This window comes from Lactuca serriola, chromosome 5 (genome assembly GCF_051521515.1).
Source record: "Lactuca serriola cultivar US96UC23 chromosome 5, Lser_US96UC23_V15, whole genome shotgun sequence".
Taxonomy (NCBI): Eukaryota; Viridiplantae; Streptophyta; class Magnoliopsida; order Asterales; family Asteraceae; genus Lactuca; species Lactuca serriola.
In genome coordinates, this window is record NC_136412.1 from 321,444,701 (window position 1) to 321,516,789 (window position 72,089).

The 72,089-nt window shown below is 33.1% G+C and overlaps 3 protein-coding genes and 1 long non-coding RNA gene across 11 annotated transcripts; 3 read left to right on the top strand and 1 right to left on the bottom strand.

Annotated features, from left to right (window-relative positions):
* Window positions 1–22,925: 22,925 nt before the first annotated feature.
* Window positions 22,926–35,672, top strand: LOC145055075 (uncharacterized). Of its 6 annotated transcripts, none has more exons than XM_079003362.1 (22): window positions 22,926–23,598; window positions 23,758–23,818; window positions 23,935–24,112; window positions 24,203–24,340; window positions 24,510–24,612; window positions 24,756–25,052; window positions 25,202–25,274; window positions 25,795–25,870; window positions 28,242–28,349; window positions 28,530–28,641; window positions 28,789–29,136; window positions 29,286–29,358; window positions 29,861–30,296; window positions 31,780–31,839; window positions 32,168–32,247; window positions 32,413–32,494; window positions 32,922–32,997; window positions 33,714–33,996; window positions 34,081–34,185; window positions 34,363–34,472; window positions 34,572–34,621; window positions 35,421–35,672. In XM_079003362.1, exons 13-18 carry the CDS (start codon window positions 30,225–30,227, stop codon window positions 33,737–33,739), a joined length of 396 nt encoding a protein of 131 aa, XP_078859488.1. In that variant the 5' UTR covers window positions 22,926–23,598; window positions 23,758–23,818; window positions 23,935–24,112; window positions 24,203–24,340; window positions 24,510–24,612; window positions 24,756–25,052; window positions 25,202–25,274; window positions 25,795–25,870; window positions 28,242–28,349; window positions 28,530–28,641; window positions 28,789–29,136; window positions 29,286–29,358; window positions 29,861–30,224; the 3' UTR covers window positions 33,740–33,996; window positions 34,081–34,185; window positions 34,363–34,472; window positions 34,572–34,621; window positions 35,421–35,672. The 6 variants fall into 6 exon arrangements, with proteins under 6 accessions (XP_078859488.1, XP_078859484.1, XP_078859485.1 ...); XM_079003358.1 differs by lacking the exon at window positions 33,714–33,996 and adding an exon at window positions 33,086–33,171 and having other exon boundaries at window positions 22,926–23,544; window positions 23,972–24,112; XM_079003359.1 differs by lacking the exons at window positions 22,926–23,598; window positions 23,758–23,818; window positions 33,714–33,996 and adding an exon at window positions 33,086–33,171 and having other exon boundaries at window positions 23,829–24,112.
* Window positions 35,673–39,330: 3,658 nt separating this feature from the next.
* LOC145051918 (uncharacterized) lies at window positions 39,331–40,990 on the top strand. 2 transcript variants are annotated; one of them, XR_013683866.1, is made up of 5 exons: window positions 39,331–39,703; window positions 39,814–40,171; window positions 40,258–40,362; window positions 40,559–40,641; window positions 40,794–40,990. It is a non-coding gene; the product is annotated as an uncharacterized LOC145051918 (long non-coding RNA). The 2 variants fall into 2 exon arrangements; XR_013683867.1 differs by having other exon boundaries at window positions 40,559–40,615.
* A 19,774-nt stretch (window positions 40,991–60,764) lies between these two features.
* LOC145055078 (xylan glycosyltransferase MUCI21-like) lies at window positions 60,765–62,787 on the top strand. Its single transcript, XM_079003366.1, has 3 exons — window positions 60,765–61,065; window positions 61,208–61,276; window positions 61,446–62,787. Exons 1-3 carry the CDS (start codon window positions 60,861–60,863, stop codon window positions 62,642–62,644), a joined length of 1,473 nt encoding a protein of 490 aa, XP_078859492.1. The 5' UTR covers window positions 60,765–60,860; the 3' UTR covers window positions 62,645–62,787.
* A 490-nt stretch (window positions 62,788–63,277) lies between these two features.
* Window positions 63,278–66,820, bottom strand: LOC145055076 (thioredoxin reductase NTRC-like). 2 transcript variants are annotated; one of them, XM_079003364.1, is made up of 10 exons: window positions 66,395–66,820; window positions 65,330–65,540; window positions 65,114–65,219; window positions 64,780–65,045; window positions 64,334–64,613; window positions 64,156–64,263; window positions 63,987–64,073; window positions 63,774–63,878; window positions 63,566–63,696; window positions 63,278–63,480 (listed from the first exon to the last, which is right to left on the bottom strand). In XM_079003364.1, the coding sequence occupies exons 1-10, from the start codon at window positions 66,669–66,671 to the stop codon at window positions 63,420–63,422; spliced, it is 1,632 nt and encodes a 543-aa protein (XP_078859490.1). In that variant the 5' UTR covers window positions 66,672–66,820; the 3' UTR covers window positions 63,278–63,419. The 2 variants fall into 2 exon arrangements, with proteins under 2 accessions (XP_078859490.1, XP_078859491.1); XM_079003365.1 differs by having other exon boundaries at window positions 65,330–65,537; window positions 66,395–66,819.
* Window positions 66,821–72,089: the final 5,269 nt, after the last annotated feature.

The window sequence follows — 72,089 nt, forward strand, 5'->3', positions numbered from 1 at the left end:
TACATGCAAATATGAACATCCAAGGTATTATCCTAATCTAGCATACAAAACATTGAATATAACAAGATAAAATACATACCTCTTTGATGTAGAATGTCTTCATGAAGCTTGAGTGCCTAGTGCCCCAAGTGTGACACCTCAAATGGTTCAGACGACACCAAATACGCATGGAATGACTTGAGAGAAATCTACACTTCATGAAATCGGCTAGCCCTTTCTTACTCTCTCTAGTGTGATACTAGTGGCCGATTTTGTCAAGAATAAGATCTTTATATAGTGTTACAATTAGGGTAAACCCTAATTGTGATGACTTTCCATTTCCTTGGATCCATGGGTTCAAATACACCATGGAGCATCCATGGACCATCCTATTGGTTTTAGCCCAACTTGATTATCCATGGAGCATTAGCCCACTATACAAGTATGGATGATTTACACAATCAACCCATATATTTAATTAGTCTTCTTTTGATCACTTAATTAATCCTAGATTAATTCTTGATCAATACTAATTAAATAATCTTATTATTCTTATTATTAATATACTAGAACTTATAATATATTAATAACCATAAGTGTCTTGTTTCTCTCGTTATAGTCTATCCAAGTGCATGATGCCATGCAACCCAAATGGACCATGCCGGGTCGGGTCAAGTCTTACCAATTATAGTTATGGACTTAGAAATTAATCCAACAGTCTCCCACTTGGATAAGTCTAAAACTATTATTGCGTATGACTTCAGGAACCAACCGGCAATCGTAGCTCTCAAAAGCTTCTGTCGAACTCTGACCTTGTAGATGAACTCTGACCTTTGTCAGTGACTTGTCCATTAGATAAGGGATCATATATTCCTCCATTCTAGATATCATATGGACTGAGACATGGATTATAATCATTCTCTCTGTCCATTTGTTGTTTCCCGATTTCCGATTTATGACGACTGACTAATTAAACAAATCAAATCAATCCTGGCCCGGCCGAGCACTTCCATTTGTCATCATCAAATCATCGAGGGGCCCACAGATATCGCTTTTATCCCGAAAGTAAAAGGAATGGATAAACTTCGACTCATATGGCTTGTTCTACTACTTGTTGAATCATACACAAAGGCACGTTTTATAGCACCGAGTTACCAAATGCGTTTTCGTGCAATCAATGTACAACCAACTCATAGTAACAACTCATATCTCTAGGTTTGAAGAATATAAGATATTATCGTCTCATGATCACTCGTGATAAAATCCATGAAGTGATTCCAATGAGCGCGGGTTGAATCCAATAATCAGAACTTATGAGCACTCATGAGTGTTGTAGCCCTTTGTCCAACACCTTAGACCTCTACAAGCCAACCCATGACAGTCTTAATTCATATCTACTTCCAACATATGACCGACTGTGGATGGTATGAATAACTTAGTCATCCCGGAAGAATAACCTAGTTTATTCTGGAAGTCAAAACATGCAAAATGAAACACAATAATAATTGAATCCAATATGGTATCAAAACCTATGAACATAAATAAAACACCTTTTATTTATCACCATATGATTACACATTATTCATTGTATATTGTTTCAGCTATCAACTTTATTCTTGAATTTAAAACAATAATTGTCTCATGCTCCAAGCATGTACACTATGTTTTCTAAACACTAGTCATGCCATACACCAAGTATGCATACTATGTTTGTCTATGATCTTTACTTTGTGAACTAGATCCATTGAACATAACTTCAATGATTCTCTTTTCACACTCCCAAATCCTTACTGCAAATACAAGAATTCCAAATTCATGTCATTTACTGAAATCTATTAGATTCTAAACTTATATGAACTGAACCACTTGTAATGATTATGCACAAAGTCACAAGGACTTGACAACAAACATTACAAAGTATTCCAAAGGAGATCAGCTCCTTAGAAACAACCTTCTTGCATTAAGTTTCCTAATCTCAAACAGATTGAAAATTCTAACTTTGAAACATTTCCAGATTCCATTTTGACTTATCCCTTCTGAACAAGAGTTGCCTCCTTCCAGATTATGTCAATATGGTCCTTCCATAATTATCACTATACTTCCAACTATCCTTGAGCAACCAATCTTTGGTAAACCTTAGATTGTCCTCGACAATTGTTTAATCCTTTTAGTCATATCCACTTCAAAACCTTTTCCCTTCTTAATGCCCCAGGCATCTGGAAAATTTTAGAATGGATGAATATAGCACATGTAATCGATCCTATATCCGAAGCATATGGGACACGATTCATGATGTCTCACATAAAGACTAAACTAGTCTTTTGCTATAACATTTCCATTTCAATTTGCCAAGTTCTCATAATTCAGATTATGAAAAGGGATGCCGTAATCATAATCGAATTTTAGAACGCAAATAATGGACTCATATACAAAATTTCCTTATGTTGAGCCATTCCAACATGAAATTCATATATATCCTTGACTAAATGATTAAAACCTCACGATTTAAGCTTATAGATTTGAGATGAAGTATAATTTCCTCTCCCTTAATTATAGCAAAACAACTTTTCCCAATTGAAACCTTTTGTTTTCTATAATTAACATTGCTAACTTGCAATACTTATCATAATTATCATGCTCCCACTAACATGATGATTATTAGCATAACACTTATGCTCCCACTAGCTTTGACATGTACTCAGAAATCAGCTGGACTTCTAGAAATCAATACTTCATTGACTTTCTTACCAAAGTTCAGATTTATGATACTAGATTGTTTTGATAAGACTTTATCAAAATCATACACCTTCCCTTAGATAGCACACTTGTGTATCTAAACAATTATGAAGAGCGATGTCGTAATCATAATGGTTAGACCTTTTTGCCACTTCTCACAAGTCCAGGTTAGTGTGCCGGTTAACCACACACGCTCCACTAACGACTTTGAGAATACAAATATCACAATTGCTATCTAGCTAAAATCTACTTAGTGAAAGTGTTTCCTCACCATCATTTTCATGAATCGGAGAGAAACCTTATGACACTTAGATTTACTGGTATATGTGTTCTTATCCATGTGAATTGTCAAAACCATAGTCACAAGACAAGGATAATGACAAATCCAAACTCATATGGACTGAACTCAATCTTAATTTCTTGCCACCTGGCAGCTCAAGGGCCGGCCATTACTTCCAAGTTGTTGTGAAACTAATTGAGAACTCTAAAGAACTCATATGCAAATCCAACTTTAACTGGAATGGGCACAAAATATGTCAACACGATAGGTTATAAACCTCAAGTCGTGTGCTAGTGAAGAATTTCAGGTTTTATTCTGGATTAGTTCTTGAGACTTTCAAGACCTTTAAGACTCCCACTGTCCTCTTGACCTATAAGACTTTCTTGTCAAATATTCAAGGGATAGTGCGGATTCTTTATCAAGACAAACACTTCACACAATTGGCCTAAGTTGGTCTTTGTTTTATCCAAAACATCACAACTTACCAATTTCAAATGTACAAGAGTGGAAAACTTTTACTCTTACATTTGACAAGTGTTTTAAACCTTCTTTGAGACATGTCACTCAAGTTACTATCTTGGAGTATGACTCTAAGATTTGTATTGGAACGAAGTATGACTCATCTTCTTGATTTAACCATTTCAACAATTCAAGTTCCTCTTCTTAGCTAGGCTCTTAGAGGATGAATTGTGATAAGGTCTCTAAATCATTAAGATGATCACAAAACTGATACTAAAGTACTCTCCCATCTTTTCAGATTTGAGAAACTTTTATCCTTCTGCCTAATTTGATTCTTCTTATTCGCTCTGCCTTACATTGGAACCTTTTCCAATGTCTCAGAATTACACTTAACCTTGTAAGTTTAACCATATTTACTGAACTTTAGTAAATTATGACGAATAATCTTATCGATCTTTTTGTGGTGGACTTGACCAGTGCACAAGAATGTGTACTCGATCCCTTAGTCCTTTACTTGACTCACACATCCATGTGAACAAGTAATTAGTCTTAATTTTCCAATACTTGAAAGTTCTCATTCATCATGCTATACAACTTGCATGATTTCAAGTCCCGGTCCAATTGAAACTTGGGTGATGAGAATCTTTCCTTATTTGGTAAATTTAGACATTACCACAAATGAAAGAATCAATTTCATATTTCCACTCTTGCTATTAATGGAATCATATAAGAAACAATTTTTCCTCAAATGCCATTGTAAGGATATTTTAAAATAAATAAAATCAAAAATTTCCTTTTATTTTAAAACTTTGCGGAAAAACTTATCCTTACAATCCATATGAAAACTTGTTGTTATCTATTCCTAAGCAATATCTCATAACTCCTAAGAAGTAGCTCAAGAATCCGATCTTCAAACTATGCGATAGAAATCCATCTACGCGATCAGATTCAGCATATTCTTTCTTTAAGTTCCTTTACTTTTCTTTGATTCTTAAAACATCAACATGTGACCCAGTCACATCATGTAATAAGAATCTCATAATAGAAACTTAGCAGAGTTAGATAGTGGACTTTACCTAAAGTAGAGTCAAACTTATTGACTTTAACACCCTTAGGTAAATTTGGCAGCTTCGCAACCAATGCCCCTTTCTTTGGCAATATAAACATATAGACCCTTTGATAATGGTACACGGGACTATCACAGACTTAGATTTTCTCTTTACCATTTGGTCAACCGAGTTGACTATGGCCGATCCATTTCCATTGGGAAGAGAATGCTTTCCTGGATTTCCTGTGTCACTATTGTCAATGTCCATCAAGTTTTAAGGAAGTTGATCTTAACAAATAGATAAGATCATTAAGGGTCTTGTCATAGTCTGTTTCATAGGTGTCCCAAAGGAACTCACTATGTGACTTAGAAAGTGACTGAACCACCAACTTTCTCAAGACTTTGACACCCAACTCTCCCGACTTGTCAATATGTGACTACATCTCCAAGACGTGACCACACCTAGACCTTGCCTTGCCAATTGGGCTTGAGTGACCTTGAACTTGTGGGTTAGGGAGAATAATTGGAGGAGGTGAATGAAGTATGATTTCCATGGGACATCATCTTCATTTAGGAAAGCTTGTTTCAAGAGATTTGGGAAGATCATAGGTGTCTAAACCAAACATCTTTTGGGAGATATTCAAGATAGTTGATCTTAAGTCCATAATATGACACCCAATATGAAATATTAAGGCTAGGACCCAACAAACTATTTTATAACTTAGAAGAGGTATGCCGTAATCCAAGCTATAAAATATTTGAAGGTAGGTGAATGACGATTCACCAGTTTCCACCAAGATAAACGAAACATATTATTAGGTTTTAATTGGTTTTGAAACTCCTAGATCTTTTGAGATTCATTGAACTGTTCAATGGCATGTTTCAATCTCGAGTGTGCCCTTCAGGTTTTGTGACTGGGATGCCGAGGATCACAAAACAAGGTGTGAAGTAACCATGCAAATTACTTGGTACCCTTAAGTGTTTACCCCTCAATCGATGTGCCGGTTAACCACACACGCTCCATCGATACTATGATAAACATTAAGTTACCCTTTTCCTACCTTGTTAAATACGAGTTAGTGTGCCGGTTAACCACACACGCTCCACTAACCGACTTAAACAAAGTGCAAAGTGTAATTTCATGGATTAGCACCTTATTCACATTTTCCTAAGTAACTAAGATTGGGTATTATTAAGAGTTTAGTTACTTAGTATTTATCATTAATACTTTTAATGAAGGGAGAATTATAGTCCTGTCAAACCCGTTCGGCTAACGACCCTCCACCAGTCAAGCAAGCGGTGGGTGAGAGTGGACACCCATTAAGTTGCCATTTTATAGGCAACAACCTTATACCCACCTTATAGACCGGTTTCGTGAATGAGGCGTACTAGCGGTAAGACTGACTTTACTCTTATACATATATATTATTAACTTATAATATTATAAAGTATAAGGGTTGAATTTTAACTTTTAGAATTCTAAGGGCTAACTTGGAATTAAAGTATTCATAAGTGAAAACTTTTCAATTTCCAAAACTTGAGGGCAAGTTTTGAAACTATTCAAAACTAATTAATTCTATAACTTATGTGTTTAAAGTAGTTTTAATCCAAAAACTCTTCAAGTTCCATAACTTGAGGACAAGTTATGGAAGACTTTAAACTAATAAAAGAATTACTTTTCTTTATTTTATAACTTATGGAATTAATTAAGGTTACACTTTATTTATTTATTTATTAATGAAGTGACTCTTGAACCTCCATAACTTAAGGACAAGACTCTTCATATTTTTGTAACCATTGCCAACTTTTATGAGTTTTATGAGACTTAAATGTGACTTTTCATATAACTTGAGGACAAGTTACAAAAACACATTTTAGAATCACCTCTTAGATTAATTTGGATTCAAAACAACTATTTCACTCAACTTTCTATTAATCTAAGCAACTCATAAGAACAAGATAATTCAAATCAAACTTTTTCATGTAATTAGTCTAAACCTTAAACTAATACAAAACATGAATCTATTGACAATTATCTTTGAAATTGGATTAGCATGAACATTACCACATCAAAAACAAGTTTATAAGTTCAAAAACATCTTAGGGTAATGTTCCTAGTCCAATTCCAGCCAAAAAAAGTCGAGTTTATGCTGTCTAGGGGTCCAACTCGTCGAGTGCATGAACCAACTCGGCGAGTTGGATCGATTTGATCACTTTTTAGGCATGGACTCGCCGAGTCTCCTGATGGACTCGCCGAGTCTGATGATCAGACAGCAACAACTTCGATTTTTTAAGCAGTTTTGCAAGTATAACAAGAAAACAAGCCTAGGCTCTGATACCACTGTTAGGTTTTGAGCATTCTAACACTCCTAAGTGTACATGCAACCCTAAATACCTTGGATCTATGTTTTCTCTATTATACATGCAAATATGAACATCCAATGTATTATCCTAATCTAGCATACAAAACATTGAATATAACAAGATAGAATACATACCTCTTTGATGTAGAATGTCTTCATGAAGCTTGAGTGCCTAGTGCCCCAAGTGTGACACCTCAAATGGTTCACACAACACCAAATACACATGGAATGAATTGAGAGAAATCTACACTTCATGAAATCGGCTAGCCCTTTCTTACTCTCTCTAGTGTGATACTAGTGGCCGATTTTGTCAAGAATAAGATCTTTATATAGTGTTACAAGTAGGGTAAACCCTAATTGTGATGACTTTCCATTTCCTTGGATCCATGGGTTCAAATACACCATGGAGCATCCATGGACCATCCTATGGGTTTTAGCCCAACTTGATTATCCATGGAGCATTAGCCCACTATACAAGTATGGATGATTTACACAATCAACCCATATATTTAATTAGTCTTCTTTTGATCACTTAATTAATCCTAGATTAATTCTTGATCAATACTAATTAAATAATCTTATTATTCTTATTATTAATATACTAGAACTTATAATATATTAATAACCAAAAGTGTCTTATTTCTCTCATTATAGTCTATCCAAGTGCATGATGCCATGCAACCCAAATGGACCATGTCGGGTCGGGTCAAGTCTTACCAATTATAGTTATGGACTTAGACATTAATCCAACAGATAGGACATTGGAAGAGAAGCTGCCCAGAGTACCTGCAAGCCATCAAGGAAGGAAAGATCAAGCCATCTTTCGCAGGTATATACACAATTAAATCTAACGATTCGTCTCATGCTATTTCTTGGGTTCTTGATACCGGTTGTGGTTACCACATTTGTTCTAATGTGCAGGGACTAAGAAGAAATAGGGATGTGGGGGCTGGAAGAATAAATCTAATCATGGGGAACAGAAGATCGTCGCCTGTGACCAAGATTGGAGTGTATTCTTTAGTGCTTAGGAATGGTTTAAGTTTAGATTTGAACAATTGTTGCTATTCGCCAGAAATGGCTAGAAACATCATTTCATTTCATGGTTTGTTTAGACAGGGTTTTAGATTTTCTTTTAATAATGAGAACGGTTCTATTTTAGCTTATCTAAATGGTGTTTTTTTATTTTGAAGCTATACCATGTAATGGAATATATGAAACTGTTATGATTGTTGATAACTTAGGAAACGATGTTTTGAACATAGATTCTTCCAATAGTATGGATAAAGCATCCTTGTGGCATTGTCGTCTTGGACATGTCAAAAAGAAACGCATAGCCCAACTCCAAAAGGATGGAGTGTTGGAGTCATGCGACCTTAGGGAAGATGACACATGCGAATCTTGTTTGCTTGGAAAGATGACTAAGTCACCCTTCGCTGGCTCTTGCAAAATGGGTAAGGTTCTATTGGCCCTAATACATACCGATGTATGCAGACCGTTTAGATCAACCACGAAGGATGGGAACCGCTTCTACATGACTTTTACCGATGACTATAGTAGATATGGGTATATCTATTTAATCAAGCAAAAGTCACAAACTTTTGAAAAGTTCAAAGAGTTCAAGAATGAAGTGGAGAATCAATTAGGCAGGAAAATCAAGATGCTTCGATCCGATCGAGGAGGAGAATACCTAAGTCTTGAATTCCACGATTATCTCAAGGAGTGTGGAATAGTTTCACAATTGACGCCACCTAGGACACCACAATTGAATGGTGTGGCAGAAAGGCGTAATCGAACCATATTGGATATGGCTCGCTCTATGATGAGTCGTGCTTCACTACCTATCTCTTTTTGGGGGTATGCCTTAGAGACTGCCGCCCATATCCTTAACCGAGTCCCTACTAAGAAGGTTGCCAAAACACCTCATGAGATGTGGACGGGGAAAGCTCCTTCGTTAGCACATATCAAGGTTTGGGGTTGCGAGGCTTTCGTAAGACGAGATACTCACGACAAGCTCGAACCTCGTAGTGAGCGATGTATTTTCATCGGCTACCCATAGAAATCCTTTGGATATCTCTTCTATAGACCGAAGGAAAATGTTGTCTTTGTTGTGAGGAGAGGAGTTTTCCGAGAGCGAGAACTCATAAGCCAAGGAGACAGTGGGAGGCAAATCGAGCTTGAAGAGATTCAAGAATCGATATATGAAGGAACCTCTACCGCTGGCACTCAACCCGAGGAGGAAACTCCGGTTGAACCGATTGACGAGTCCTTACCTCTTAGACGTTCCGAAAGAGTTAGAGTTCAACCCCAGTTTTATGGTTTTCATATTACTACCGAAGGGGACACGTATATTAGTGATGGTACACTAATAAACCTTGATGAACCTAATAGCTATAAGGAAGCCATGGCAGGCCCGGAGTCTGCGAAATGGAAAGAGGCAATGGATAGCGAGATCCAATCCATGTATGATAACCAGGTTTGGAATTTAGTTGATCATGTGCCCGGACGTAAGACCGTTGGGTGCAAATGGATCTTCAAGAAGAAGACCGACGTGGATGGAAACTTACACACATATAAAGCGCGATTGGTCGCGAAGGGCTTTACTCAAACTCCCAGAGTTGACTATGACGAGACCTTCTCACCAGTTGCGAAGATAAAATCTATTAGAGTGATGCTAGAGATTGCCGCATTTCATGATTATGAGATTTGGCAAATGGATGTCAAGACCGCCTTCCTTAACGGAAAGTTGGCTGAGGATGTTTACATGGCTCAGCCAGAGGGGTTTGTGGATCCGAAGCATCCGAATAGAGTGTGTAAGCTTGAAAAGTCCATTTATGGACTTAAGCAAGCGTCTCGCAGATGGAATCTTTGCTTCGATGATGAATCATGTGAAAAGTCAAAGAGTTTGGATTTGTACGAAGCGAAGATGAATCATGTGTATATGTCAAAGCCAATGGGAGTATAGTAAGCTTCCTCGTTTTGTATGTCGATGACATATTACTCATAGGAAACGACATCCCGACTCTACAGGAGGTTAAGTCCTGGCTCGGGAAGTGCTTCGCTATGAAGGACCTCGGAGAGGCTTCTTACATTTTAGGAATAAGGATAGTGAGAGAAAGAAGTAAGAGACTAATAGGACTTAGTCAGAACACTTAGTTAGAGAAGGTACTGAAACGTTTTAGTATGGAAAACTCGAAGAAGGGAGAATTACCGATACAAAGTAATGCCAAGTTGAGTAAGACTCAATGTCCGAGTACCGAAGCTGAAATAGCATAAATGAGCCGAGTACCATACGCTTCCGCAGTTGGCTCAATCATGTACGCTATGACTTGTACTCGCCCTGATGTAGGCTTTGCTTTGAGCATGGTTAGCAGATATCAAGGGAATCCTAGCAGAGCCCATTGGATTGCGGTGAAGAATATCCTTAAGTACCTTCGGAGGACGAAGGAATGGTTCTTAGTCCTCGGAGGGAGTGATGACTTGAAGGTGCGAGGGTATAGTGACGCCAGCTTTCAGACCGATAGGGACAACTACCGTTCGCAGTCGGGTTGGGTCTTTACCCTGAATGGAGGAGCAGTGACTTGGAAAAGTTCCAAGCAGGAAACCGTAGCTGATTCAACGTGCGAATCAGAGTACATTGCAGCGAGTGAAGCGTCGAAGGAGGCAATATGATTGAAGAACTTCATCGGTGATCTTGGAGTTGTACCTGCCATAAAGGAGCCCATGGAGATTTTCTGTGATAATGAAGGAGCGGTTGCCTTGACCAAGGAACCGAGGGATCATGGTAGATCTAGACATATCGAGAGAAAATATCACTTTATTAGACATCGTGTAGAAGAAGGACAACTCGTAGTGAAGAGGATATCATAGGAAGATAACCCAGCAGATTCGCTTACGAAGGGACTGAGTAGGGTTAAGCACTTGCAGCATGCTAGGAGTATTGGGCTGAAGGATGATATTAGCATAGATTAGATAGTATTACAAACGTGTAATAGATAAATGTAATTAACATTTGATGATTAAATAAAGGAGTTTTATTTATGAGTAATGTTACTATCTTATGTTAATTGTTTAACTGTTGTTTCATTTTGCATGTTTTGACTTCCAGAATAATTGAGTTTATTAAGAATAACCAAATTATTCAAATTGTCCACAATCGTTCATATGTTGGAAGTAGATATGAATGAAGATTGTCGTGAATTGGTGCGTAGATTGTCTAAATGGTATTAGACATAGCAAAAGATTGTTGCGAAGTTCATGAGTGCTTATGAACTGGTTTTGAGCATTGGAACAAACCCGTGCTTGCTGGAATCACCTTATGGAATAAGATATAAAAGGGTGATCGCAAGATAATATCATATAGTCTTAAAACCTAGATATAGGGTTTGTTATTTGTTAATTGATTGTACATTGATAATGCGAAAACGCATTGGTAACTCGATGTTATAAAACGCATTGTTGTGTATAGTTGATTAATGAATAAGTAAATGCATATAAGTCGAAGTTTATCTGTAACTTTTATCCTAAGAAGGTAAAAGTGATATCTCGGCCGCTCGATGATTTGATTTGACTTATGTGCCGGGCCCGGTCAGAACTGAATTGATGTGTTCGATTAAGTTCTATGTCAAATAAATCAGAGATCGAGAAACCTAAATGCTTGACTAATCATTCCATAGAATTGTCAGCATGATATCTAACAGAGGACTGTACGATCCCTTATCTAAAGGACAAGATTGATTAGATCAAAGTTTGACAGCGTCTTTGAGAGCTATAATTGCAAATCGAATTGTACTTGTGCATATAGTTACTAGACTTATCCAAGTGGGAGACTGTTGGAATAGTGTCTAAGGCTGCAACTATATTAGGCAAGTATTTGACCCGATTATGCATGGTCCTTTTGGGTTGCCTTCACCATAGCAACTTGATGGGATGATTTATTATGAGAGAATAAATATTATTGATATATTATGAGAATAATATAATGAATAATAATATTGTTATTTGATTAATATAAGTCATAAATTAATTAGTATTAATCTGGTGACTTAAAGAGATTAATTAAATAAGAGGGTATAAACTGTCAATTGTTTGATAGTTACACTTTAGACTGTAAATCCTTAAGGGATAAGGGATGGACGGATTCTAGGGCTTAGGATAGCTCAAAATCGTCCAAGGCTTATATAAGGTAAGGATTTGGATTGCTTTAAGGAAAGATTATCCAGCTAGGGTTTAAAGGTGAAACCCTAGGAGTCTACAAGTATAAATAGACCCCTTGAGCAAGGGAAATCGACATCTCTTCAAAGGAAAAGAACCCCTGGCCGATTTCTTCCTAACCTCTCTCTCAAATCATCCTCTTTGCTAGTTGGTGTTTGTAAGCCATTAGAGGAGTGACAATTGTGACTCTAGAGCTCCAAGACAACAAGATCAAACAAGAGATTCAAAGGTAAACTTCTAGATCTGATTGTTCTTATACCCAATTAGTTATTAGAAGTATTGGATTCAAAGCATGTTTAATTAGAAAGCCTAGATCCAAGCATTAGGGTTTTGCATGCGCACATAGGAAAGTTCTTATGGCTAAAACCCATCATAGGGCACTTAGAGAGAGAAAGATTGTAGAGAGAGAAGTGAAAATGGGTGAAGAATGAGGCTGCCCTTGTCCCCCTTTTATAGTTGCGAGGCCTCGGACGTACGCTGGGCGTAGTCCTTGGCTACGCGGGGCGTAGTCATTGGATAAGGTTGCCACCTCGGACCAGTTGTCTCGCACTCCAGAAGAAGATAAGGGCGAGGGTATGCGGGGCGTACTGACTTCGGATGCGGGGTGTATGCGAGGGCGACGTGGTGATCATCGGATGCGATGCTAGATCAGCGATGGACGGACTAGATCGCGCCACGTCAGCGAATTTGCAACAGGCTTCACAATTTCATGCTTTATCTTTAAAAATTCATAACTTTCGTGTACGAGCTCCGTTTTCGACGTTATTTATATCCACACGAAGGTGAGAACATACTCTACAACTTTCATTTAGACTCCGTCGGCTAATTTTGAATCTATTTTAAAAGTTATATTATTAACAGACCGAGACATATTGGTTCGTTAAATTCTCATAACTTCTTCATCCGATGTCCGTTTTCGCCCATCTTTTTCTCGTTACGCTACTCTTAATGAGATCTTCAATTCTTGTTTAGGTCGTGTCGGCTAAAAACCACTCGATATAATATTCGAATTTTGGGTTGTACAATGCTAATCCAAAACTTCGAAAAATCATAACTTCTTCATATGAAGTCAGATTTGGGCGTTCTTTTTATGGAAACTCTCGGTTTAATGAATTCTACAAATTTCATTTAGATCGCTAAGGCTAAATCTCGCTCTATCGTAAAATCACTATTTACGCTTCCCGGTATCGTGTCGGTTTTGTCGCGAAACTTCGACGGGTCATAACTTCTTCGTTATAACTCGGATTTCGGCGTTCTTTATATCCCTGGAATCCTTGTTTTGACCACTACAACTTTATATAAAGATATTGGGCTTATCTCACACTTTAATTTTGATGCTTATTTTTATTCTTTATTAATTATACATTTATAATTAAATAATAAGCACATAAATACACATAATTCACATAATACTCAAATATTTCATCTTTATTACTTCAAAAAGAGTTACAATAGTTGACCTAGACTATTACATTGTCAAAAATGCTTAGCCCTGAAACCCGGGTGTTACAACTCACTTTGCCAATGATCAATTAGCTAAGGTGTTGCAAAAATATGGTGTTCACCATAAATTTTCAACATCCTATCATCTTCAAACGAGTGGGCAAACGGAAGTTACAAATAGAGCATTAAAGAGAATACTAGAAAGATCGGTTGGAAGTAATAGGAAAGAGTGGTCGGATAAGCTTGATGATGCACTATGGACATTTAGAACAGCTTTTAAGACACCTATTGGCACTACACCATATAGGCTACTCTATGGAAAACATTGTCACTTGTCGGTTGAAATAGAGCACAAGGCTTATTGGGCATTAAAGGGGTGCGATTTTGATCTAGTTGAACTTAGAACTAACCAGTTGATGCAAATGAATGCCTTGGAAGAACTTAGGAATGAGGCATACACTAGTTCCTTAATTTACAAAGAGAAGACCAAGAAGTGGCATGATAAAAGACTCAAGGGTAATAAGGACTTTTCCGAAGGACAAAAAGTGTTACTTTTTAATTCAAGGATCAAATTATTTCCGGGCAAGCTTAAGACACGGTGGGATGGTCCGTTTATAGTAAAGAATTTTTTTTCCACATGGAGCTATTGAGCTATTATCAAGAGATGGAACTCCTTTCAAGGTCAATGACCATAGGGTGAAAAAATATGAAGAAAGAATTCCGAGAAATGAAGAACTTGAAGAAGGGCTGTTGCTGGAAGGGATTACAAAGACGTAAGCAGGAAGGAGTCCAACTAATGACTCCTTAAAAAGAAACGCTTCCGGGAGGCAACCCGCGTTTAGATTTTGCTTTATTTTCTTTTTCTTTTCCTTTTCATTTTGCTTAGGATTTGTTTCTATCAATCTTTTTCTGTGTTGAAAATGATTGCTTGAGGACAAGCAATGCTCAAGTGTGGGGTGACATATATTTTATTTTGCAAACTCAAAATTTTCACAGAATAAAAAACTCGACGAGTCCATTTTAAAATTTTCTAAAAATCGATGAATCAGGCATCTACTCGTCGAGCATCTACTCGCCGAGTAGGTCCGCCTGCTCGACGAGTACACATATTTACCTGAAAAAAATTATTTTTATTACATTCTGTAAAAAGGGGGTTTTACCCTAATTTGCAAATACCCAGCCACTCAAACGAGCAGCCTCCCCATACTCGACGTGCAATGCTCTCAAGCATCCATCTTGATTATTCTCCTCTTCTGCGAATTTCAACCAACAAGGTAACAATTTTAGCCCTTAATCCTTTACAAGTTCCGATCTTTTTTGAAACAACACCTTTAATTTCTGAAAATTCTCGTTTTTGGGAAGACTTAGATTCTAGGGTTTTGATTTTTGACAAATTAGGACGTTTTAGACGAAATTTTTTACATTCATAGACTACTGGAACATACCAAACCAAACCCCTACAATAATTCATGGATTTGGCCGGTTAATTTCGACAAGACAAAAATTGACTTCCGTTGTTCGTCCTACTCGCCGAGTAGTTCGTGGACTCGGCGAGTCCATACTGCAGATACCCAGTATTTTGCCATTCTTAACAGTTTAGGTTTTTTGTTTGTGGTTTTCTTGTTTCTTTACTATGCAGGAACCACGTCTAGGAGAGGTAAAAGCTCACGAGGAGGCAGTTATGGGGACATCCCATGGTTGGCTTTTCCAAGCATCACCAACAAGTCTTCGCTCACACAAACAAAAAACAAGCTGGAAGCTTTAAGGAGGAAGGAAATATATGTTCCCAATCAGTTGGACTGGTCATGGATGGGGCAAGCTGGGATGGAAGAAGCACTAAGCCATTATTTGGTCAAGTCTTGTGAAATTAATGGGGTGCAAATCGTCTGTGACGGGTGGAGTCGGTTGTTTAAGCTGCAAGAGCCGGTGTATTAGGAGCTTTGCTGGGAATTCTTTGCCACCATCTCTTTCTGGGGTGGTGATGACTACTATAGTCCAAACATCATTTCATTCTGCCTTGGAGGAGAATTCCGCCAGTGTAGCATTGCTGAGTTAGCATGGAGGCTGTGGATTTATGATCAAAATGAGATCATGTCTGAGACTTTTGAGTCATTTCTGGAGCAGTGCCACAAAGATTTTCCCGAGGGTGTGGTAGCCTCTACTTTGTGGAACACCATTGCCAACCAAGTCTATATTCCTTCATCCGCTCAAGAGGGGATGATCCGCTCCCCGATCCATCGCCTAATACATCGTCTGATCGCGAGCTCTATAAACATGCGAAAGGATGACGATAAAGTCCCCACCCTTGACATCTTCTACATGTGGAGTATTATTACTCCTGATGTATTTTGCAATTTGCCATATTGCATGGCAAAATACTTGGCGGAGGGGGCAGTCAAAGAACGAATAACTTCAAAAATCAATGGTGGCATGTTTGTGACAAGGCTTGTGAGAAGCTATGTCATCTTGGACCGACCAGAGGCATGAGTATTGACTATGATTCTTAGTCCTCCCTTCACCAAAGCTTTATTTAGAAGGGCTAGGATCATTGAAGATTATGGAGGAGGCCATGTTAGCATTCCCAATGATGATGAACCGTTGGTACTGGAAGAACCGAGAAGAAGGGTAAGGAGAAGGAGAGAGGGGGTGCCACAAGACCCACCGGTTATTCCGGTAGAGGAGGAGCTACTTATGGATTGGTATAATGTGGAGCTGCGGAGATACCAAGACGACATAGGACGGGGAGTGAACTTTGTTAATGAATCTTTTGCTTGTTTATTTGAGAAAATACATTTTACCCCAAGGCTCAGATTCCCGTATATCTCCAGTTGGGATGAGAGGGTGCAAGCAAGAGGAAACCAAGCGGGCAGAAGTGGAGCCGGAGGAGATGAAGACGAAGAGGAAGATTGATGTTTTATTATGATTTTGGATGTTTAATACTATTTATTTTTCTTTATGTTGGATGATGAACTTGTAGGATGATTAAGTAGGAACTTGTTTTATTTTATTATTTCTGGTTGTTTTCTTTTCAGATTGAAGGATTGGATGCATGCAAGAGTCATAGTTCTCAAGTTTCGAGTAAGGATCGGGTCTAGATGAGAATGTGCATGAGTTAGGGTCGAGTCCGTTTTCAAGGAAGGTCTTAGAGTGTTATTTGTTGAAGAAAACTGAAGAAAACGCTGAAAAATCATACCCAGCCACATCAGAAACGGAACCCACAAGCATAATATTTTTATTTGTCACTCAGCGATGGACTCGCCGAGTGCACGTTACCTACTCGACGAGTCCGGGTTCAGTTTCACACTTTCTCTACTTAATACGCTACTGCTCGACGTGTTTCCGTATAGACTCGACGAATTTATCACTTTTGCATTCTCAAGGCTTATATTCTGCTCATATTCACCACGGGTTTCGCTAATATTCCTTAGCGTTTTAATTTCTAAAGATTTCCGAGTATTTTTCCTGCATTTTTGGAGCTTTCTCACACAAGATATGACACCCAAGGCATGGATGAGTTGTTCCCATGTCTAAAGTCAATTGAAGATGGAGCTTTAACATGAAGAAGATCGACCTCGCCACTACTACCCCAGGGGAGTTTGTTCCAATTCTCTCTTTATTTTATTATTCTTTATCATGCATAATATGCAATGGGGACATTGCATAAATTAAGTGTGGGGTAGGGGTTGGTTATATTAGTTAAAATTTTAGTTGAATTTTAAAAATTTTGAAAAAAATTTGCATACAAATTGCTAGGGCTAAATTAGAAAACTTTGGTAAAAGCAATTAGGAATCATGCTAGTGTTATGTTCATAATTGCATAAAGACCAAATGTTTAGTTAAGCTTATACACATTATAATGCATTTGTGGCCTCCTTTACTCTAGTGAAATCATGGGGCAAAAACACAACCTCGCTTAGTTTGAGGGATGCAATATGTTTAGCATCGTGTACCAGAAATGTATCCAGGAAAATTATTATCCTTATTCAATAAAGGTTGAAGTTGAGCGCACCTGCTTAAGCATGTAGGGTTTTGAGTGAAAAAAAAAAAGAAAAAAAAAGTGAGTTACATGTAAAAAAAGAGAGAAAATTACAAGAAAAGTTGTGAGAATTTTGGAGCAATTAAAGTAAAGATCAAAAGATCAAAATTCCAAAAATTTAAAAGTTGAAGATACCCAAAAATCAAAAAGTTGACAATTTTGAAGAATTCAAAGAAATCAAAGTTCAAATTATCAAGAAAGTGAAGAATTCCAAAAGTTCCATAGTGGTATCGAAGAATTGTAATTTTTAGAATATGTATGCTTGGGTTGCTCAACCAAAAACACCTTGAGACTGAGAGGTTTTCTGCGGATGGATTCGGAGGGATGCATAAAATGAGCATTGTTCAAAAAAAATGGGCAAGTGTTTATGAGGATTGTGAGTATTTAGGTTAAGGGGGGTCCTTAGGAAAATTATTTAGACACAAATGCATGCGTTGCGGTCTTGACATAATGAATGGGTTAGATTGGGATTGTCTATGCAATATTAGTATGCTTAATTTTAGTTTTGCTTGGAGGCAAGCAAAAGTCAAGTGTGAGGTATTTTGATATTTGCATTTTTAGCTATATTTCTATGTTTGATTTTTATCCTTTATTGGCTAATTAATTGCATATCGTGGACAAATGATACTTAATATTGTTCAAATTATGTTTTCAGTCCTAAAAAGAAGCTCGAAAGCAAAAGGAAGCAGGAGATATGAAAGGAAGCTCGGGAAAGAAAGAAAGAAGAAAAAAGGCTAATTCTGAAGCTACTCGGCGAGTAGGATCGTCTACTCGACGAGTCGACATGAAGATTCGCGAAGCGACACGTGGAGTCCTTGTCGTACACGGATTCCTCAAGGGGGACTCGACGAGTCAGTTGGCTACTCGACAAGTAGCCCCTGTTTTGAGAAAACTATAAATAAACTTCATAACCCCGAATTGAGGACTCTCTCTGGATCTTTGGTGGAACACTTGGCGATCAAGAAACCCTTGGAGCTCTGGAAAACGATTGAAGAACCCTAATCCTTCATTCTTAAGAGATTAAGGCACTTTAGGTTTAATATTCCACTTTTATTTTGCATTGAATTATGTTGGGATTATTTGAATTTGTTTTTGAGCTTTCACATACTGAATTCATGAACTAATTTCGTTAGTTTCTGTTTGGGGAAACAATTTTGCTCTTATGGTTTAATTTATTTGTTTTTGATTAATTGTTAGTTGGTGATATTGTTAAATTAAGCTTGTTAAAGACCCTCATGTATTAACCATAATTGTTTTCTGTTAATTGCTAAGTAATTAAGTTGCATGGACATCTCTTAATTGCTTATCTCATATAATTTATGTGAACACAATACTATATGCCTAGGAATAATGAACATGAAACTAGGATTAATTAGAGAATGGGTAAATTAATGTGTGAGCTTGTGTGATACACCATCAACAATAGGTTAATTGAATCACCAAATTTAATTAGCTAGTTACAAGTCTTATTTAACCCGAATAATTAGCCTAGAAAATCTATTAGTTTAATCAACTGGCCATTGCTTGAGTTGGTAAGTTTTCTACGGATTAGTAATAGTGACTGCGAATCTAATCACCAGAGTCGGTAACCAGTAACAATTAATCTATCATATTATCATAAAAGTGACCATAAGAGTAAAAGAGTTGAACCTAAACAGAAACCCTTTTTGATCATTGAATTAGTTTGTTTTTACATGTTTTCAGCTTTTCGTTGAGTAGTCAAGTTGTAGTTAAGTTTCTAGTCTTGCAAAACTAGAGAAACCCCTAATTTATATTACTTGTTTTTAGTTAATTCTAGTTTTTAGTATTAATTTTCCGTTCCCTGAGTTCGATACCCTACTTATTTAGTTTTACCACAATTGATAGGTCCACTGCCTTTGTGTGTCAATTTATAATTAAAACTAGGATTAAAACTAGTTGAGTAAACACACATCACAATTAGTATGGTAACAACCTCATCACATTATACCTAAATTAAACCATTGGTTTTAAGGTAGTTATTACTTCAGTAGTTAATACAAATAATACTGCAGTACACATACATTTTCCCATTATATTCAAATTGTGATCTTCTCACATAAAGGGTAATATAAAACTATATTTTGGTAATGATAGTCATATTTGGGAAAAGCATCCACTTTTACAGAGAAACAAACATACAAAACAATCAGGTCTTGGTAGAAGACTACTTTTTATACTAGTAGAAAATATAGGATTTTCTAGAAATTTTCAAACATATACAAACATTTACATTGAACATTTACAAACATTTTTAGTAAACTTATACAAACATTGACACTAAATACTTACGAACTCACCAGCTTAAATACTGATCTACGCTTTCAAAATAACTTGTATTCTCAGGTCATCAGTAGACAGGTACAGTTGACCAGGTTTTGAGAAGACGGAGCATGTTCAAGACTCGTCTTTTATTTTGATCACTTGTTTTGGTGTCTTATTACTATGAATGAACACACATGTATCAAATTATACTAGTAATGCAATGGATGATGTTGTTGCTTGTTTACTACTTTGCATTGTTATGATACTGTACATGACATCCTCCGCCCCCGAACGTTTCCGCCGTTCCGGTTTTGGGGTGTGACAGTAGATGTAATAGACGATGTGTGATAAAATGATGAGAGACCTCGATGTTTTTGTTGTTAATTCTATCATCTAGAGGAGCATGGATGATGACCATAGACTCTTATAGACAGTCCAGTGGAACACTAGCAGGCTCGCAACCTGTAGGTGTTTGTGAATGATGTGTTCACCGGTGTACTCCATCCCTCTCATGGTTGCCTTCAGGACATTTATTGCTGAGGAATCCCCTTGGTAGTAGTGTCCATCCTGATGATGATCCTTAGGCTAGGTCCCTTATGATAGGTGTTTAGGGATGTAAGGTGAGGATAACGGGAACGAGTAATCGAGTTATTGTTGGTTGATGAATTTAAATAACTTATTTATTGTGGGTTGAAAACCCTATGTGCTCACCAGGCTCCCAAGCCAGGCCCACTCAGTTTCATGTATTACAGGTAGTGGCTTTCGAGCATAGATGTGATGTTTTGGATGATGGATTACAGATATAGGCCTGTAGATATGAATAAATGTAGTAAGACTTATATTGTACTGTTTATGCTTTTGATTTGTATCGAACATGACATCTCGAGGTTTTTAATGAAACAAATTTCTACGAAAATGCTTTGATAAATCTTTATCATATTTTATTTTGGGAACAAATTCCACAACGCTTTTATTTAAAATGTTACTATGACTTTTAAACAAAGCATAAACAAAATTGGTATTTTCTGGCCGTGAAAATGGGGATGTCACAACTACATCGTGCCATAAAGATCCTTCCCCTTTCTTAAACTGCCACCACCATTTTGAGAGGAGAGCTAGGTTAAGTGATTGAAGGCTTCCAATTCCAAGACATCCATTAATGTTCAAGTTTATGACCTTCTTCCATGCAACCAATGCGATTATTCTTTTATCCGTTTCACAACCCACCCACCCCCCCCCCCCCCGCCAAAAAAAAAGAAATTGCACCAGATACTTTCTAGTTTATTGATGACTTTGGCGGGAGCCTTGTGGAGCGAGAACATGTGCGATCCCAAGTTCCATAGAACCACTTTACAAAGCACTAATCTTCATCCAAAGAGAGACAACAAGCTTTCCAATTTGAGAGTTTATTGTGAAAATTTTCAATTAGAGCTTTTCGGTTTAACATTCTCGACATACATCCACCAACCGACATTCCAAGGTAATAGAAAGGGAGAGTCCTTTCCTCACACCCTAAAAAGGTAGCCATATTCATCACCTATTCCTTATGCACGCCAATACCCATAACTCTACACTTGGCGATGTTGATCTTTAAACCAAAACAAATATGAAAACATCTCAAAAGCCTCATAAGATTTAAAGCGTTTGATATATTCCATTCTCCAAGGAAAAGAGTATCGTTTGCAAACCGGATGGTTGAAAGATTGGCATCATTGTTGGTAAGGTTCACGCCTTTGTAAAGGCCTTTGTCCAAAGCTTCCGCCAAAGCAACTTGAAGCCCTTCTGTAGCAATAATAAATCAGAAGAAGGAAAGTGGGTCGCCTTGGCACACTCCCTTTTGAAGTTTGAATTGTTGTGTGGCAACCCCGTTAACTAAAGACTCTTGAAGAATATATATATATATATATATATATATATATATATATATATATATATATAAGCGATACCCATTTTCTCCATTTCTCACCAAAACGCCATTTGTCTTATCACATCGTCTAAGCAGTTCCAATTTAAAGTATCAAACACCTTCTCAAAATCAACCTTAAAATCAACATTTTTTTTCTTAGCCCAAGTAATAGTGACCATCAGAGGTCCGTCAAGAATGCTTCTACCATTGACGAAAGCTGATTGCGCCTTACGAATGCATGACATTTTTTAGTCGCTCGACAAGACATTTAGATATAATTTAACTAACACTCCCAATAAGGTTTATAGGATGGAAATCCGAGATGTTAAGAGGGTCATTGTAATTAGGAATCAATATGATAAAGGATGCATTGCTACCCGAATTCAAAACAGAGTGCCCTACAAATTAACGAACAACCATAAAAATGTCTTCACCAATCTTGTCTCCACACATTTTTATGAAGGCAAATTGAACCCATCGGGCCTGTCCAAACAACTTTTTCTGCAATATAGTAACACTTTTAAATTTAATATTTATGTATCAAATTCAAATAAAAGTTTAAGTACAAATTTTTAAAAAAGTAAAACACACCAATTTCAACCTACATACAAATTACAGTTGCAAAAAAAGTGCCACCAAATGATTATATAAGTCTTGGATGTTAAATATGATTATTACGTGATATAAATTACCAAACGAAAATGAATGTCATGAATAGAATGATAAATGTTACAATATAAAAGCCATAAAAAAGTTTATTTAAAAAAATTCCAAAGTTTGATTATAATTATAATTTTCATGCATAAACTTATTTCCTAATCTACTGTTATTTACTATATAAAATTTAAACCAATCAAAAATATTACTTTTTAATAACTATATAAAATTTTAACCAATCAAAAATATTAGTTTTCAATGGGTGTTTTTTTATTAATAAAAAATAAAGTAGAAGGTAATTTATTAATTTAAAATACCTTCATAAAATAATAAAATAATAAAAAAAGAAAAAACTATTATTAAAAACAAAAAATTATTGGTAAATAAAAAATAATTCAAAAAATTCAATGTGATCGGTTAATGACAGGAAATTAATTAATGCATAAGATTCTAATTAAACTCATGAGCTTCAAAGCGGTTAGCCCAAACGATTCATTTGACTGCAAAAGTACAAAATGAGGGCGACTCGCCTGAAACTTTTCATATTTCTTCTTCCTATTCGCATCAACTTTTCCAATGTGGTTCCTCCGAACCACTTGTTTTCCTGACATTAACAGGATCTTAATCGTTTTTCCAAGAATAAATTAGATTGATTTCGAGAAATTGGTGATAGCGGGAAGAAGACGATGATATTGGAGGGCAAGCTTCATGGCCGTTCTCCTTCTCATGCTCTCCATTTTTTTCTTCAGTTATCTATTCTACAAACCCACATTATTCCTACTCATAATTTCCATCCGATGATCAATTGCACCTTCACTGTTCATCTCATCCCACCTAGCCTGCTGCTTCTCTTCTTGATCGAACGCTTCACTTGTCTCAGTAGCTTCTCCTCTTCCGTCTTTGTTTCTTGAACCCAAACCTCTCACCCCCAATATCAACTCCTCTGAAGCGAACACTTGAAATATTCTTTCGTCTGATCTCAGCAAATCAAACGTCCGGAATCTCGAAACAAAGCAGAGAAATCAAGAATGATGTTCTTCGTGGTTTTCCCATATATTAGTGTATTCATCGGCATCTCTGCGTTCACCCTAATCGACACCTTTCTCCTGCTCATGCGCAGGCGATGGCCACAGTCGACAGAAGGTTTCTTTTTTTAGTCTGATTCCACTATTTGTTTCCTAATTTCACAATCTTGAGGTATTTTTGAACCCTGATGGTTTTAATGTAACATTTATTTGAGGTGTGAAGTTCATCTGTTTCATTAAACTTACAGTTTTATTAGGTTTGACCTGTTTTTTTTTATTAGATTATGGATTCGGTTATGTATGAGTTATGTTTTGTGGTATGTATTTGTAGGACCTGTCATCACATGTTATGGGAAAGAAAGAGAAGAAGTTTTGTTTATATTCAGTTCTGGGTATGTTCAGTTGCTGTTATTTTTTTTTTTCAATTTGAATTTTATCATTGTGATTGTAATATACAATTGAGTGATACTAAATTCTTGTTGTAACTTCCCATTCTCTGTCATCCGAGTGATGGAACTACTCATGGAAGAACACACAATTCTCAGGGAGTATCATCATTGCTTTCACACACAAAGAACAAAAGCTTTTCTGTATATGAATGAATAATGATTCGGTCAAAAGTAGCAAAATAAACAAGAAAACAGCTGGTGGATGAAATAGTTGTAGAAACTTATGAGAAGTGCAAGGTATTCATTGATGGATTTAAATATGATATATAAACCTGGAGTAATTAAAAACTGCTTGCTGAAAAACTTATTGATCCTTTACTTTTGCAGGGTGCTTCCAATGGTAGTGGATAAGGCAAGGGTATTTTATATATATATATATATATATATATATATATATATATATATATATATATTTATATGTTTTCCAGAAGAGTGTTTCAAGCAACAATGGCACTTGTTTTAAAGGTGTCATTCTCATTCAGTTAGTTCTTTTTTTTTTTGAATCCTCCAAATTCTGATGAGAAGTATATCCATACTAGCTTGAAATCTGTGTTATATTACTAGCAAAGTTCATTGTTAAACATTTTCTGTTTTGTTCATGTGTGATTGATTGTGTATTATTTTCATTTTTCAGATAAGAAACTCTCAATACCATGGTTTGAATAATGCAAGTGGATCCCTTGAACATGCCTTCATTGAGAAGCTTCTGTTATGGGTGTTTTATGAATGTCCAAAAGGTAGCTATTTATTTGCTTATAATCGTTTGATAAGTGCTAATGTTATACTTCTAAAAACAAAAGCTGTGAATATATTTATTTAACTGTACAAGTTTTTTCCATTTATAATCACAGCTATGGTTTTAACTATTATATCAACACAGGGGCAACAACATAATCTTTTATCTCTCTTGTTGAAACACTGAAGATGAGTGATGCAAGATTAGTATTCTCTGCTCTTCACAATGTCATTCAGATTTTATCCAATTGCTAAAATCCACCTGAGTCACTTGTTGACTGGTTTAACTGGTAACTTTTTGGTGACATGGTGTCTAGTTGGTATGCATTTGATGACGTGTCAAATACATGCCATGCCATGTAACCTCACCAAAACTTACCGGTTGGTTGGTTAAACGGGGAATAGAATGTCATTAAAACTCTATGACTCTTGGATGGAACAGGTGACACAGCATCATGTTCTGTTCTGAACTTGTTAACTAATAATTAATTATTCTCATCTTATTACATCATTTTTAACTCCTTAATTTATATTAATTTCAAAGGTGTCTATGCTATTTATATTTAATGACTGGTTTTCCACTTTTCACAGTGGAATTGGACAGAGGGTTTCTTTTTGCCAGTTTGATTCAACCATTTGTTTCCCAATTTCACATTTACTTGAGGTATTTTTGGTTTTAATTTAACCTATTTTTACTAGAGCAGTGAAGTGCCTACGTTTCATTAAACTTACACTTTTATTGGGCTTGTGACCTATTTTTTTATTTATTAGATTAGGGATTCTGTTATGGAATACTATAATTGTAGGTTGTTTCTGCCTTTTTAATTTTCATGAACACAAACTAATGTTTTACTCTTTTTACATGATGTTGCCACCTGAAACCATGGTGGGCCCCTTTAAACCCAACCTCATCTGGAAACCAACATCTCCAAAGGTTAATTTCTTGAAACCAATTACATCAATATTTATCCAAATATATAGAAGGCAATTTTGATAAGACTTGTTAGTTTTATATTCAAGAAAAAAGATTGCACTATTGCATTGTGTTTTCAGTTTTTCCCTTATTAAAGTTATGCTTCCAGAACTCTTATTTATTAAGACATTTTAATTTAATTTGAAAAACTTTACCCATTACATTGATTATGTATGGCTTATGAGTTATGTTTTGTGGTATGTGTTTGTAGGAGCTGTCATCACATGTTATGGGAAAGACAGAGAAGAAAATTTCTTTTACCAAATAATATTCATATTTAGTCCAAGGTATGTCATCTCCTACTGCTGTTATTCTTTTTCAATTTCAAATTTCTCATTGACATTATAAGATACAATTGTGTGATACTCCAGAAATAGGAAAGTACTTTCATTTCATAATTCATACTCCAGGTATGTTCCACCACTAAACCACTCTTTATTTTGCTGTGTGTCATAAATTCTGTCATGTCCTGCTTCTCTTATTCTTTTACAATTAGCATTGTGCTTTAATTTTACTTTGAAAAAACTTCCCATTAACTCATTGTGCATTCAAAAACATCCATTTTGCATTGAGTTTTCATAAATCATCCTATTTTTAGCATCCTACTTTCACTTTTCTTTATCTAACATCAATGAAACATCAGACTTCTCTTTTTCTCATCTATGCATTTTACTTTGAAACAACTTCCCTTTAAAGCATTCTACTTTCAATAAAAATCATCCATTTTGCATTGAATTTTCAAAAATCATCCCATTTTTATTTAGCGTTCTACTTTCACTTTTCTTTCTATAACACCACTGAAACATCAAACTTCACTTTTCTCATCTATGCATTTTACTTTTAAAAAAATTTCCAATTAAAGCATTCTGTTGTCCACCAAATTCTACTTTCAAAATCATCCCTTTTTTTAGCATTGTACTTTAACTTTTCTTTTTGTAACATCATTAAAACATCAAATTCTCTTTTCTCATCTATGCATTTTACTTTCAAAAAATTCCAAATAAAGCATTTTACTTTCAAAAATTTCTATTTTACATTGTATTTAAAAAAATATCACATTTTTAACATTGTACTTTACCTTTTTCTTTGTGTAACATCATTGAAACATCACTCTTATTTTTTTTTTCTCATCTATGCATTTACATTGAAAAAACTTGCAATTCAAGCATTCTTTTTTCAAAAACTTCCATTTTACATTGAATTTTCAAATACCATTCTATTTTTAGCATTGTAGTTTAACTTTTCTTTCTGTAACATAATTAAAACATCAAACTTCTTTTTTCTCATCTATGTGTTTTCCTTTGAAAAAAATTAGACATAAAGCATTCTACTTTCAAAAGCTTCCCATTTTACATTCAACTTTCAAAAATCATCCCATTTTAGGATTGTACTTTAACTTTCTTTTCTGTAACATCATTGAAACATCAAACCTTTTTTTTCTCATCTATGTATTTTACTTTGAAAAATCTTACAATTAAAACATTCTACTTTCAAAAACTTTCCATTTTACATTGAGTTTTTTAAAATAATCACATTTTTAGCATTGTACTTTTTCTTAATGTAACATCATTGAAACATCAAACTTCTCATTTCTCATCTATGCATTTTACTTTGAAAAAAGTTTCAATCAAAGCATTATATTTTCAAAATTTTCCATTTTACATTCGATTTTCTAAAATCACCCATTTTTAGCATTGTACTTTAGCTTTTTCTCATCTATGCATATACGTTGAAAAAAACTTATAATTAAAGCATTGTACTTTCAAAAATTTCCATTTCACATTCATTTTTCATGAATCATCCAATTTTTATCATTTTACTTTAACTTTTCCTTATGTAACATCTTTAAAACAACGAACTTCTCATTTCTCATCTATGCATTTTAATTTGGAAAAACTTACAATCAAAGTATTTTATTTTCAAAAACATTCATTTGACACCCGATTTTCAAAAATATCCCGTTTTTAGCATTGTACCTAAACTTTTTCTCATGTATGCAATTTACTTTGAAAAAACATTACAATTAAAGCAATCTACTATAAAAAACTTTCATTTAACATTCAATTCTCAAAAATTATTCATTTTTATCATTATATTTTAACTCTTTTTTTATGTAACATCTTTGAAACATGAAATTTCTCATTTCTCATCTATGCATTTTACTTTGTAAAAAAACTTTCAATTAAATCATTCTACTTTCAAAAACTTCCATTTTATATTTGATTTTCAAAAATCATCTCATATTTAGAATTGTACTAACATTTTTTTTATGTAACATCGTTAAAACATCAAACTTCTTTTTCTCTCATCTATGCATTTTACTTTGAAAAAATTCCAATTCAGGCATTTTATTTTCAAAAACCTTCATTTATCATTCGATTTTCAAAAATCATTTCGTTTTTAGTATTTTACTCTTTTTCTTTTACGTGACATCGTTGAAACATCAAACTTCTTTTTTTCTCATCTACGCATTTTACTTTAAAAAAAAACACACAACTAAAGCATTCTACAGTCAAAACCTTCAATTTCACATTCAGATTCAAAAAATCGTCCAATTTTTAACTTTTTTCTTCAAGTAAGATAATTGAAACATCAAACTTTCCATTTCTCATCTTTGCATTTTACTTTGAAAAACTTATTGATCCTTTACTTTTGCAGGGTGCTTCCAATGGTAATGGATAAGGCAATGGTATTAAAGATATATAGTTTCTACTATAAATATTGTCCAGAAGAGTGTTTCAAGCAACAATGGCACTTGTTTTAAAGGTGTCATTCTCATTCAGTTAGTTCTATTTTTTTTTTGAATCCTCCAAAAAATTCTGATGAGAAGTATATCCATACTAGCTTGAAATCTGTCTTATATTACTAGCAAGGTTCATTGTTAAACATTTTCTGTTTTGTTCATGTGTGATTGATTGTGTATTTTTTTTTTTTTTCATTTTTCAGATAATTAAGAAACTCTGAATACCATGGTTTGAATAATGCAAGTGAATCCCTTAAACATGCCATGCAACGTGCTATTGGGATGTGCATCAATTGAGAAGCTTCTGTCCAAAAGGTAGTTATTTGCTTATAATCGTCTGATAAGTGCTAATATTATTAGACTTCTAAAAACAAAAGCTGTGAATATATTTATTTAAGTGTACAATTTTTTCCATTTATAATCACATCTATGGTTTTAACTATTATATGATATGATGCACAGGGGCAACAATTTAATCTTTTATCTCTCTTGTTGAAGCACTGAAGATGAGTGATACAAGAGTATTGTTGTCTGCTCTTCACAATGTCATTTAGATTTTATTCAAGGTCATTGATCTTGCTCCTAATTGCTGCCTAGAATCCACCTGAGTCGCTTGTTGACTGTTTTAACTGGTAAGTTATTGGTGACATGGGGTCTATGCATTTGACAATTCTATGACCTTTATTATATTTACCTTTGATGACGTGTCAAATACATGCCATGCCATGTAACCTCACCAAAACTTACCGGTTGGTTGGTTAAACGGGGAATAGAATGTCATTAAAACTCTATGACTCTTGGATGGAACAGGTGACACAACATCATGTTCTGTTCTGAACTTGTTAACTAATAATTAATTATTCTCATCTTATTACATCATTTTTAACTCCTTAATTTATATTAATTTCAAAGGTGTCTATGCTATTTATATTTAATGACTGGTTTTCCACTTTTCACAGTGGAATTGGACAGAGGGTTTCTTTTTGCCAGTTTGATTCAACCATTTGTTTCCCAATTTCACATTTACTTGAGGTATTTTTGGTTTTAATTTAACCTATTTTTACTAGAGCAGTGAAGTGCCTACGTTTCATTAAACTTACACTTTTATTGGGCTTGTGACCTATTTTTTTATTTATTAGATTAGGGATTCTGTTATGGAATACTATAATTGTAGGTTGTTTCTGCCTTTTTAATTTTCATGAACACAAACTAATGTTTTACTCTTTTTACATGATGTTGCCACCTGAAACCATGGTGGGCCCCTTTAAACCCAACCTCATCTGGAAACCAACATCTCCAAAGGTTAATTTCTTGAAACCAATTACATCAATATTTATCCAAATATATAGAAAGCAATTTTGATAAGACCTGTTAGTTTTATATTCAAGAAAAAAGATTGCACTATTGCATTGTGTTTTCAGTTTTTCCTTTGTTAAAGTTACGCTTCCAGAACTCTTATTTATTGCAACATTTTAATTTAGTTTAAAAAAGTTTACCCATTACATTGATTATGTTTTGTGGTATGTGTTTGTAGGAGCTGTCATCACATGTTTTATTTTTATGGGAAAGACAGAAGAAATTTTCTTGAAACCGGATCCTCTCACCCCAAATATCAACTTATACGCCCCAACCCCTCTGAAGCGAACACTTGAAATATTCTTTCGTTTGATCTCAGCAAACCAAACGTCTAGAATCTTGAAGCAAAGCAGAGACATAACGATTGATTTTCATCCACTTTTTTCTTCGATATCTCTGCTTTCACCCAATTCGGTTTCAAGAAAGTTTTCAAATTGTTGATACCAATTACCTCAATGATGCTTCTAAGAAGTTTCTACAGGATAATACCTTAAGGGTAATTTCCCCCAAAAAAACCTGTTTATAAATTTTATATTTGAAAGATGGATTTAAGAACCTTTGTCATGAAATGTTCAGTGGCTGAGGCTATGTGTGCCAAAGATGCAAAACCCCAGGTAGATTAATCCTACTTTTTTCTCATTGTTCTTTTTTGTAAGAAATCTGTTATGTTATACTACAATAATTCTTTTACCAGGGCATGTATTGAGTCTTTTTTTTATTTACATTTTACATTTTACTCCCTCCCCTCATTAAGATTTTCATTTTATCCCCCTTAATCAAGTTGTATGTTAAATCTTTATTATTTTTTGACTATTTAGTTTATTCTATGAAACAATCAAATAAAAATGAATATCTTTAATAGGAAAATATCAATAGAAAGCATTTGCCAACACTAGGTTCATGTAGTATAATGGTTTTTGTTAAATAGGTAGATGTAGTGAAGCCATTTGGGAATGAAATTAGTTGATGATTACATAAGATGTTAATTTTTTATGCCATTCTGAATATTATTCATTAATAATTAGGTTGTCAAGTGTGGTCTGTAGCAGGATTACAGACTTAATTTATGTCAAACTGATGATGAGGGGTATCCATGTCATTTCATTGCCACTCTTATGGAAGGAGTCTTTCTCACTATTTTGTTGGCCCTCATGAATCCAATTTTGCTCCTGGTATTATATATATATATATATATATATATATATATATATATATATATATATATGTATATATATATATATATATATATGTATATATATATATATGTATATATATATATATATATATATATATCTTTTTAATATTTATATTTAAAATTTTATTGTATATACAAGAAAGAGCCAAATGTTATTCTTTTCTCATAATAGTTGAATTTACTTGTATATGATTTTCAAGATTTATCATTTTGTTGGCCACTCTTATGGAAGTAGTCTTTCTCACTATTTTGTAGGCCCTCATGAATCCAATTTTGCTCCTGGTATTATATATATATATATATATATATATATATATATATATATATATATCTTTTTAACATTTATATTTAAAATTTTATTGTATATACAAGAAAGAGCCAAATGTTATTCTTTTCTCATAATAGTTGAATTTACTTGTATATGATTTTCAAGATTTATCATTTTCACTTTGAAATCAAACTTCTTATAAGATTTCCTCATTATTTTCTTCTGTCTTCCTTTCCCTTAAATATAGGGATATCCAAAATGTGATATTTTTTATTACAATTTAGGATAGTTAAGTTATTTAAAAAAAATTAATATTCATTAAATCCTACTAATTTTTAAAATGATGCTTATTGCTATAAATGTATTTCTTATAGCTTTATAAGTATTTTTGAAATAATTTAATCTACTTTGGAATGGAAATTTTAATTAAGAATTGAGATATATTGATAGAGTGAGATTAGCATGTGATACTTTTTCTAATGATCAATGAATCTTCTTCTGCAGATAATTAATAGACTGTCTAATTATGGGTTGATGTTTTGAATTAGGTAGCAATTATGATTTGGAGCTTGTTTTTTATTATAAACATAGAATAGAGACATTCCACTTTTAATATTTTATTTTAAATTTGCAGGCAGGGTTTCCGATGACAGTTAGTTACCTGACTGGTTCTTCCATGGGTGGTGGTATGAAGGTAATTCTTGCTATTATGTATTTCCACCTTTTTCAGTTATTATCATATCATATCATCATCCAAACGTTTTACTTTTAAAATATCAAAACTTGTTTGATTTTGCTTAAACATTGGACTTTAAAAGTTAAATTGGATTCAACAGCTATTTTGTTGTTATGATTGTGATTCTGCTCTTCTAATTAACAAAAGTGGTTTAAAAAAATCTTGAATCATTTCAAATTTTGAGTTTTTATCAGAAAAAAATGATTTTAGTGAGTTTGCTCGTCAGATTATCCACTGAATGAAAAATACAGGGTTAGATTTTAAATTCATTTTAAGTTTGTGTTAGGTTTTGGTGAAAGAAGGGAACAGGGGAGCTAGGGAGCCCTTGCTGACATTAGAAAATGAAAAAGGAAAGTCCCAACTGTGGTAAGCATGCTTTATTTATGTACTTACTTTATAATAAAATGAGCATTAATATAATTAATGTCTCAATGGGAATGCTTAAAGTTGTTGGTTGGTTTAAAAGGGAAAAGGTTAGCCATTTATTTCAACTTAAATACTTTAAATTTCATTTAAGTTAATGATGTCCAGTGAGCCATCTGTGACAGAAGATGAACTCAATCTGATGTTGAGGTTTGCACAGTTGATTCGGTCTATTGAGGAAGAAGAGCAAGTATGCATAAATTTCATGTCACTTTTGTTCCAAGTTTCAGTATTTTTTGAGAATGTGTTGGGAGGTAAAAGGAACCCATGTGAAAGAGGTTATGAGTTATGACCATTATATTTGACCACCTTTTTAAAAATTTGTCACAAACTTATTTTGCAAATGGTGTAAAAATGAATCTTCAAATATCACATGATGAGGTGCATACATGTCATTTCATTGCCACTCTAATGTAAGGATGCTTGTACTGGGGTACTGAGAGGAATCTTTTTTCTCACTATCTTGACTTGGCCCTCATGAATCCAATTTGACTCCTGGTATTATATATATATATATATATATATATATATATATATATATATATATATATATTGCTTTATTAACTTTTTAACGTTTACTTTTAAAATTGAATTGTGTTTTATACTTTTATATACAGCTTCAGGGTGGTTGGAGAAAGAGCCAAATACGACTGTTAGGCCAAAGTATTATTATGATTTTGAAGAAAAGAAAAGGTATTTTCCAGTTTATTATGGCAAGTCTTTTCATTTATTTATTGAAAAAGAAGAAGATGATGAAACCTTTTTCCATTGTAAATGCCAGGTCATCAGATTTATGTGTTTTTGATGGTTGTGATGATATGAGCAGAGATCAATCAGTTGTCAAATTTTGTGACTCTGAAATCAAAGGTCTAATCTATCATTCGTCTTACAGTTTCCTTGTTTAATTGTTGGAATCATAACAAAGAATAATGAAATCTATGTTGATCCTAAAAACATTTCAATTCATCTTGTGGTGGATCTATGGTTCTTGAAAATTGAAATGGATTTTACACCTCTTAGTTAATTCCAAGACCTACTATTTATTTACATAGTAACAAAATTTGCATCTTTTTTATTATTCTTGATTACTCTTATCACTTCTTATTGATCGTTGTAAGACTTTATAACCTTAGTTATATCATATGATGATGATGATGATGATATGGTGGTATACTTTTACTTTTCAGTTCAAATGAATAAATGAGGGATTTTTATTGATTGATTGATGAAATGGGTGCCTTATAAACATGATGTCCTTAACTTTTTTTCCGCAAAACATGACTTTTTTATTACAATTTAGGTAAGTTAATATTATTTAATATTCCTACTTATTAAAGAATGATGCTTATGGTATATATGTATTTTCTTTCTTTTTGGGGGCTTTTTGTAACTTTCTTTTTCCATTTCAGTTCCCACACCGAGTGCATTGTTATAGAGGGCCACAAAGTTATGTTCTATGGTCTTTGTAATGTTTTTTTTTCCCTGTCCCAAGAAAAATGAGAATAGTTAGTTTTGGGACCAAAATTGCAAAGTTTAGCTCTACTTGGGGACCAAAAATAGTCATTTTACTTGGAATAGAGACCAAAAATGTTACAAGAACCTCTAATGAGGACCAAAACTGTAAGATGATCAAATTTGCAAAAATCAGCTATACTGAGCAACCAAAAGAAGCAACTTTATATAAAATCAAAAGTAAACATTCTGCATTTTTCCCTTTTATCAGTGAAGTAGTTTTTCACAATACAAGCACACTTTTTGACTATTTTTTGTTAGCAGGTTGGAAATAGTAGAAGCTGTACATATATGATTATTCAAATATCACATGATGAGGGGCATACTTGTAATTTCATTGCCACTCTTATGAAAGGATGGTACTAACAGGTATCTCCCCTCTCTTCTTCTCTTGTATATGTAGGCCTTCCTGTTAAGGAACCAACTTTTGTATCCAAAAAGGAGGGGGGGGGGGGTAATAATATTCATCTTGCAGTTTCATTGTTTTAATTCTTGGATTCATAACAAAGTTAATATGTATGCTGATTGATCCTAAAAACATTTCAGTTCATATTGATAGGTAGAAGATATACATGTTGAGGTTGATCCATTGTTCTTGAAAATCAACATGGATTTCATACCTGTTGGTTGTCACACCAAGATCATGTAATTACATGGTAACAAAGTCTGCATCTGTTTTTTTAATATTCACTCTTTTATTCTTGAATGATTATCTTCATCACCTAAAATGGTGACCTTCAACTGATAAACAACAGTGCAACACAGGAAATATAATGGTGGTCTACTTATCCACCAGCTTCTAGAGGTTAGCTTACAACATAATTCATTTTCTATTTCCTATTTTCTATTACAACTTTAGAAATACATATTTATTGATGTCTAGGTTTGTGAAGAATATATATATACAGGCTAGCGTCTGAAACAATTTTATATAACAGTTCTTCTTCTTGATCGTTGTAAGACTTTATAAATAAATACTTGAATCTTGCTGGTGATGATGTAAAGAGAACTTGAATGGAAAATCTTGAAAGTTCTTTTTAGCAATTAATGCAAAGATTGATTGATTGATGCCAAAAGAAATGGTATTGCTGTACTTCAAATTTAATCATAAATTCAGGAAGTAAGTAAGTCTCAACTCCCAACCATTGCATCCCTCTAAAATCTTATTCATTCAATTTAAATCTTTAAGCCTTACATTCTTCCCAACTATAAATTTATCGTTTAGTATTTCACTTTATTTTAAGTTATTTCTCTCAATTTACCTCTGTTTGATCATCTCGAGACTGTTTTCAAGCAAATATCATATAGTTTTGTTTGGAATCCTAACTAAGTACATTGCTACTATTATCGTTCATTTAAAAAATCGTTTGATTAACTGGAAACCTGATAAAAAATGTAACACAACAATATAATGGAAGCTAAAAATTTGATTGAGAACTTTGTTTGTTTATGTTAAAGGGGTTAGTTTGGGGATATTAACATATAGAGTTATAGAACAGCCTGAATGTAGGATTTTGTAGTATTTTTTGTTGTTATTTAATGCATAAATTATTAGCTTTTTTTATTGTTGTATGAAGCAATCATGGGTTTTGTTTGGTTTGCAGGGAGATATGATGACTGGCTTTCTAAAAACATTACTATTTCCAAGAGAAAATCAACCAAAGAAGGATTGATCTGTTGATTTGATTTATTTGTGTTGCTTTAGTTATGAGTTTTAATTGATTGATTGATCAGTGATCTGGTTTTGCTATGTAGGTATGATGTGGTGTAAACAGCAACATAAACACATGCAAACCTAAAAATACAAACACAGATATCAAAATAAAAAAAATGGTTACATCTTTTTTATATTAGCATTTGAAGTCTCAAGCATCTTCAATATTGGAAAATTTTACCACATTTTAAGTTACCCTTGTGAAAACTAGAAATTACTTCTACAATGATACAACTGCCGGATTACATATTTACATAAATTAAAAATTAGAATTGAAGTAAGATATTAGATACTACAAAACTGCTTAATTGATATTATTTAATCTTTTCTTTTTTTAAAAGTTGTTTAGCATTTACTTTATAACAGGGATAGAAGATATGCAGGTGTTATTTTTTGTCCATTGTACTTTTATGACGACCCTTTGAAAATCTAATCTCTTATATCTATATCTTTTTCACATTCAGACATTTTACTTTTAATATTTTTCCTATTAAGACATTATACTTTAAAAATCTAACTAGTTTTAGCATTATACTTTCCTCTGTATTTTCCTATTAATTTGACTTCAGTTTTAGGAGAGACATCATCTGATTAGGATGAACTGAAGAGTATTTTGGCCGGATTTTAAAACTTGGTATTTTCTTCAATTCAATTGAGTTATGATAATATTACAATTATAAATTTAGCAAGGTGGAATCTAGGTTTACCCTGTTTGTTTACTCATTTTAACAACTCATAATCAGCCACATTTATGTATTCCTACCTTTTTAATTATTATCATCATCTTTCAAATCCTTTTTTGATGGAATAACTAATTGGAGCAGTTGAGAGAACCTACAAATCTGGAAAAAAGCAAAATGACTTTCCATATCCAATGCCATTGCCAAGGTAACAAATCAACTATGTCATTATACTTTCAATAGTTTCTTCCTATTAAAATAATCTACTTTATTTTTACCGGTACAGCTTCAGTTATAGCATTACATTTTCAAGATTTAACCTATTAAAAAATTCTACTTACATGAATGGTCCCTATGATTTGGGTTAATTCGCGCATTTGGTCCCTAACTTATTTTTTAAACATGGAAAGTCTCTACTGTTTGTTTTTGTTACGCGCTTAGTCCCTTTCTTACCTAAAAACACTATTATTTAAATAAGGAAAAATAGTGGGGTAGGTAAGGTAAGGTGAGGGGGGTTGGATTGAGGGTGTTTATTTAAATCAATTAAAAAATCAAGGGCAAACTAGTTTTTTTAGGTAAGACAGGGACCAAGCGCGTAACAAAAACAAACAATGGGGACCTTCCGAGTTAAAAAAAAGATAGGGACCAAACACGCAAATTACCCTAAGCCATAGGGACCATTCGTGTAATTTACTCTTTTTTTTTTCTTTTTCTTGATAAAGAGCACATGAAAATTTTAATTTAAGACGTAGTTTGGAATTTGAAGCTTGTTTAAAAATCCAACAAAGTTTAACATTATACCAATTACAGCATCATATTTTCAAAATCTAACCTATTAAAACATTATACTTTTATTATTTTTTCGATTAAGACATAGCAGACTTGTTTGATTTTGTTTACTAATTATACCATATTCCTTAATTTTTTGCTATTAAGACCTTCAATTTAACTTTTTTGATAAAGACATTGTAGTTTGAATATCAAACCGGTTATAACATTTAACCTTCACTTATAACATTATACTTTTATAATCAAATTAAGACATTGTACTTGTATTATTTTTTCGTATTGAGTCATTATACTTTGAAAAACTAAATATGTTTGTTTTTATTGCCATTTATAGCATTATAACTTCATTTTTTTTATTATTTAGAAATTTTACTAGTTTCTTTTCTTATTAAGACGTTATACTTTCAAAATCTTACTAATTGTAGCATTATACTCTAAGTTGTAACATTATATTTTCAAAATCTAACACTGTAAGAGATTGTAGTTTTAAGTACATTCTACTCTCAAAATCTAAACTAGTTTAACTATGGTTATATATCTAACCATTTATGACATTATACTTTTAAAAGCAACATATTAAGACATTATACTTTGGGTATCTAAACTATAAGACTATGGTTATATAGTCTTATAGTTCAAGTTTTTAAGTTATTGTATGTTGATGATCTAACCATCTATAACATTATACTTTATCACATTATATTTTTGAACTCCAATATTTTACTTTCACGTGTTTTTTCTTAATTGTCCTTTGAAAATGTAACATATTTAAGTCACTATATTGTCATATTTTCTCCATTTAATAATAAATCATATTTTGAAAATCCAACCAATTTTAGCATTAGAACTTTATACTCTTCGAAATCTAACCAAATATGGCATTAAACTTAACACTTCTAAAATCTATGTAGCTCTAGTAATAATCTTCAGTTATATCTATATACCTTTTAACTATATACACAATGAAAGTATAGCTTTACACTTAATTTTTTTTTTATGTATTAAAACTTTGTACTTTCACAAATCAAACCAAATATGGTCATTTCGGCCTTGTTCTTGTTGGATTAGGAGATTGTCATGTCCCATAGCTCCATAAGGTGCTCTTATTGTTAGACCTAATAAGCCACAAATAATCATTTTGATAATGGAAAAAAAGTAATAAAGAAAAGTTCTTGGATGGTTTTATTTAAAAAAAACTAAATGAAATATTAGGTTGCCTCCACAGTTAAATTCATTACCACTTGGATCTGTAAGTTTATCAGCTTCATTGGCAATCTTGAATCAGAAACACCATCTTTTCTAGTGATTGTTATATCGTTAAGATTCTTAATTATTTAAAAAAAATTAAAGAATTCATGATGATTTTAGTTAGCTTAAAAAGTCAAGATGTTCATCTTGTGGATGATCCATGAAGTAGAGGGTTTGTACTTAGATGAATCGGTTCTTCAAAATCAAAATGGATTTCACACCAAGATCTTGTAATTACATTGTAACAAAATCTGCATCTCTCTCTCTCTCTCTCTCTCTCTCTCTCATTGTGGTGTACTTATCCACTGGCTTCTGGAGGTTAGCTTACAACAATTCATTTTCTTATTGATGTAAGACTTTATAACCTTAATTTTATAATATGATGATGATGATGATGATGATGGTGGTGGTGGTGGTATACTTTTACTTTTGAGTTCAAATGAATAAATGATGGATTTTTATTGATTGATCTGATTTTGCTATGTAGGTATGGTATTCAAGGGCCGGTGTACATCACAATGAGAGGCGAGATTCCATCTTTTTATATTAGCATTTGAAGTTTCAAGCATCTTCATCTTGGAGAAATTTACGTCATTTTAAGTTATGCTTTTCTCATAATATTGTTCATTGAGCGGAATTTACTTCTACATTGATAAAAATTTTAAAAAAATACCAAATTCATATAAGATTTTCAAGATTTATCATGTTGGCTTTGAAATTACACTTCATATAAGATTTACTCTTTATTTTATTCTGTCTTCCTTTCCCTTATTAATCAGGAGGACATATGGGAACCAACTTTTGTTTATTGTTGGTCTTGGCTACACATATACAAAATATGATATTTTTTATTACAATTTAGGTTAGGTAAATTATTTGTTAATTTAATCTTACTAACTAAAGAATGATGCTTATGGTATATATATATATATATATATATATATATATATATATATATATAGAGAGAGAGAGAGAGAGAGAGAGGTTCAAATGTTTTTAGCAAATAATGTATGCCTAAATACACCAATCAGAAATTAGCAAATAATTAATTAATTAATTAATTAATTAAATAAGGGTAAATTAGTAATATTACATATATGTATTAATGAATATCCAAAATTAACAACTGATATCCCTTTATTTAAGGGCTCAATTTTTATTTACCTATTAAAACCCTACACCATAAGAAGCTAGGATCCTATGCTCTCATCGGACTCCCACAATGTCTCTTTCACCACCACACAATTCTCCAATCCTAATCTTAAATCCTACAAACTAAACAATCAAAGAACCCTAACTGTATCCGCACTAGGAGCCGACACATTTGATGGAACAACACTGGCAGTCATCGGAGGAGGCTCGGTCGCAGCAATCGCCGTCATGATTTCACTCGCAGAACCCGAGAAGCGCCGACAGTTGCAGGCGGAGGAGGTTGGAGGTCAGGTTCACGTTTCAGGTTCACTTTTCCTAATTTACACTCTTCGTTATCTCAATTAGGTCTTACAATTTCGATGTTTCGATTGAATTTTGTACTCATTAACTTTCGATTGAATTTGGGAGATACAGTGATCTGTTAGGCGCTGTTGCAGTGAAGAAGGTGTACAGGGGATTTGATCAAGAAGAAGGAAGGGATGTGGCATGGAACCAAGTAAAACTAAGAAGCTTCGGTGGAGATCCATCTGTTCTCAAGAGGCTCTTTTCAGAAATCAAACTGTTACAGACATTAGAGAATGAAAACATCATTGTTCTTTACAGTTTCTGGAGGGATACTAAAAACAACACCTTGAACTTCATCACAGAGGCATGTGCTTCAGGTAATTTAAGGGATTACAGGAAGAAACGCAGACGAGTTTCATTGAAGGCATTGAAGAATTGGTCAAGACAGATTTTGAGAGTGAAATATGAAATGAGAACTTTATCTCAGGTGTGTGTGTGTGTGTTTCAACTGATCAAAATTTTCTTTTTTCCACCATTAACATATGCGGTTAACAGTGTCTGTCTCCTTTGCAGATACATGTTTCAATGGGTCACAGTTTCGTCCATTGATACCCTTGTTAGAAGCCATGCCAAAGGAACTTGGTGCTAGCCTGCATGATATGCTTAATCTGATCGCAGGTTATTTCTTGAAACAACATTCTGTCATGGCCTCCATGTGTTCGATAAAATGCCTCAATGAAAAAATAGTTAAAAATCATTAATGTTTTTACTTCACTTTGTTCCTTATTCTTTTCAGAACTATATAACTCAATTTAGATTGGGTTGGACGCCATTTTCATAACAATAGGTTGATGCTAGTTCCTTATTTTGTCAGAATTTACAGTTAAATACATTGAGCATATCGAGAAGAAACACATGAAACCCGAAGAATGTTAGTTCCTTATTCTGTCAGAATAGGTTGATGCTAGTTCCTTATTTTGTTTGTTGGGTATATTCTTGATAATACAAATTCTTAAAGAATATTCTTGCAGAATAGTTTATTTTGTAAGAATATTATTTGTTGTATTCTGATAGAATTGTAGTTAATTATTTGTATATTTAATGTGCAGGTTTTACAAGTGTATCACTACAAATTACTTGGCAATGAATTTCTGGTAGAAAAGACTTCAAGAATAGCTTGAAGACCTGATGGGAAAGGGTTGAAGAATGAATTAAAGAATGATCACACTCATTTTTTAAGAATGTTGTTATTTTTTAAGAATTATACTTGTTTATTCTTTCAGAATGTTTGTTATTATTCAATGAATCACAATCATACAATGTAATTTTTTGATATATTATTAGTTCAAGAATCGATTTTGTGTATTCTTTCAGAATATATTTACTAGTTTATGTTTGGCATTCTGCCAGAATAAAATCGAAAAATACATTTACTAGTTTATGGTTGACATTCTATCATTCTGACAGAATAAATCGGATTTTTAAATTTGAATTAATTTAAAATATTCAGATTTTTAAAAAATAAAGGAGTTAATCATCCCTAAAAATCCGAAAATTTCATTTTTTAATATAGGTTAATTGACTAAAATGCCCTTATGCTGAAATTTGTGTGATTATATGGTACATGCTATCCTATTCTACTACCATAGACCCTCAAATCATGACATTTGATTATATTCCATCCGATGGTCCAGATTTGTATGAAACTACAAATCTACCATGTGTTTTCTAAAACTTCTAAAGAAAAAATCACTTTGGTCTATGACTTTAGAAGATGTACTATTTCTTCTACTCGATTCTTATTATTATTATTATTATTTTATGATTTCTACTTTGGAATGTAAAATTCAATTGAGAACTGAGAAATATTGATGGGGTGATATTAGCATGTTATAGAGGTTATGGAAAAGCTTGCAGATATCTAAAAATGTCTTTAGTGATCAGAATCTTGCATTAAGTTAAATTTTCTAATTATGCTTCACTTAACCTTAGAATTGATTTCTGTGGGTAGGGTGTTAACTATTATTAAGATTTGGAGTTTGTTTTTATTATAAACATAGAGACATTCCACTTTTAATATTTTGATTTTAAATTTTCAGGGGTTCCAGTGACAGTTAATCAACTGATTGATTCTCCCATGGGTGGTGGTATGAAGGTAATTCTTGTTGTTATGTATTTCTACCTTTTTTCAGTTATTATCATCATCATCCAGACATTTTACTTTTAAATTATCAAACTTGTTTGACTTTGATTACCGGTTATATCATTATACTTGCACTGTTATCCTATTAAGAACCATATATACTTTGAAATCTAAGCATTTATACTTTGATATTTTTTAATCTTTAGACATTATAAAACATAACACTTATCAAATGTTATTTCGTTGTACTTATGGTTACTTCAAAAGAACAGTCTTGGTGGTATGATGAATGTGGAGGCACACTGCCACGAGAGCATCAAGTTTTCTAGGGTTAGTTGCTTGTTTACGAAACAAACCCCTTTTTTTATAAATTATGCAACCAATAAATGATAAGCTAGTTAACTGGTTACCTTTTTTTTGTGATTTAGTTAAAGGATAATTAAAAAAATGACCAAACTGGTTTGTCAAATTATCTCTTCTTTTACCTTATAACAAAATCACCATAGCTTCACAATCAGGTCAATTGTAAATTGAGAATTGCATTTTAAATGGTAACAAAGTCTGCATCTTTTTTTTATCTTCAGTCTTTTATTCTTGAATGATTACCTTCATCACCTAAAATGGATACCTTCAGCTGATAAACAATAGTGCAACACAGGAAATATAATGGTGGTCTACTTACCTATTCACTGTCTTATGGAGTGAGATTACAATGTGATAGAGGTTATGAAAAATTGCTTGCATCTATCTAAAAATGTGTTTACTGGTTTGAATTTTGTGTTAAATTAATTTTTCTAATCATCATTAAATCTTCTTCTGCAGATAATAAATAGAGCGTCTAATTATAGGGCTTCCAACATCTTCTCTTTACTTAACCTTGGGATTGATGTCTGTAGGATTTGTTGATTCTTCATAGGATAAAGAGAAGAAGCAGCAAGTAGAATATAACTGTTTCAACCAGTCTTTGAAAAGGTTATACGATTGGAGCAGAAGATTTATTTATTTATTTATTTTTTTTTTATTTTTTTAGATTTTATCCCCTCCTCTCATTAACATTTTCATTTATCCCTTAATCTAGTTGTCATTTAAATCTTTAATATTTTTAACTAATTAATCTATATTCTATTAAACATGCAAATAAAAATGAATATCTTTTATAGGAAAAATATCAATAGAAAGCGTTTGTCAAACACTAGCTTCATGGTATAGTGGTTTTTGTTATAAAGTTAGATGTAGTTAGCCATTTGTTATATAGAGTTGAATGGATGAGATGGGAAGCTCCTACATGAGTTTTATGATATTTTTTTTCTTGCTTATGCAGGCAGTGTACACAACATATAATTATTTTGCTTATTATCCATACTTGTCCTATAAAAATGAGGGAAAAACTTGCAATTCCTGAGGCAGAGTAATCAGAGAGCATTGAACCACATACAAGAAGCTGATGTTTTGTGTATGCTTTTTTTCTCTAGGAAAGCAAAGACACATCACAACAAAGAAAAGGGGTATTTTACCAGTTTATTATGGCAAGTTTTTTCATGTAAATGTCAGGTCATCAAATTTATGTGTTTTTGATGGTTGTGATGATATGAGCAGAGATTAAGGTAGGGCCTAAGATTGATCAGTTCTCGAACCTTGCAACTTTGAAAGCAAAGGTCCAATTTATCACTCATCTTGTAGTTTCCTTGTTTAATTGTTGGATTCATAACAAAGATAGTGTATGTTGAATAAAATCTATGTTGATCCAAAAAACATTTCAATTCATCTTGATAGGTAAAAGATGTTCATCTTGTGGTTGACCTATGGTTCTTGAAAATCGAAATGGATTTCACACTTGTTGGTTGACACCAAGACCTATTTATTTACATGGTAACCAAATTTGTAGCTTTTTATGTTCACTTATTATTCTTGATTACCTTCATCGCCTAAAATGAAGACGAGCCTCTTGTCGCTGATAATATGCAAACACTGCAACCAGACATCACACAGGAAATGTCTACTGGTGTACTTATTTACCGGCTAAAAATTATCTTTCATATATTGCAATTGTTATAGTTACAAAAATACGTATTTATTGATGTCTTAAACTATTTACCTAATAGTCCCTCTTATTGATCGTTGTAAGACTTTATAACCTTATGGTGGTATACTTTTATTATAGTTCAAATGAATAATAAATGAGAGATTTTTATTGATTGATTGATTGATCGATCTGGTTTTGGTATTGGAGGGATGGTGTACTTTACAATGAGAGGTGGGAAAAGAGGAAGAGAATGCGTGGTGTGGTGTATAAATGGTATCTTTATGCGGCATATAACACAAACACATACAAAGCTAAATTATTTGTGTCATAGGTTCAAGACACCACTTTTTTTAATTGATATTATTTAATCTTTTCTTTTTTTAAAAGTTGTTTAACATTTACTTTCTAACAGGGATAGAAGATATGCAGGTGTTATTTTTTGTCCATTGTACTTTTATGAAGACCCTCTGAAAATCTAATCTCTTATATCTATATCTTTTTCACATTCAGACATTTTACTTTTAATATTTTTCCTATTAAGACATTATACTTTAAAAATCTAACTAGTTTTAGCATTATACTTTCCTCTGTATTTTCCTATTAATTTGATTTCATTTTTAGGAGAGACATCATCTGATTAGGATGAACTGAAGAGTATTTTGGCCGGATTTTAAAACTTGGTATTTTCTTCAATTCAATTGTGTTATGATAATACTATGGTTATAAATTTAGCAAGGTGGAATCTAGGTTTACCCTGTTTGTTTACTCATTTTAACAACTCATAATCAGCCACATTTATGTATTCCTACCTTTTTAATTATTATCATCATCTTTCAAATCCTTTTTTGATGGAATAACTAATTGGAGCAGTTGAGAGCGCCTACAAATCTGGAAAAAAGCAAAATGACTTTCCATATCCAATGTCATTGCCAAGGTAACAAATCAACTATGTCATTATACTTTCAATAGTTTCTTCCTATTAAAATAATCTACTTTATTTTTACCGGTACAGCTTCAGTTATAGCATTACATTTTCAAGATTTAACCTATTAAAAAATTCTACTTACATGAATGGTCCCTATGATTTGGGTTAATTCGCGCATTTGGTCCCTAACTTATTTTTTAAACATGGAAAGTCTCTACTGTTTGTTTTTGTTACGCGCTTAGTCCCTTTCTTACCTAAAAACACTATTATTTAAATAAGGAAAAATAGTGGGGTAGGTAAGGTAAGGTGAGGGGGGTTGGATTGAGGGTGTTTATTTAAATCAATTAAAAAATCAAGGGCAAACTAGTTTTTTTAGGTAAGACAGGGACCAAGCGCGTAACAAAAACAAACAATGGGGACCTTCCGAGTTAAAAAAAAGATAGGGACCAAACACGCAAATTACCCTAAGCCATAGGGACCATTCGTGTAATTTACTCTTTTTTTTTTCTTTTTCTTGATAAAGAGCACATGAAAATTTTAATTTAAGACGTAGTTTGGAATTTGAAGCTTGTTTAAAAATCCAACAAAGTTTAACATTATACCAATTACAGCATCATATTTTCAAAATCTAACCTATTAAAACATTATACTTTTATTATTTTTTCGATTAAGACATAGCAGACTTGTTTGATTTTGTTTACTAATTATACCATATCCCTTAATTTTTTGCTATTAAGACCTTCAATTTAACTTTTTTGATAAAGACATTGTAGTTTGAATATCAAACCGGTTATAACATTTAACCTTCACTTATAACATTATACTTTTATAATCAAATTAAGACATTATACTTGTATTATTTTTTCGTATTGAGTCATTGTACTTTGAAAAACTAAATATGTTTGTTTTTATTGCCATTTATAGCATTATAACTTCATTTTTTTTATTATTTAGAAATTTTACTAGTTTCTTTTCTTATTAAGACGTTATACTTTCAAAATCTTACTAATTGTAGCATTATACTCTAAGTTGTAACATTATATTTTCAAAATCTAACACTGTAAGAGATTGTAGTTTTAAGTACATTCTACTCTCAAAATCTAAACTAGTTTAACTATGGTTATATATCTAACCATTTTGACATTATACTTTTAAAAGCAACATATTAAGACATTATACTTTGGGTATCTAAACTATAAGACTATGGTTATATAGTCTTATAGTTCAAGTTTTTAAGTTATTGTATGTTGATGATCTAACCATCTATAACATTATACTTTATCACATTATATTTTTGAACTCCAATATTTTACTTTCACGTGTTTTTTCTTAATTGTCCTTTGAAAATGTAACTAAATATGTTTGTTTTTATTGCCATTTATAGCATTATAACTTCATTTTTTTATTATTTAGAAATTTTATTAGTTTCTTTTCTTATTAAGACGTTATACTTTCAAAATCTTACTAATTGTAGCATTATACTCTAAGTTGTAACATTATATTTTCAAAATCTAACACTGTAAGAGATTGTAGTTTTAAGTACATTCTACTCTCAAAATCTAAACTAGTTTAACTATGGTTATATATCTAACCATTTATGACATTATACTTTTAAAAGCAACATATTAAGACATTATACTTTGGGTATCTAAACTATAAGACTATGGTTATATAGTCTTATAGTTCAAGTTTTTAAGTTATTGTATGTTGATGATCTAACCATCTATAACATTATACTTTATCACATTATATTTTTGAACTCCAATATTTTACTTTCACGTGTTTTTTCTTAATTGTCCTTTGAAAATGTAACATATTTAAGTCACTATATTGTCATATTTTCTCCATTTAATAATAAATCATATTTTGAAAATCCAACCAATTTTAGCATTAGAACTTTATACTCTTCGAAATCTAACCAAATATGGCATTAAACTTAACACTTCTAAAATCTATGTAGCTCTAGTAATAATCTTCAGTTATATCTATATACCTTTTAACTATATACACAATGAAAGTATAGCTTTACACTTAATTTTTTTTTTATGTATTAAAACTTTGTACTTTCACAAATCAAACCAAATATGGTCATTTCGGCCTTGTTCTTGTTGGATTAGGAGATTGTCATGTCCCATAGCTCCATAAGGTGCTCTTATTGTTAGACCTAATAAGCCACAAATAATCATTTTGATAATGGAAAAAAAGTAATAAAGAAAAGTTCTTGGATGGTTTTATTTAAAAAAAACTAAATGAAATATTAGGTTGCCTCCACAGTTAAATTCATTACCACTTGGATCTGTAAGTTTATCAGCTTCATTGGCAATCTTGAATCAGAAACACCATCTTTTCTAGTGATTGTTATATCGTTAAGATTCTTAATTATTTAAAAAAATTAAAGAATTCATGATGATTTTAGTTAGCTTAAAAAGTCAAGATGTTCATCTTGTGGATGATCCATGAAGTAGAGGGTTTGTACTTAGATGAATCGGTTCTTCAAAATCAAAATGGATTTCACACCAAGATCTTGTAATTACATTGTAACAAAATCTGCATCTCTCTCTCTCTCTCTCTCTCTCTCTCATTGTGGTGTACTTATCCACTGGCTTCTGGAGGTTAGCTTACAACAATTCATTTTCTTATTGATGTAAGACTTTATAACCTTAATTTTATAATATGATGATGATGATGATGATGATGATGGTGGTGGTGGTGGTGGTATACTTTTACTTTTGAGTTCAAATGAATAAATGATGGATTTTTATTGATTGATCTGATTTTGCTATGTAGGTATGGTATTCAAGGGCCGGTGTACATCACAATGAGAGGCGAGATTCCATCTTTTTATATTAGCATTTGAAGTCTCAAGCATCTTCATCTTGGAGAAATTTACGTCATTTTAAGTTATGCTTTTCTCATAATATTGTTCATTGAGCGGAATTTACTTCTACATTGATAAAAATTTTAAAAAAATACCAAATTCATATAAGATTTTCAAGATTTATCATGTTGGCTTTGAAATTACACTTCATATAAGATTTACTCTTTATTTTATTCTGTCTTCCTTTCCCTTATTAATCAGGAGGACATATGGGAACCAACTTTTGTTTATTGTTGGTCTTGGCTACACATATACAAAATATGATATTTTTTATTACAATTTAGGTTAGGTAAATTATTTGTTAATTTAATCTTACTAACTGAAGAATGATGCTTATGGTATATATATGTATTTCTTATATGCATCATATAGCTTTATAATGTTGTATGAAACTACAAATCTACCATGTGTTTTCTAAAACTTCTAAAGAAAATCACTTTGGTCTATGAGTTTAAAAGATGTACTATTTCTTCTACTCAATTCTTTTTTTCTTGTTTTTTTTTTTTTATGATTTCTACCTTGGAATGGAAATTTGAATTGAGAATTGAGATATATTGATGGAGTGAGATTAGCATGTGATAGAGGTTGCAGATATCTAAAGATGTCTTTAGTGATGGGAATCTTGCATTAAGTTAAATTTTCTAATCATCAATTAATCTTCTTGTGCAGATAATAAACAGAGTGTCTAATTATGGGTTGAAGTTTTTGATTGAAATAGGGCTTCCAACATCTTGTCTTCACTTAACCTTGGGATTGATTTGTGTGGATAGGGTGTTAACTATTATTATGATTTGGAGATTGTTTTTATTATAAACATATATAGAGGAGACATTCCCCTTTTAATATTTTGATTTTAAATTTGCAGGGGTTCCAATGACAGTTAATCAACCAATTGATTCTCCCATGGGTGGTGGTATGAAGGTAATTCTTGTTGTTATGCATTTCTACCTTTTTTCAGTTATTATCATCATCATACAGACATTTTACTTTTAAAATATCAAACTTGTTTGACTTTGATTACCGGTTATATCATTATACTTGCACTGTTATCCTATTAAGAACCATATATACTTTGAAATCTAAGCATTTATACTTTGATTTTTTTTAATCTTTAGACATTATAAAACATAACATTTATCAAATGTTATTTCGTTGTACTTATGGTTACTTCAAAAGAACAGTCTTGGTGGTATGATGAATGTGGAGGCACACTGCCACGAGAGCATCAAGTTTTCTAGGGTTAGTTACTTGTTTATGAAACAGACCCCTTTTTTTTTATAAATTATGCAACCAATAATTGATAAGCTAGTTAACTGGTTACCTTTTTTTGTGATTTAGTTAAAGGATAATTAAAAAAATGACCAAACTGGTTTGTCAATTAATCTCTTCTTTTACCTTATAACAAAATCACCATAGCTTCACAATCAGGTCAATTGTAAATTGAGAATTGCATTTTAAATGGTAACAAAGTCTGCATCTTTTTTTTTTATCTTCAGTCTTTTATTCTTGAATAATTACCTTCATCACCTAAAATGGATACCTTCAGCTGATAAAACAACAGTGCAACACAGGAATTATAATTGTGTTAAATTAATTTTTCTAATCATCATTAAATTTTCTTGTGCAGATAATAAATAGAGTGTCTAATTATAGGGCTTCCAACATCTTCTCTTTACTTAACCTTGGGATTGATGTCTGTAGGATTTGTTGATTCTTCATAGGATAAAGAGAAGAAGTAGCAAGTAGAATATAACTGTTTCAACCAGTCTTTGAAAAGGTTATACGATTGGAGCAGAAGATTTTTTTTTTGTAGATTTTATCCCCTCCTCTCATTAACATTTTCATTTATCCCTTAATCTAGTTGTCATTTAAATCTTTAATATTTTTAACTAATTAATCTATATTCTATTAAACATGCAAATAAAAATGAATATCTTTTATAGGAAAAATATCAATAGAAAGCATTTGTCAAACACTAGCTTCATGGTATAGTGGTTTTTGTTATAAAGTTAGATGTAGTTAGCCATTTGTTATATAGAGTTGAATGGATGAAATGGGAAGCTCCTACATGATCGAGTTTTATGATATATTTTTTTCTTGCTTATGCAGGCAGTGTACACAACAAATAATTATTGGGCTTAGTATCCATACTTGTCCTATAGAAATGAGGGAAAAACTTGCAATTCCTTAGGCAGAATAATCAGAGAGCATTGAACCACATACGAGAAGCTGATGTTCTGTGTATGCTTTTCCTCTAGGAAAGCAAAGACACAGCACAACAAAGAAAAAAAAAGGTATTTTTTCCAGTTTAGTTTATTATGGCAAGTTTTTTCATGTAAATGTCGGGTCATCAAATTTATGTGTTTTTTATGGTTGTGATGATATGAGTAGAGATGAAGGTAGGGCCTAAGATTGATCAGTACTCAAACCTTGCGACTTTGAAAGCAAAGGTCCAATTTATCACTCGTCTTGCAGTTTCCTTGTTTAATTGTTGGATTCATAACAAAGATAGTGTATGTTGAATGAAATCTATGTTGAATGGTTGACCTATGGTTCTTGAAAATCGAAATGGATTTCACACTTGTTGGTTGACACCAAGACCTATTTACATGGTAACAAAATTTGTAGCTTTTTATGTTCACTTATTATTCTTGATTACCTTCATCACCTAAAATGGAGATGAGCCTTTTGTCGCTGATAATATGCAAACACTGCAACCAGACATCACACACAGCAAATGTCTGGTGTACCTAATAGTCCCTCTTATTGATCGTTGTAAGACTTTATAACCTTATGGTGGTATACTTTTATTATTCAGTTCAAATGAATAATAAATGAGGGATTTTTATTGATTGATTGATTGATCTGGTTTTGGTATTGGAGGGATGGTGTACTTTACAATGAGAGGTGGGAAAAGAGGACGAGAATGGGTGGTGTGGTGTATAAATGGTATCTTTATGCGACATACAACACAAACACATACAAAGCTAAAGATTTATAGGTTCAAGACACCACTTGTGTCTTTTACATATTTATGACACTACTTGCATCGTTTATAAGTATAAGACACTACATCTATCATTTGTAAGTTTAAGTCACCATTTTTTTTGGAGCTTTAGGATACCATGTGTCATTTATAGTAGTATTAAGACACAACTTGTGTCTTTTATAGGTTTTGAGACACTGTTTGTGTTGTTTATAGGTTTAAGACACCACTTGTGTCTTTTTTTAGGACACTTCTTGTGTCATTTACAAGTTCAAGACATCTTTTGTGTCGTTTATTACTTTACGACACCACTTGTATCTTTTTATAACTTTAGGACATCGGTTGTGTCTTCTATAACTTTAGGACATCACTTTTGTTATTTGTAGATTTAAGACACCACTTGTGTCTTTTATAGGTTGAAGACATCACTTGTTTCTATTATAGGTTTAAGACACCATAATATCATTTATAAGCTTAAGACATCATTTGTGTTGTTTATAAGTTTACAACACCATAATATCATTTATAAGTTTAAGACACCATTTGTGTTGTTTATAGGTTTATGACACAACTTGTGTTGTTTATAAGTTTAAGACACAACTTGTGTTATTAATAAATTGAAAACATCACTTGTGTCATTTATAGGTTTAAGACATCACGTGTGTTGTGTCTTTTATACATCACATGTGTTGTGTCTTTTATACATCACATGTGTTGTGTCTCTTATATGCTTTAGGCACCACTTTTCTCTTTTATTTGTTTTAGACACAACTTATGTCATTTATAGGTTTAGACCACTTGTATCGGTTATAGGTTTAAGACACCACTTGTGTCATATATAAGTTTAAGTCACCACTTATGTCCTTTACAGGTTTAGGATACCATTTATGTCTTTAATAGGTTTAAGGTACCACTTGTCTCATTTATATGTTTTAAGACATGATACATGCCTTAGTGTAAATGATTGTGTGACTAAAGGGGTTTTAAAGAAATGGTCATTACTTTATCATTGGGGCTTCATTTTCGTCCTGCGACTAGTCAAATCGAAGCGAGGGATGATGAGCACATCATGTTGGACTTACCCATTTTTTAGTCTGAAAATCGCTTTCTAAATGGAGTTATAGATTTCTTTATATATATAATTTTTGTGTTGTTTATAGGTTTATGACACAACTTGTGTCGTTTATAAGTTTATGACACAACTTGTGTCGTTTATAACTTTAAGTCACTAATTGTGTCGTTCATTTATAGGTTTAAGACACAACTTCTGTTATTTATAAGTTGAAAACACCACTCGTATCATTTATAGGTTTAAGACACCACTTGTGTCATTTGTAGGTTTAAGACATCACTTGTGTCTTTTATAGGTTTTAGACACCACTTGTGTGTTTTATATGTTTTAGAAATCAACTGTGTCATTGATAGGCTTAAGACACACCAATTGTGTCATTTATAGGTTTAAGACACCATTTGTGTCTTTTATAAGTTTAAGACACCACTTGTGTCATATATAAGTTTAATTCATCACTTGTGTCTCTTACATGTTTAGGACACCACTTCTGACTTTTATAGGTTTATGACACACTTGTGTTATTTGTATGTTTAAGATGTGAATTGTGTTTTTTATTAGTTTATGACGTCACTTGTGTCTTTAATAGGTTTAAGGTACCATTTGTCTCATTTATATGTTAAGACATGATATAGGCCCTAATGTGGAAGATCGGGCCCTTGTTTTCATAAAGGCACATGATCATGTAACTAAAGAGGTTCCACGGAAATGGCCATTGCTTTGGCTTTGGGTGCGACCAATCAAATTGAAGCTAGGGATGAGGAGCACATCATGTTAAGTCCCTGAGGGGGACTTGTCTTGTCTATTTGTTAGTCTGATTGTTCCTGATGTAATTTCGATGATATTTCATAAAATTTAATTACTTTCATCTCCTCTCACAATTTTGTGTGTTTGGACCAGATTTTGAAGCCCAAAGCCCACGGTATTCCTAGAATCAACGTAGGTTACAAGAGATTATAGTGGGTATGCTATAAGAATCATCATGTTTAATCTTGTTTATCCTTGTTTGTTTTTGCACGTTGCATCAAGACACCATTTATGTTGTTTATAGGTTTAAGACAAAAAATTGTGTCGTTTATAAGTTTATGACAGAACTTGTGTCATTTGTTTATAGGTTTAAGACTTAACTTGTGTTGTCATTTATATGTTTAAGACACAACTTGTATCGTTTATAGGTTTACGACACAATTTATGTATTTTATAAGTTAAAGAAACCACTTGTAAGTTTAAGACACCATTTGTTTCTTTTATAAGTTTAAGACACAACTTTTATCATTTATAGGTTTAAGACACAATTTGGGTAGTTTATAAGTTTACCACGCCACTTATTTAATTTATAGGTTTAAGGCACCACTTGTGTCATTTATAGGTTTAAGACACTACTTGTGTTGTTTATAAATTTAACACACCACTTTTGTCATTTATATGATTCCCCTTGAGTTTAACACCCGTACTTACCCAATCTATACTTAGGGATGAGCATGGTGCTGTTCGGTGCGGTTTTTGGCCAAAACCGAACCGAAAACCGCAACTTCGGTTTTTTGAAATTTAAAAACCACACCGTTCGGTTTTTATGCGGTTCGGTTTTTTTTTGCGATTTTTGTTAGTTTTTTTTGTTTTCATTTTGCCTTTTTACTAAAATTCAAGTAACTCGGCGAGTTACTTTGACTCGGATGAGGAGTGCTAATCATTTTTTGTAGATGAACCGATACCACCACCTCTTGGTTTGAAATCAAATTACATAACCATTCATCCAACATGTTTCTAATGGTTGAACATAATACAAATTTAATATAATATTTGCTTCACATGTACATGCAATAATATTAATGTATTCATAAAAATGATACTATCATCACTAGTATTTTCACATTTAAATGTTAAAAAAATGTCATAAACATTATTTGTTATTGTAAATATCACTGACTGTATGTTTAAAAATATAGAATCATCATCTGATAGATAAGATAAATATTTATATATATATATATATATATATATATATGCGGTGCGGTTCGGTTTTTTGCGGTTTTTGCGAGACTAGAATCCGCATCGTACCGAGTATTTTCGGTTTTTGCAAAAATAAAAACCGCACCATCGGTTTTCATTTCGGTTTCGGTTTTTCGGTTCCAGTTTATGTGGTTTTTTTGTTTTTTTTTGTTTGTGGTTCGGTTATTGCTCACCCTTAGCTATACTATTCATGATCAGGTATATTGTCTTGTGTTGATAGTCAGTTTGGTTTGTTAGGTTTTATAAATTTAAATCTAGATTTGTATTTAAATAAGTTTATTTATTAGACTATCCATAGCACATCCGGTACATATATTAGCGCCTTGTTTATTTAAAGTGGTTGCAAAAAAAATACAACATAAGAAAATATTAGACCATAGAAATAGTCATTGCAGTATTTTTATTTATTTTAGATTTTGGTCATGTTTTGAAAAAATAAACTAGCTTATTGAAATTAATTGTTTGGCAAACCATAAAAATAACTTATTTTAGCTTATGAACTAGCTTATACGGTAGCTTTTGATAAACTATTTCGAGATAGCTTTTGATAAGTTTATGAAACGTTTTCAAAAATATTCCAAATTTTCCCTTAACTATATCTATTCTTTTGATAAGTTGTTTTTTTTACCAAACACTATTAATTCATAAGCTAGTTTTTCGGCTAGTCTACCAAATAGGGTTGTAACATTTCAAAAATCAAGGCAAATTTTTTTATTTTAAAACCAATCCAAAATCCACAAATATTATAAAATCATAGTTTCCAAAAGTCATAGAACAAGAATCAGAGTATTCCTAAAATCATAATCTCATAAAAATCCAAGTTGATGTGCACGATTAGGCCTTCGCCTTGTCTGTCCTCTGAAGTACCTAAAATCATAAAACTAACTGTAAGCCAAATCTTAGTGAGTTTCCCCCAAAAATACCACCACACAACGTATAACAACATGCATACTAGATCCACAACCATTGGACTGGATTACTCTGGAGCCTACAACGCGATTCTGGATTGCTCCCACGCCCACAACATAAATATGGCTTGCATTTTTGGCCATCAGCTTATGTCTGTATTGCTCCCAATCCCACATCATTAGTTCGGCTTGCCTTTCCGGCCCACAGATTATGTCTGGATTACTCCCAGGTTTGTTGGATTCCACACAGAGCAGTATCGCCTCAACCCAATTGCACTATGTCGACATATGCAACAAATAAGATCACATAATAGTAAATAGACAATCATGTAGATCTAGCAGATCACTACAACATAGCAACATCCTATACTAGGATATATAACCTAATGGGTCGGCATTAGTGTCTTCGACCCATAAGTATAGTGAGGGAAACTCACCTCTCATACTGAAAAATAGTTGAACAAATCACTGCTCCAAATATTGTCTCCATTGATCACATATACAATTAATAGAGACCTAATCTCAAACTACTGTTTTAATTTCCCAAAATGCCCTTAAGTCAAACTTGGTCAAAATCCATGGTCAAAGGTCAAAGTCAAAAGGTCAATACAGACCGAGTACGCCCTGCGTACTCTAATTCTACGCTCATCATAGAGAGTGTCATCCCCAGAATATGGGTTCCAATTCAGTACGTCATGCGTACTCCTATAGTACGCCCAACGTACTCGGTTAGTTCCCAAAACCCTCATTAAGCGCTTATTCCATTAAGTCCAGAACTCAGATCAAAAATTCGTTTTGAACTTTCTTTTCCCCAACTTTTTATTCTCAATGCAAAAGTGAATAAGAAACAATTCACATTTAGGTTCGATCAATGGTATCAAATTGAAGTCAAAACATATATATGAAAGGAGGAAAAAAGGGGGTTTGACCTAATTACATACCAAGAGAGAAGTTCCAGCAGACAATTGGAACCAACTTCTTCCAATTATTTTTTCTCAAGACACAAAACAATTCCAACAGCCATTGACGAGTTGGGGAGCTACGGAGAATCCAAGTTGTTGCCACTGATGAGTTCAACAAACTGAAATACCCAGTCATCTTCTTCCTCAACCACCAGCAACTTCAGTTTTGATTTGGGTTCTTCCTCAACCACCGGAAATGGCCTAAATCATCGTCTCCACCAAGCACCGAACACCACCACTACTGCAACAATAATCACCATTGCAACTGATTTTTGTTGATTTATGTTTTTTGATTTGGGTGTTTGATTCTTCCACCGATGTAAATTTCCATCACCATGTTGATTTACTTATATAATGTTTTGGGTGTTTCTTTTTCATCTGGGTCTGATTTTCTGGTGAAATGTAAGGAAAAAGAAGACAAGTCTGATTTACAGGTAACAAGATTGGAGAAAAAGTCACAGAGATATCATACATATCAAAACTTGATTGGATTCAACCTTTGAAAATGAAGCTAGAGTTTAATTTTGATAGCATCCTCTAAGATATGTGTGTATGGAGTTTTTAGTGTGTGGGTGAATGTGAGGAAGAAGAAGATGAAAGAGAAAGTCAATGAGAGAGAAAGAGAGAAAGTCAAAGAGAGAAAGTCAAAGAGAGAGAGAGAGAGTTAATAGGAGGGTATGATGGAGGGGTAGGAGTGGGGGTTTGATAATTCTTTTTTTATTTTTGAATTATAATAATTGTAAAAAAAAACATTAAAAATGTAGAAATAAAATGAAAATGGCAAAGTAGTCATTTTAACTTTATCAGGGACCAAAACCATAAAATGTTTTCGATTTTGGACTATCCATGCAAGTCGAAAAGATTTTGGACCTTATCCACATTTTTTTGCTAACCACAGGGACCAAATTTGCAGTTTAGTCTTTATTTTATTATTATTATTATTATTATTATTATTATTATTATTATTATTATTATTATTATTATTATTATAAATTTCAATAACCGTATAAAATTTGGACAACATTTGAAAATTCGGATGAAATTTTAAAATTCGGACGACATTATAAATTTGGACGATATATAAAATTCGAACGATTATATAAAACGGAACAAAAGCAAAATTTGTCTTTATTTATCACGGATATATTAATTGGTTCGGTATTACATTTGTGTGTTGTGTTATGTGGATTGAAAGCAAATTTTACTTTTGTTTCATTTTATATAATCGTTCAAATTTTATAATTTCGTCCGAATTTTAAAATGTTGTCTGAATTTTATATAGTTATTGAAATTTATAATAATAATAATAATAATATAAAATAAAAAAAAACAACAAAAAAATTAAAAAAAAAATGATGTCAAATCAAAAATAAAAAATTAATTAGATTGATGTTAGATGGTAATTTGTTTAGAACGGATACTTACATTACAACCCTTCTATAATTTACTTTTTTTCTTTTTAGAGAAATTAAATATTCTTTTATAATTTCTTGCTATCATCTTCCAACTAATATCAAAGATAACCTATATGATATTTAATTTTCTATAATAATATCTTAATTCATTAAAACGGATAAAAAGATAATTTTAAGAAAATTAATGGATGATATTTGTTTAAATGTAGTTTTAAATGTCACCCAAAAAATTGGCGGCTGTTAGATCTTACGCGGCTTCTGGTATAGCGTGGAAGCACGCGCGTTACCATCAAAGTTTTAGGTTCCACCAATACACCAAAGAGCATATTACTCTGTACTACGCGGCCACAGCTAGGCCTATCACTACCAGCAGCCTAACCGGGTTCTTTGACATTCCCTTTTTCAGCATCAAACTTTCACTTTAACCCTTCAACTACTCCATTATACACATTTAGAACACCCCATACTTACAAAAGCTATCACTCTGGTTCCAAATGTTTGCTTGCATTTGGATTTTGTCCTAAATCCCACGTTACTAAATATTTCACTTCACATAATTTTGGGTAATAGAAGGATTACCAAATTAGCAGTTACAAATCTAGAATGGAATAACAGTAACTAAAGTTTTATGACAATTATGATAAATTAGAAATAAGAATAATAACTTATTTTTTTTATTTATGAGAATAACATATATAATTTGTGTTTATCTATAATTTCAATCTATTCAACACTTTCAAACATTTTATTAGTTTGATTATACATTATTATCATATGTGAATAAATCAAAATTGGATGCAATTATAGATGAGAATATATTTATTGTAAATAAAAGATTAAAATATATTACCTATATTAATAGCAAAAATAAAATAATTACTATTTTTTTTTATCCTTTTTCTTACCTTTCATGTTTATCATGTTTATTACAACTAATACTACCCTACTAAGTACAATCACTTTTAATAGTATATTTTTTGATATTCACCAACAAAAGTAGAAATACAATAAATAAGTTGTAGGGATACAATTTCATATCATTATGTTGCCTCTTTAAAAAAAAAGGATATCATCACTGATGGTCGTGTTACTTTGTGTTGAATTTCTCTTGGAAGTGATAATGTAAGGCCAATAAATACTTTGTGTTACTTTGTAAGGCCACTAAATAGCTTGAAGGATTAGTGATAAATAACTCTTGTTTATTGCCAATAAATATATTGTACTTTTAAGTTTTTAACAAATAAGTTTATTAACTCTTTTCATTTAGATGAAAAACAAAGATGCATGGAAAAAATGTATTTATACATGGATAACACGTATTGAAAGCATACATGTATAGTGTTTGTGAGTTTAATGCCACATGTTTGAATGTGTATGAAAAAAAAAAGTTATGATCTAAACATTAACATATCAATCGCATTGGCTCATTGACAGTTATGGTGTCACTTTATTGGCATACTAAAGTGATGGTTATGGGTTCCTACCATTACCATATGGACCTAGTAAAGTGGTGGTTATGGATTATGATTTATGATCCTACTAGCCTACTAAAGCATCAAATTGTGGTTCATACCTTTCTTGTTTTCATTATTTGATAGTTTTGGGTTCCCATCCTACCAGCTTAACAAAAAGACAGAAGTAGATTCCCACACTTTCAATCACTTTGTGCACTGGCATGCTCTTATCGAGGCTAACATATTTTTATTTTATAATCACTTGTATCATTCAAATATATATATATATATATATATATATATATATATATATATATATATATATATATATATATATATATATATATATGACTTTAACTAGGAATGTATTTTTTAGATGTGTGTTGTAACATCCACTAATTGGGTTTGGGGCCATAGGTTTCGATCTTTAAGTGTAAAAATACCATCAAAAGAAGTTCATTTAGGGTATTAAATTGTGTAACCGGACGTTAATAAATAAAAGATGACAAATCATGAATCGAGAAGGAACTTTCCAAGAATAAATTAAGATGTATATTGCTATTTTAGCATTTAGGCCTACCTAAGTTTTGGGGTAATCTAAATGTTGGGCATATTCAGGTGTTGATCTTATCTTTATCTAATGTATTTGGCTTATCTAAGGCATTGGACTTACCTGATATACTACTGATCTATTTGATCTATTTAATGGGTTTGCTTTTATAATTGTATTGGGCTTATATAAAACGTAGAGACTTCTATTATTGACATTTCCCTTATTTTGTTATTAACTTCATGTATATAGGTCTTAAGGTCTAATGTGTATATTAGAATCCTCTACTATGAGAAATTATGTATCTTTTGGTGAAACTACGTTAACTAGAGTTTAGGAACCAAAAGACTTCTAGTCCAGCGGTATCAGGTGGTACCTTCTCTCATTGAGGTTGAGTGTTCAAGTGAACATAAGTGGAATTAAATGTTAGTTTAAGAATAGACTATAATATTTGTATTTGCCGGTTAAAGAAAAAAAAACCAAAGTTTAGGAAAAAATGTCCAAACGCATGGCGTGGTCAATTCACTCGAGGAGATATAGGTGAACCAAGTATAATCCTGGAAGCTGTTGCATCTCAGGATTTATGGATGTTGGCATTCGTTTTTTGGAGTCGCAGGGACTAAGAACGACATTAACGTCCTTGGTCAGTCTCCACTTTTCAACGATCTTTGATATGACGTTCACGGTGAACGGACATTCGTACAAATATAGTTACTACCTTTGTGACGAAATATACCCGAATTATTCTACACTTATGAAGGCATATTCGGTTCATCGAAGTGAAAAGACAAAATTGTTCACAAAGAAGCAGTAATCGACGATGAAGGATATCAAGAGGGCATCTCGAATCCTCAAACAGACATGACATGTATACAAATACACTACACGAGTACACGACTTTGGGATAAGGAAAGAATTTTAAAAAATAGTCCTAACACGTATTATAATACATAATATGATCAATGAAGATCAAGGTCGAGCGATTTGCATGTATGATCCGGACGACGGAGTAATCCCGCTTGAAGAATCCGTACCCTGAACGAATGAATTTTTATCACGAATTGTTGAAATTCATAACAGTGAAACGTGTTTCAATCTTCGAGAAGATATCACAGAACATTTGTACGAACTCAACATGAATGAATATTAGTTTTTTATGTTTGTTTTTTTTTTTATTTTAGGTTATTTAAGTAATGTAATGTTTTTTTTTAATTTTAGGTTAATTAAGTAATATAGTTTGAAGTTGTATTTTTATTTTTTATAATTAATGAAAAACTAGTTAAAAAAATCAATGTTTTTTTTTGTTTTTAAAAATATAATTTTATTGTATTTTTTAGTTAAAAATAATAAAAAAAATGATGTGGAGTGAAGTGGTTAGTGGTGGGTATCTCATAGGTTTAGAGATAGTGGTGTTGACATGACACCCACAACTATATTGGTTAGCGATTGATATAACGGATGGTCTAAGTTTACGCAAACAAGGTGTATGAGATGTTTAGTCGTAGACTGATAATAATTTATAGTATAGGGACTCTAAATTATACTCACATGATTATAGGGGCCTAACTGAAAAGCTCCGGTTTCATGATTTCATCTCATCTATAATCACACGCGTTGTTGACTGTCAAAAGGCATCCAATACCAAACCCTGATTTGACCATCTCCCAATCCCATCGTCTTATTAGATTATTAAATATTAATTTTAGAAAGAACAGAGGAACCCCATAATATATTTATATATATTTCCATTTTCCCCCATATAACCCCAAATCTAAGCTCTGTTTACATGTATTTTTTGCTCCCTTCCTTTCTCCATAAATTCTCTTCATTCTAAAGCTTTGAATCATATAAAAATGGTGGATCATCAGAGGCATATGCAGCCAAGAAAAGGTGTTAAAGAGATGTTGATGCATGTAGATGAAGAACATGGTTGTGTTAATATCAAGAGATCAAGACCCAAACTTCTCTTCTTTCTCACTTTTTGCTCTCTTCTCTCTTGTTTCTTGCTTCTTCTTCCTCCTCTCCTCTCCTACCCTTCTCCCTCTTTCTCTCTCCTCTGTAAGCACTCTCTCTCTCTCTCTCTCTCTCTCTCTCTCTCTCTCTCTCTCACACACACACACATATTTAAAAGCTCTGTGTTTGAGTTAAAGATTTTATCTTTTTATGCTTTTTAGTAATCAACTCTGTTTTGGTTCTACAGATTCATATGAAGGTGAAGATGAAGCCCTTTTGGAAATAAAAGCTCCACTTTGTTCGTCTGTCTCAAACGGTAAGTTCTTTCTTTGTTTTCTTTATTTATTATTATCTATTTCCAGTTTGCTTTTTGGAATTCCCTTTTAGTGTTCAAGTTGCAGAAAGAATGAATATTTTATTTATTAATTCTGGGAGATGTTCATGTTCGATGATCTTGAATCTTGATGCTGTTTTTACTTTTACAGGAACAATTTGTTGTGACAGAAGCAGTATTCGATCGGATATATGCATAATGAAAGGAGACATAAGAACAAACTCATCTTCTTTCTCCGTCGTCCTCTACACCTCCGGCGATCTTCTCACCGGAGAAGAAGAACTCCGCCACGAAAAAATCAAACCCTACACTCGAAAATGGGAGCCATCCACCATGGCCACCATCGACGAACTAACTCTCACATCCAAGAAATCCAATACCTCAACAACGCATAAATGCGACGTGTATCATGATGTTCCCGCCGTGTTCTTCTCCACCGGAGGTTTCACCGGAAACGTCTACCATGAATTCAACGACGGATTAATACCTCTTTACATCACATCTCAGCAATTCAACAAGAAAGTTGTGTTGGTGATTCTTGAATATCACGATTGGTGGATTATGAAGTACGCCGATGTTCTTTCTCAGATCTCTGACTACGAACCAATCGATTTCAATGGAGATAACCGAACTCACTGTTTCTCTGAAGCCATAGTCGGATTAAAAATCCACGATGAACTCGCCATCAATTCTTCATTGACAACAACCAACAAAACAATCCAAGATTTTCATGATATGTTAGACAAATCATATCAGCCACGAATTCATGATTTGGTTCAAGAAGAACCGGAAAAAACCCGCGAAAACCCGGATAATAACCCGAAGCTGGTGATCATATCAAGAAACGGATCTCGGGCCATCATGAACCAAGATTTGTTGGTAAAAATGGCGGAAAAAATCGGGTTTGATGTGGAAGTTCTCCGACCCGATAAAACGACTGAATTGGCGAAGATTTACCGGGCTTTGAACTCGAGTGATGTCATGATTGGTGTCCATGGTGCTGCGATGACTCACTTTCTGTTCATGAAACCCGGGTCTGTGTTTATTCAAGTTGTACCTCTTGGTACAACTTGGGCTGCAGAGACGTATTATGGGGGACCCGCGAAGAAGCTTGGTTTACGGTATATTGGGTATGAGATCGGGGCACGAGAGAGCTCGTTGTATGATGAATATGATAGAAATGATGTGGTTTTGACTGACCCTGATAGCGTAAATGATCGAGGATGGGAATTTACAAAAAAGATTTACCTTGATAGGCAAAAAGTTAGGTTAAATCTTATAAGGTTTAGAAAGCATCTAGTTCGATCGCATTTCTTTATCATGGCAAAAAGAAATCATGCCCAAGTTTAAGATCGTACCTAAACTTGAGCATTAACTTAGTTGGGTTGTGGTAAATACAAGAGACATACAAGTGAGATTAGAAAATTTTAGGGCATTATCATATTCTTTGGTTCTTTTTATTAAAGTAAATAAATCTTCATTCTTTGATTAAATTGTGTTTTACTTGTACATTGTGTGGATTATAAATTTATAATTTATACATGATTACTTATTGACTTTGTACGTTGCCCATGTTTACTTGTACATTGCTCAGTTGCTTTGACGTGGGGGAAAGGAAAAGGGAATATCCCAGCTCTATCTATGAAGTTGGGTCGTATGGTTGTATGTAAGTTTGCATTATTGCGTAGAATCTTATTTCATGAGAATGCCATATCATCAACAATTAAAAATTAGCCAATCATGATCCACTACCCTGTCCAATAATTGGTTTTTTGCTACAACAAAAGAAAGATTAATGCACTTTTAAATATTCAAAGTAATTTAGTTATGAATGTTTTTTTTGTTCCTACATGATGTAATAATATCTTAAAATTTAAATGATTATTGTAATATAGCTTAACGGATTAAGTCCATTTTAAGTAAAAAAGAAACAAACACAACTAGCCAATATTAGCCTTAGAAATAGAATAATTGGGTAAAACATAGAAACAACATTAAGAGGTCGACAACTATATTAAGATATGTAATGCATAGTTGAAGTTACAATACAATAATGGAGAGTATCAAAATTGAATCATGGAATGTGAAGCATTTTGTAAAAGGGTAAAATAGGAAAAAATCACACTCACTTATTTGCTTCGATAAATTCTCTGTACTCTTTCTTCATTTTGACCCCTGATACACTCCTGCGTATCCATTCATAATAAATGTCAAGACTAAATAGTATTTTAGAAAATGTAAAAGTAAAGAAAAGGAAGAAATATGAAAAACCTGATCATTTCTTTGTTCTTAAAGAACTGGACACATGGTGTACCCATAATATTTGCTGCCTCAGCAACCTCTGGATCTTCTTCAATATCAATCTCAACAAAATGGACATTCTGATCAAACTCATCTATCACCTATAATACATTTTCTTTTTAATACTTAATGATATTTCAAAAAATATTATTAGTTATTAGTTATTAGTTATTATTACCTTGCCAAGAATTGGCTTCAATGTCCTACATGGACCACATGTTGGTGATGTATATAGTACACATATGAGTCTAGGGCTTTCATGGTATAACTTACGCAATGCATACTGTACATAAAAGAAACAGATATGAGTATTATTATTATTATTATTATATAGCATCCTCTTTCTATTAGGTTGTTGCAATTTTCAATTTATTTATTTTTCTTATTATACCTGTCCCCTGTGCTTAGTAAGTGTAATGTCAAATCCTTCCTGCACATCTCGTGGTGTGAGCTCCTTCTTAACTTCTTCAGTATGTGGCTGGGAAAAATATAAATAAAAAGATGAAATTAAATTTTTCATGAACATTTTCATGTTGACTTTTTGGTCAAAATGGAGTTACCTGATGAAACTCAATGAGGAGATTATTGCTGACAAGATATCTCTCCACCGATAAAGCAGCTATGCATCCTGATCCAGCTGCAGTTACTGCTTGTCTCCATTCATGATCCTACCCACAAATTTATTACATATACAATTAATTTCATACAAAACTTTGAAATTTTTTTATATTATATTACCTGAACATCTCCAGCAGCAAAGACACCTTCAACAGAAGTTTTTGCGTTTCCATCCTTGACCAAAATGTATCCGGAATCATCTAGATCAACTTGGCCTTCCAACAACTGGCTGTTGGGGGAATGACCGATTCCATAGAATAAGCCTTTAGCCTCCAAAACTGATTCCTCTCCCGTATCATGTTTCTTGATTAAAATGCCTGACATCTGTCCTTTTGTGTTGCTCACAACATCCAATGTCTCTGTGTTGAAGTGCACTGTGATATTCGGATTATCGACAACTCTGAAACATTCGCCAGAATCAACCTGTTAAACAAACATTCAGGGAGTTGAATCTTAAATACACATTGATTCTAAATACCAACCTACTTTCATTTCATCTTTTCTCTTACACCATTGTACTTCTTTTTTTTTTTTTTTTTTTTTTTGAAGTTTGGAAAATGACTAACCTATCCTGCATGGCTTTGGATGCCCTCATTTGGTCCCTGCGTACGAGTAAATGCACATGTCGAGCATATTTAGTCAAATAAATTGCTTCCTCAGTAGCAGTATCACCTCCACCAACAACTGCAAGAACTTGACCTTTGAAAAGTGGTGAAGCTCCATCACAAATGGCACATGCACTAATTCCCCTACTCCAAAACTCATCTTCACGTGGTAGATTCAGTCTTCTTGCAGTGGCTCCTGTTGCTACTATAATACTATGACACTTCACCTAAACATAAGTTTATTTGTTAATGTTTATGTTATTTATTTGTTTCTTTATAACAATTGAGGATTTACCTTACGATCGCTGCTTTGTATAGTAAAAGGACTGTTATTCACATCAATGAATTCTACATCTTCTTGATAAAGTTCTGCTCCCCATCTCTCAGCTTGACGCCTCATCCTAATAACCAAATAACAATTATAGATAGCATCATACTTTCAAAGCTTTTCTTATTAGGAAATCATGTTATATATATTTGAAGAGATAGGTTTTACTTTTTACAGTTTTACCTATCCATCAAATCTGGACCAGTAATTCCATCTGGAAAACCTGGAAAGTTTTCAACTTCAGTGGTGGTCATTAACTGTCCACCAGGAACACCGCCAACTTGATATCCCTCAAACACTACAGGCTTCAAATTGGCACGTGCTGCATAAATTGCTGCTGTGTATCCAGCTGGACCTGACCCTATGATTACCAAATTTTCAACACCTTCCCCTGCTAAAACAAAACATAATGTCACATAAAAAATAATGGCTCGTTAAGATGCTCATGTCAAGTACAATGGTTAGAAATGATATTCATGATTTCATTCACATCTCTAATATATAATCGATAAGAGCCTCATGCTCCCATTTAGTGCATAATGACCAAAAAGTCCACATGCTTATTACTATACTCCGTTCTTTTCCTAAAAGCAAAATGAGACATTTTTCCACAAACTTACTAGTATTCCATCCATCCCATGGAAATTGCAGCAATCTACCAAACATGTAGTTTAATGAAAATGTCAAGAACGAAATTATGGAGTCTTGTGAAAACGAATCAATAAAGATAACTTATTTGGAAGGATGATAGTCAACAAATAGTAACATGAAATTTTTGAAAAGGGAAATGTTTAGATTTTCATGGGGCATCTAAGAAAGGGAACAGTTGCAATTTCAATGAATGAGGGAGTATATCTCAGATCATTATCAATATGAATTTCAACCTTGTCTATAAAATTATACAAGCTATTTTTACAAGTAATACTGCAAATACAACATCAATTGGTGTTAAGTTTATCTCGAACATACATGCGGATGCTCGAAATTTCAATAGCCACAAAATCCACATCATTTTACATATAGAAGTACTAGTTTGAAATTCTATGTTAAAATTGTAGCGCTCCTTTCGAGAATGGAGGTCAATACTGGAGAATCTTAAAATTGAGACAGAACATATGTCCATGCATTTATCCATACTCTCGTCCAACTTAAATGCAATAACATCGCTTCCTCTACTATTGAGTTCAATTCAAACAAACAAACAAACACACACAAATAGATATAGTGTTAACGATTGTTAGTAGGTACCTGAAGAGGTAGGTTGGTCAGCGGATGAAGCTGAAACTCGTAAAGAAGACGGCGGCAGCGAACGACGGTGACTGCAGAATCGACCGCCGATGTTAACGACAGAGTCGAAACGAAGAGTGGTGGTGCGTCGACAAGTCAAAGCGAGTAAAAGGCTGTTGGGAGTAAGAGAAATAGAATGATTGGACGGAGAAGCCGAAGTAGCTCGTCGGCTGAGAGCATTGTTTCCGATAGCGATTCCGATTCCGACGCCGTTGGCAATCTGAGCTGTTGTAGCCATTGGTTTCGGACCATACAATTACAATATCCTTAACCAACTCAACCCAACCCAAATAACAAACACACACACAACTACTGTGTGTTTTTGGGAATCGTATATTTGTCCAGGGCTCTATCCAGAAGGATCCAAACCAAACACGAGCTCTATATCTTCCCACCGTGTATTTTCTAAAATTGTGTAATACGAATTTTAATTATCCCTTTTCTTATCTTAATGCCCATGGTTTTTTTAAAGGAAAATCTAATCATTTTTTTAGGATTTTTTTCTAAAATATTTTTTTTTTTCTTTTTTTGCAAAATAACTACTCCGGAATGGGTAGTTCCGGAACCAATTCCAGATTATTTTTCGGATGGTCCGATCCATTTCATTGGATCCGGAATGTTTATTCCGGAGCAACCGTATATGTTCTAGATCGGGATTTTGAATATAATTTGAGGCGGCAACTTCATTCCGAAAAGGCGCATTCCGATTATGACGCTCCGACTAGATTACAACGTTCCAACTCAATTCTGACATGCATCGACACTCATATCCAACATGGAAGACGAGAACAACAACCCTGTTATTTTACGGGTATGTTTTTCGTTTTCTCTTTGTTTGTTTAAAGTTCTTATTTTTCTACTGTTACTTACTGTTCCGGATGTAGTAGTCTACCTCTGGAATGAACTGAAAACGTTCCGGAGTTTAAATTAAGGATGTCATTGTTGTAGGACAAACTAAAAAATAGTTTTGAAGTTTAGTTATTGTTAATTTACATCAAAATGTCGTGTTATGGATCTTAAAATTTCATTCTAGAAGCCTCCGGAATGTGAAGAACCATTCCGGAACACGATAAACTCATCTGGAACATGAAGAACAGGTCTAGAACTAGTATGGAATATTAGTCATTTTCATTTTAGAATGAAGTGAAAACAACTTTTTTTATTTGCGCAACACGACATGATTGTTGATGCATTAATTACACTCTCATGTAAACCAAAAATTGGCGGGGAAATTCATGCGGCATTCAGAAACAGACCCGAATGCGAAACTATGTTCTGGAATACATGTTTCAGGAGGTGGTTAGACATTCCTAATGTAGATGGGGGTCATTTGCTTCTATATTATGTCTTTTGCCACAAAATTATCATCGAACCCCGAAGCCAAGTAGAGGAAATGGTTTTGAGATTGGGGGTTACGAGTTGTATTCCGGGAAGAAAGAATTTTGTCTCATCACTGACTTCTGGTTTTGTGACTATTTTCCTGCTTCTGCATATGGTGTCACCTTCCGTTCCATTGCCTTTCCTATGGTCCAACGAATGTCTCGGTCAAATTACATGTTACAGTCTTACAGATGTGTTTAAACAATCACTTAATGAGTTATAGGGCGAGGATGCAGTCTGTGTATGTCTTCTATACATGTTAGAGAATGTCTCGGTCAAATTACAACATGTTCAAGGTCCAGCGAATGTCTCGGTCAAATTACAAAATGTTCAAGGTCGGTTGGCTAAACAACATGTTATAGAAGAGTATTTCGTTTTGCTATCCAACCTTAATGAATTCAACAGGTATAATGTCATCTATTTTATAATTACTGATTAATTAAATTACCTATTGTTACTAATATTTTGTAGAAATTAAATCGTTAACTAATTTTTTATGTGGCAGATATCCATAGGGGAGGATAATTTGGGATCATTGTACAAACAATTATATATTGTATTCAATAAGGTTGAGAAGCTTATACATCCAAAAGAATCGAAAGATAACGAACCTCAAAAATTGACCTACACCCTACAGGGTTTTTTATACACTTTTAAGGTAGGTATATAATGAAAATTTTATTATTTATTTTTATTTGCTAACATTCTAACTAATTTATATTTAATTGTTTGCTAACATTCAGATATAGATTATTGAGACTTTTCCAGTGAGCAGTTTATTTGGTATTCGACAAGAGAATGTGATCCCTCGGGTTGTTACATGGTCAAAACTAAGGGTATTACAAAAAACTAACTGCAACCAGTTTTTACAAATAGACGACGTATGGTTACTTAATTATTTAAATATGTATTTATTTTGTAACGCCCTGTTCTGAATCGATTCCTAATTCGAGGTTGTGGCCCGAAGATCGATCATCATAAGGCTTAGGGCCTTTGAAAAGGTGAGATCTAGACCCATTTGGGTGCGAGTAATGTAATTAAAGTGATCCGGGTGTTCGGTTCATGTTTTGGAGCCTAGGGGTATTTTGGTAAAGTGTCGGTTCAAACTTTGTGTTAAATATGGGTTTTTAATCTACTCCAAAATCAATGGGTGCTAGATCTTAGCTCCATTCAGTCCCTAGGTTCATAAAATTGCAAGCTTTATAGTGTATTTTGGTCAATGCAAGCATTAAGAACTTTGTTAAGTCCTTATTAAGCTTTTGAGTCCCTTTTTGCCATGCAAGCACGTAAAGTTGCCAACTTTACATGATAAGCAATCTTATGGAATCAGATATGAGAGTTTGGCACTTTGTATTAACCAATTAAGGGCTTATTAGAGTGAAAAAGGGTTTCAGGAGTACGTTGGGCGTAGGTAAGTGTACGCTCAGCGTAATGCTTAATTTGTGCTTAACGGACTTGTACTTTGTGCTTCGAGGCCGTGTACGTGGGGGTACATCTTGAGTACGTTGGACGTACTCCCCAGTTCACCATAATTGGGCCTTTTGAGTTTGGGCCTTGTTAGGCCAATAAGCTTATGTTTTTGGGTCATGGTTAGGCTGAGGATTTTCCTGGTATTGGTCCCTTAAGAATTTTAGGCCCAATTAGGAAGTTGAGTGTCACACCCCAAAACCGAGAACGGCGGAAACGTTCTGGGTTAGAGGACGTCATGTATAGTATCACAATACAGTAATAGTAAATAAGCAAACAAACATCATCAATTGCATTAAATATATAATTTTAATACATGTGTTCTGTGTAATGTAATAGACACCAAAAATGAATGATAAAAGACGAGTCTTGTCTGTGCTCCGTCTTCTCAAAAACCTGTTACCGGTACCTGTCTACTGATGACCTGAGAATACAAGTTATTTTGAAAGCATATATCAGCATTTAAGCTGGTGAATTCATAAGTATTTTAATGTCTTTGATTTGTAAAACCGTAAGGAAAAGACTTGTAAATGTTTGATGATACAGTTCGTATAAGTGTGAAAACCCTAAAGAATCCTATATTTCCTACTAGTATAAAATGTAGTCTTTTACCAAGACCCGACTGTTTTGTATGTTTGTTTCTTGTAAAAGTATGTAATTTTCCCATGTGTAACTATTATTATCAAAATATAGTCTACTTCATCGTTTATGTGAATGTGTCACAAAGTAAAAGTAAAAGGAAACATTATATAAACATGTAAGTACTATCCTTTGGTACTAGGATAAACACAGGAGAGTAACTTGCCGAATAGTATTAACCGTAGACATCCGTCGATGTGCACTTTCCCTCTGTAGCTAACAGCTGGGTGTAGAATGGTTAGTCTCGTACTTATATAACAGTATCTACTCATATAATATGTAATAGTAACTCATCATATAGTATGTAATCGTATCTCTTCCTATAGTGTGTAATAGTTTCTCTTCATATAGTATGTAATACAATTGTATAGACTCGTGAATGAACTGACTCTTATATGTTCCATTTGTACTAGGAATAGTAGGTAGTATTTCCACAAACTATACCTATTATAGTTTGCTAGTGATGTAGTTTGAAGTGTCCATGTAAGTTTATACACCTTTGCTATACAAGGTGTTGGAGCTGAAGTCACAACCATCCTATCAAATACATATATATATACTTACTACATAAGTGTATAGACATGGTTTCTATGAATACATAAGTAAAAAAGAGGTTTTGTAATACATTTAAAAGGTTTGAAACAATAATTAATCATGACTTGATGTCAGTTTATAACACGATTTAAAAGTAGTTTGTTTGATAAAACGGTTTGAGAGTATAGTAAATCCATCTGTTTGGTAGTTATTAATCACATGTGATTGATATAATAACTATGATATTCAACTTGTATTCCCCTCATAAAAGTATTTAAAAGCATGCAAAAGCATTTAAAAGGTTGTTTAAGGGGTATGAACTCACCTGAAATGAGTGATGCGGTAGTAGGATCGGTAAAGGATGCTAAGTGTCAAGTGAGGACTTGGGCACACAATGATCCTAGTTAACATATAATAAAACATATATGTATCTAATTAGTCAATTAACAACTAATTTATCAAGTTAAAATACCCTAGGACATGGAAACACTTTGATTCAAGTGTTATAGGTACCAACGGGTTGCATTTAAAGGGTTGTATGGCATGGCATTGGAGTTTATGGCCCATGAACCACTCCTTATGGAGTTTACGGCCCATGACCATTTCCCCATGAGTTTATGGCCGTAAACTCATGGTACTAAGTGCCAAATTGTGTTTTGAGGTCTTACAAGTCATGATTGGGCATCAAATGATCAAGTCCAATCCTTAGGAAAGCATTAGGGGCACATTAAGGCTACCTTGTGGAGTTTACGGCCAAAGAACCATATCCTTAGGTGTTCACGGCCGTAAACTCTCATGGGGTCATGTTTTGATTGTTGTTTAAGGTCTTAAACACTTCTAGGAAGGATCAAGGTTGGCATCCAAGGCTTAGGAAGGGTTTAAGGTCCATTTAACCACCCTAAGAGGGGTTTACGGCCCAAGAACATCCTTGCCCGTAAACTCATTTGTTCTTATGATTCTTGATGATTTTCAAGTGTTATCAAGTTCATATTAAGCACACAAGAAGCTAGGGTAAGTGTACTTACAAGATAGAAGCTTGTTTGGGTGTTTAAGGTCCAAGAACACTAATATGTGTTCTTGGTGTTCTTTGTGTTTTGAAGAACAATTAAAGATCTAGTTAAAAGCAATAATGAATGGATGAAATGATGTATAAAAACTAGATGTTAGGTTATAACAACAAATCAATTCGAGAAACACTTACGTTTTCGGAAGATCGGGTGAAGAACGGTATGCTAGTTGAGAGAGAATGGGGAGTAAACTAGAGGGTGGAAGTGGGAAATGAACCAATTGGGGAGTAAACTCATGTCTAAGACATGAGTTCACGCCCCAAAATCCCTTTGTTTGGCCGTGAACACCTAGCTAAGGTGTTGGTTGTTCCATTGCTATCCCGATATTCCAGAAATCACTTCCTTTTACCCGTTCGATTCATGAATAATTAATAAAACTACTCAAACGGACTTTAAATTGGCTAAAAATTAGCAGAAATGTAATTAAATTTTAATTTAAGTGATTGACTTTAGAGTTTGTACGAATAAAAATTTCGGGTTTTCCGACACAAAATTACATTTTAGGGACTGTTCGAGTTAAGAAAAAAGAATTAGAGACCAAAGGCGCAGATTACCCCAAACCACAAGGA

Excerpts from the sequence above, each read along its gene's own strand:
- LOC145055075 (XM_079003358.1), top strand. The coding sequence starts at position 30,225 with ATGGATTTAAGAACCTTTGTCATGAAATGTTCAGTGGCTGAGGCTATG. Across the intron at positions 30,297-31,779 it reads CCAAAGATGCAAAACCCCAG|GCAGGGTTTCCGATGACAGT; the intron begins GTAGATTAATCC and ends TTAAATTTGCAG. Across the intron at positions 31,840-32,167 it reads CCATGGGTGGTGGTATGAAG|GTTTTGGTGAAAGAAGGGAA; the intron begins GTAATTCTTGCT and ends AGTTTGTGTTAG.
- LOC145055078 (XM_079003366.1), top strand. The coding sequence starts at position 60,861 with ATGGTGGATCATCAGAGGCATATGCAGCCAAGAAAAGGTGTTAAAGAG. Across the intron at positions 61,066-61,207 it reads TCCCTCTTTCTCTCTCCTCT|ATTCATATGAAGGTGAAGAT; the intron begins GTAAGCACTCTC and ends TTGGTTCTACAG. Across the intron at positions 61,277-61,445 it reads TTGTTCGTCTGTCTCAAACG|GAACAATTTGTTGTGACAGA; the intron begins GTAAGTTCTTTC and ends TTACTTTTACAG.
- LOC145055076 (XM_079003364.1), bottom strand. The coding sequence starts at position 66,671 with ATGGCTACAACAGCTCAGATTGCCAACGGCGTCGGAATCGGAATCGCT. Across the intron at positions 65,541-66,394 it reads TGACCAACCTACCTCTTCAG|CAGGGGAAGGTGTTGAAAAT; the intron begins GTACCTACTAAC and ends GTTTTGTTTTAG. Across the intron at positions 63,697-63,773 it reads TGAAGCCAATTCTTGGCAAG|GTGATAGATGAGTTTGATCA; the intron begins GTAATAATAACT and ends AATGTATTATAG.